Source organism: Canis lupus, chromosome 30 (assembly GCF_003254725.2).
Source record: "Canis lupus dingo isolate Sandy chromosome 30, ASM325472v2, whole genome shotgun sequence".
Taxonomy (NCBI): Eukaryota; Metazoa; Chordata; class Mammalia; order Carnivora; family Canidae; genus Canis; species Canis lupus.
The window spans coordinates 5,287,703-5,348,650 of record NC_064272.1 but is presented as its reverse complement, the minus strand read 5'-3'; the positions used below and the strand labels follow the sequence as shown (position 1 = coordinate 5,348,650).

Sequence of the window (60,948 nt, the reverse complement as noted above, 5' to 3'; positions counted from 1 at the left end):
AGAAATAAAGGCTGAAAAAATATTTGTGGTAATAATGTCACGTTTGCATTTTTTGAGCAAATGACAAGAGATGATGAAGTAATTCTTTGGTAGCTGGTTGTAAATGCCCTTCCTAGCTATTTCATGGTATATCATGACAAGAGTTTATAATATCTTTTCTCTAATTTTTCGCACAGTTCTAATTTCCTCACCCCACTTTAGTTACATACAAAGACACCTCTTAATTGCTTTTTCTTATCTGGATTAACTCTGGGATTGATATTTGCAAAGTGAATTTTGATGGGATTTTGAAACTCAGGGTTGATATTAAAGGTGAAGGAAATAACAAGGAGATAAAAGCAGTGATTCATGAAGCTGATGTGGTTCAGCCTCATGAAAAGGAAAATGTTTGATTTTAAGAAAAGGGAAGAATAAGGAGGTGACTGCTGCCCGCTACTGTCAGCTTTGATTCAACTCAAGTTTGAGGACAGAGTTTTGGGTTGCAATCTGTTGTTTCCTTGGCTCTTGATTCCATGGTGTGCAGAAATCTATCATTTCTGCCCATTTTCTATCCCAACCCCAAGCCCACAGAAATATCCATTCCTACTGGGCTTCCTCAGTTGTGACACTTTTCTTTTTCTTTTTTTAAAAATAAATTTATTTTTTATTGGTGTTCAATTTGCCAACATACAGAATAACACCCAGTGCTCCTCCCGTCAAGTGCCCCCCTCAGTGCCCGTCACCCCCACCCCCCGCCCTCCCCTAGTTCGTTTCCCAGAGTTAGGAGTCTTTATGTTCTGTCTCCCTTTCTGATATTTCTTCTCCCTTCCCTTCTATTAGTTGTGACACTTTTCATGTGGTTATCAAAACCACAGTGTTCTGATGCTTCTTGGTTATTTCCTTTACCTCACTGATTGGGAAAAAGGAGAAGAAAAGGTAATAAGCAAAAATAAGAAATGATCAATGGCTCTAGATCTGTGAACTTTAGAAAACTCTGGAACAATCTTTGGCATAGTGAGCTCTTTCAGATTTGGCTACTTATGGTAAAGTGTCCTATCAAAAAATTTACAAGTTGCCCTTTCCTACAATATTCATATTTTTTTCTATGTTCAGATTGCTCCCTAATATAGAGAAATGCAATAGTGACAATAGGAATAACAAACAAAATCATAATTAGCTGGGCTTTATTGATACATCGTAACATGATATCCTATTTGAGATATGAAATGCCAGGTCATTATCAAAATATTAAAGTGTTTTAAAAGGTTGTGAAAAGTTACAGAATAAAACCAAAAAGATATGCAGATTGCTCTTTTCCCATATTGACCAAAGTCATATTTCTTATTCCTCTTTGCTTACATTCATCAAAATGTTGCAGTAGATTTTAAAAAAGATAGTGGCTTCAGTTGATGAGAGATCTTACTCATTTAAACTCTCAGCAAAACCTGCAATAAAGATAGAAAGTTCGGAACTGAGGGTGTACAGTGTCTCAAATCAAACATACTCCACACCTTGCACAGATGTGAAGTGGTACAGGATTTTGATGGGCAAAGGTTCCAATGGCTTAAGAGTCTTTGTGCTACTCTAGCTGGTTTTTGCAGCAGTCCATACATAAAATAAAATATCATTTCCTTAAGGACTTCTGAATTCTTGGCCTTAGATCTGATCCTTTTGCCCTGCTCATTCTCCCCTCTGCACGGCTACCTGGTTTCCCTTTCTACAGCTTCTGCTAGCATTGCTTGTTTTCTGCCTAGGGTCTCTCCCCAGCTGTCTTCATGGCTGTGATCACTGTTCTTCATAGGTAATGATTCAGGTCTTGCTGCCACCCTCCATCATTCTTGCAACCTGCCTCAGACTACTTGGTTATATATTATCCCCCCTGACTTTACCCAGGTCTGCATGTATTCTAGTCCCTTTTGCTCTGCAGGCTGTGTTCTAGTATGATCTGTCCCAGTACCGAAAGGACAATACCTATAGCAAATGTCTGTGAGTGTGTAGCATCAGTGGTTTAGAAGGGACTGACTCCACCAAATAGAAGGTGCTGAAAATATTTGTAGACTGAATTTTAATAATTCTTTAATTAAGCTGTTAGGTTAAATGTTAAGAGGTGCTTACATTTGCCAAAAACTGTGGCAGGATTATTTTTGGAATCTCTGAGCACAATATGCTACAGTAGTGTTTCCATAGAATTCAGCTCCTTCCCCCTGCCCCCATCTGGTGCTGCATACATCTTAGAGGAGCCTCTACTATGTAACTGCCATGTGAAAATTCATGTAACTGTTCTTGGCAGAGTCATGATCCCACTGGTTAAACCCACTACGTATGCTAAACAGCATCGAACCAAACTCATTTGAGCAAAAAATGGAAGACAGAACCTGTTTCTAGTCATTTTTCATTTCTCTTCTGAAAGCCAGCATGTGATTTTGAGGATGCAAAATGAGTAAGTTGGGACCGCAAAGAATGGAAAGTAACGCAGTTCCATTTAATTGTTTTTCTCTTAAAGGGGAATAATAAATGTATCATACTATAAACTGGGCAGGTGAAGTCAACGAACCAAAAAAACCTCTCCCTTTATACTTTTTTTTTCTTTCTTATGATTGTGTCTTGGCCCACTCAGGTTTCTACAACAAAATACCAAGAATGAATGCCTTATAAATAGTAGAAATTTACTGCTCACAGTTTCTGAGGCTGGAACCCCAAGTTCGGGGTGCCAGGATGGTTCAATAAGGGCCCTTTTCCTGTTGCAAACTTCTCATTGCAAACTCTGTGGGGTCTCTTTTGTTAGAGAATTTAATCTTGTTCATGATCTGATCACTTCCCAAAGGTCCCACCTACTAATATTACCACCTTTCGGGGTTAGGATTTCAACATATGAATTTTGGGAAGAATGTTTATTCAGATCGCAGCACATTGAAAGTTAATATTGACTCACTTTTAATCACATGAGTCTTCCACAGAACACTCTTCCTACTAGTAATTGGTGTGAATTGGTATATTTTCCATGTTGAGTCACGTTTTTTTACCTTTGTTTCCAGCCAGAGTTCTTGAAGCGAAACATTTCTAATGCCTTATTCAATCATTGAGGTTAGGCAATCAGTCATTCAAAAAGTATGTATTGAACACTTACTATGTTCTGTGCAGTACTCTGTCTAGGTGATACCCATTTTAAAGTCATAGACATATTGTTCAGTATTGCCTCTAGATGCAATTAAACAGAATTTATGGGTCAGTGATCTCTGCCTCTGCCCAATCTGAGTTTCTTCTAGCCTCTTGCAAGAATTTCAGAATGAATATTTTCTTCCAAATTCCTCTTCTCAGAAGGCAGCAGGGTATTTCTGTAATCTTAATGAGTACTTAATCGGCATTTCGCGAGGGGTCTAGTAAACTCTAGATGGGCAACTGACAGCATAAATGAAACATATACAATGTGGTAAAGAGCAAAACTCCTCCAGATAGCCAGGGTACATCCCTGTGAATTTTCCCAGTATAGTCCAGTTTAAGAGTTTAGCTTAATCTTTAAGTTATGGTCCTGTGCCCAATTCCAGCTTCCAAAAGAGATGATTCTCAGCTCTTGCACTTGTAATTCAAACTGGCCATGCTTGAAATGAAAGGTTATTGATGGAAATTAAGAATTGCTTCTGGCAGCACAAAAAGTCATGCTTAAAGACAGGTGCAAATAAATGATGATATAAGAACCTGGTGTTTGACTGTTTACCAGAAACAGCTCTGCAAATACTGCCTATGGGAGTTTATTTTTCACCTGGCCTTTACCTGTTCTTCTTTTAGGGACATGGAAGGTGAACATTAGGTTAAGAGAAGTAATAAAAAAAGGAAAACAAAATTGTAAACCCAATTAATTAAAGGCTTGTCTTCAACAGGTAAGTGACAGATGTGTTTGTGTAGGGTGATTTTGTCCTAGTTACAAAGGCATCAGTGCAATATTTTCCCTGGGCTTTCAGCAGTCTCTCAGGTAGAGTGGACTCATAAGTGCTCAGCACACAAATGAGATGTAGTTTTCAGTGTAGTTTCCAACCAAATGTTTAAAGTTGGTGTATAAAAATAATCTGGTTAGAGTAAAATTTTCCCCCTCAATGAAATAAAATAGGAGAACTTAACCATAAAATAGTGGTTAGGTCACCACAATAGATAATTAAGCATCATTGCTTTTGATGAAGTTCTAGCCTCTTTACAAATGGAGAGGCAAATGCCTTAGAATAGCATATATTTTTTCTTGAACTTATTCTTGTCCATTTAGAAGTCTAGAATTTAGGTGTTTTTCTTCTTGCTTTTCTGTTTTCCATTCTTTAAATCCCTTCACACCTCCCTTCCAGAATCTTCCACCTTCCACTTGCTTGGCTCAGCCTCTACTTTCTAATTGGTCATCTTATCTTCCTGTAACCACCTCTCGCAAAACATGATCACCATCCGCACACCAACATACACCTCCTTATCGCATAGCCACACTTTGGCTTCTATGGCTCTGGCCATTGTTTATCTTGGCTTCTCTCAGTTCCTGTTTCACCTTCTTCAGCTTTGGCCTTTTTAAACTTTCTGCCCTCAACACCTCCATAATTCAGACTTCTTCTCAGACTGTGGCTTGATTATATTTATTTCCTTCATTGTCTTCTTTTTCTTCCTAGCTTTTTATTCACTACCAACCCACTATTTTCTGGTTGTACCCAACCACTTTATAGAAACTTTTGTTTTTTTAAAGTCACTAATGACTCTATTGTCAAATCCAGTGACACCTACACAGCTTCTGACAATTTTGACCACTTACCCTTCTAATTCTTTCCCCTTTTTTGATCTTCTAACTCCACAGTACCTTGTCCTTGTTTTTTTATCAGCAACTAAAATGCTGATAGTTATTTGATAATGAATGCCTAACAACCATCTCTGGAGGAAAAACAAAAACACCAAAACCCTAATGTGTAGTGTTTTCTGATGCCTATGATATAGGTGCTCTCACCATGGTCTATGTTAGGCTACCAATGTGACATCACTGAATGCTGAACTGAGAAGAGGTGTGAACAATTGTTTGTCTTCAAATGTGCAAGCTGACCCCAGCGTACTACAGACTCTTGGTAGCTTGTTCCTCTAAATAGGAGTTCTCCAAAGGAGTGGTTTCCAAACTGGAGTAAATGTATTCCATGGACTCTACAAGATACCTATTGGGGTATGGAAAGACTGTATTAGAAACTCTATTTATACATAAATTTTAGTGTATCTTTTTCAGTGTATGTGCTGCCGAAGCAAGCACTAGTATAGGTTTTTCAAATTTTTATTTTATGTGGGCTTTATTATGTATGTACTACATTAGTACAGTATACATATGATATATTATGTATGCATGTGAGTGTGTGTAAATAGCATTTATTGGAGTCTTACTATGTACTAGGCCTATGTTAGGTCATTTAAACTTATTACAGTCTTACAAGATAATTGCTAAAATTCACAAAAGTTAAGTTATTAGCTCAAGATGAAGTATGATTTAAAAGTAAGTAAATATAGTGATGGTGTATCCTCATTTAAAAAAAAACTGATGAGTTAAGCAATCAAAAACTTTTGGAGGTTGTGATCTGAAGCTTGACTTGCTTTTCACTCTATTTACTCTTACCAGATTACTTCCCATGCACTGATGGTTTCAACAACCATTCATAAGCATTTGATTTTGATTTTTTTCTCCAGCCCTGTAGAGTTTCAGACCTAAATTTTTAAAGCCTTCTGGTAGCCCAATATGTTGAAGACATAATGAGAAGACTTCAGGGCTCATGTATTGAGTTTTTGCTAGTATAATTGATTCTAATTAAAGAAAGTTAAATTTCCAGAAAAATGTCAAAAACATAACATTAAAAGATATCACTTGTTATAGTATATATTTATGAAAAACTATTTTGCAGGGCTCTCAAAAGCTAAATACAATACATTTTGGACATCAGTTTCCTTACCTATAAAGCAAAAAAAAAAAAATGGACATGAAACTCTTTTTGTCCTTGATTCCTAAATAAACAATAATAATAATAATACCCCACTCTATTAGTGTTTTCAGTGTAAAATGATGCTTCTACCTTACTTACCAATCAATAACAATTTACTGGTTTGTGGACTTATGTACTTAATAAATGGAATTTTGATTTTTCTTAACATGAAACTAACTCCTTTAAAAATGGATACATGTGTCTGTTCCAGACATGACCTCTGACTTCTGACTTGGAAATGACTCTTAATTTCAAGGTAATAGGTCTCAAACGAGACATTATTTAAATATATCTCAGCAAATACCCAGATTGACAGGTCTCCAAGATAATTTATAGTAAGCATTTAGGAAAGAATGCAATATGCCCTTTGCACTTACTACAGGCTTAAGGGAAATCTGGGCCTGTAAAACATTTGGTGATTGCTGAGCTTTTGACACTTACCTGCAAACCTTATTGTATGATTGGTTTAGCCTTAAAAAGACAAAAAAATGATTAAAATACAACGGGGCAGAAGGAATATAATATTGCGTGTTTATTTCGCAACCTCTTTTCGGAGTTCTAATTAGTTCTAATATACTTTTCTTTCCTCCTCTTTACTCTGCCTTCCTAGCTTCAAAATAAATGAAGAATTCTTATTTAGAATAAGAACATTTATGACTCCAGCAAAGGTGGTTTTGGAAATAGGAAGTAAGATTTTTATTTTTATATTGATATGTACTAATTTATAAGAATTTGAAAAAAGTTCTATAATTTCTTAGTTTTCATTTCTTAATGTGAGAAGGTAAAAGTGGCTAATTTTCTAGATAATATTTAATCCTTGCAGATTTTCTCACTTCCAAATGAATTGAACTTTTTCTTCATTGATACATCTGAACTTTATGAGACTGCTATGAATTAATTTCTTATTCCTATATGAGAAGCCTATTCTATTTACTAGGTTTTTTTTTAGTCAACAGTTTAGACAAATTTAGTTGGCTCTGAAATTGAGAAAGTCCTTTTAGCTTTTGGTATACACAGAAGATGAAGATGAAGAAAATGTTTGCTTTAAAACATGATATTCTCATGATAAGATGCATAACTATCCTGGGTCATTTCTGAACATATGTTTGCAATTACCAATGTTTACTGTCCACCTCCTACAGAAGTTACTATTTGTTCCTCATTCCCAGTTTATCCATTTATAAAAGAGAGAGAGTGGGAGCTGGTAGAGAGTTATAAAGAGATATCCAACCATGCTTAAGGAAGATCTTAAAATTCCCTTGCTTTTGTTTGCCACTAGAGCTGTGTGAAAGTTAATATTTTTAGTCCACAGAGATTTATGCAAATTATTTTTAGACTCGTAGTCATGGAGGTCATATCCCTTGAGTGTCATCAGAAATTCTGGTTTGTGTTAACTGGAATTCCCAGAACTAAAATAATAAAAAAATAGCTGAAAGGTATCATGGAGATTTTGTGTTCAAGAGATCTCTTCCTTAGAGGCGGGAAGATAAATCTGATAGCTATCTTTTGTTTGTTTTTAAATTATAAGAATAGTACTTTCTCATTTTAAAATATCAAACAAGGGTTATCTGGGTGGCTTAGTGCTTGAGCGTCTGCCTTTGGCTGAGGTCTTGATCCCGGCGTCCTGGGATCGAGTCCCACATTGGGCTCCCTACAGGGAGCCGGCTTCTCCCTCTGCCTGTGTCTGCCTCTCTCTCTCTCTGTGTCTTTCATGAATAAATAAAATCTTTACAAAATAAAATATCAAACAAGATAGAAGTAAAAACCAGTAAAAACCAGTAGTAGTTCCATATATCAACCACTAGAGTTAACCAGTATTAATAGTAGTTTGTTTGTTTTTTAACAAAAATGAGATTTATCTATACTGATTGCATAACTTACTTTTATTTACTTAAAAGATCGCTGACATCTTTTCAGGACAAAGATCATACCTAATACATCTTTATGTACTTGTTTATAGAAGGGTGTTTAGGTTATTTCTAATTTGAGACTATTACCAACTATAATAAATATTCTTGTTCTTATATCTTAATGCTTTGATGCTGCTAAATATGAAGGGTTGGGTACCAGAAATAGGGTTGTTTGGCTCATTTAACATCTTATAGGTGCTGTTATGGAAGGACTTCATAAGATGTGACCTTCTATGCAAATAGAAAAATCCTATATTGTTAGATCAGTTGGAGCTAAGCTAGACTTGGTCTTCAAAACAAGGAATGTTCATGTTTTTGTTCATGGGGTTTAACTGTGTGTCAGTCAACAGCCAACTTTGTGAACTAAGGCAGTCCATATCTGTGAAAATGAAAACCACTGAATCACTTATGCAAGTTTAATTTGGCTTTATGAATATTTTTTAACATCACTCAAAAGGAAACTATAAATAATCTTCCTTGAGTATAATCTCTCTCTTAAGGAAAATAATACACACCTCACAGATTGGGTATGTTATTGCCTGCTGCCATTACTGATTTATGTCATGCTGTTCTGCATTTTTATACTCTGTAGGATACTTTGTGAGTTCATAAATTTGCATTGGCATATCTATACGTTTATCACAGGTAGTGGACACACTGCCCCTAGGCAACTGGGCACAAATAAACCGTAGAGAAATTAGTGTAAGGTGTAGGGTAAAACAATATCACTGAGAACAAAACCTCTTCTGTTTTACTTACTTCCCACTATTTTCTGGCTGTTTCTGTTGCATCCTGGTCTATTCAGGAGCGCAAAAAATTACTTTTTAAGCTTTTTTCCTCCATGCCTTAGGACAAAATGACTATTTACTCTATTGCCTCATCTGGTGGTTTAATGGAAGAAGTGTTGAAGAATCTCAGGGACAAGAGAATTTGTTTAATACCAACAGCAGCTGTGATTTTGCCACTCAGGTCCTGAAAGCTGGAAGGTTCTTGGCTAGAAACAAGTGCTGGTGATTTTCCATGCCCTTTTCCAGGCAATCATTCCACTAATGCTGTGATGTCCTTCTAAACTTCTAAGTATGCAAGCAACAGACACTCTTGAGGTCTGGGCACACTCACAGAAATGTTTGGATGAACATAATATCTGTTTTTAATGTCAGTTAGTTGTTCATTTTGGACTTTTCAAAAAGCTCATTTTCAACACATGGGATTCTGAATTTCTGTTGGGGAGAGCCATGAGTAAATTGATTCCAGGGCTCCCTCTTACTATAAAGAGCCAGGGCTCTTCCTATCATGAGCCCAAGTTGGTAAGGTCCCAGCTGGGGCAGTTAAGAACCCAGATTTCATTATTGTATTCAAAAGTAGAAATTGCACCAAATGGTCTATAGTGGCTCTCTGCTGATGTGGTATTTCTCATCTTGCTCTGCTTTCTACTTTGAGACAGAATTAAGGCATTTCAGTAATAATAACCACTTCATTTCCACCACACCCCAAGTGTAGGTAGCCAAATCTCTTGTGAAGACCATTGTGATGGTTTCAGACTACTTTCTCTGCCTTTATCCAGTCTCCGTGGTTACTGAATGCTCTTTATACAGAATTAGTTGTATTGATTGATTCCCTTTTGCCCATGGGATAAAGCTCAAACTCTGGTTGTGAAGGGTGAGGCCTGCCATGATCTCAATTCTTTCTCAGATTTGCCATTCAAAAATACCCATTAGTCTCATAAGCTTCGATTATGAGAAACTGTTCTGTTTTTTTTTTTTTTTTCTCAGAACTCTCTAAGGTTGTAACTTCTTCCACACAGACTTTCTTCTATACTTCTCATTTGGATTACCTTTCTTCATCCTAACACTCCCCTGGGGAATTGGTGCCTCAGTCTTTTGTCCCCACTCTGTGTCTATAAGTATTTTAATTATAACAAATGTATTATTTTATTAAGTATATATGCCTGTTTTGTAGCAAGGCTGTCAGTGCTTCATTGACAGAGGTAAAGTTCTTTGTTTGTATATCACCATGTCTAGCATAGAGTAAGCAATAACTAATTTGCTAAATAATTAATGAATAAATATTAATGTCTCCATTACAACCAAAGAGAAATCAGACTTAGTTATCAGAGTCATAAATAGGATTCTATATATGTGTAATTGCCTTTTGCCTTTGTCTTATTCCAAAAAGGGTTTAAGACAATTAAAAAAATTATGTACATTCTAACAAGATAATAAATGTGGACATTAGAACAAAATAAATTAAATGGAATTGTAGAATTATGGTTAGAACTTTCAGTCCACTTTTATTTACTCACAATTAAATGCACCCATAGTTACACTGTTGGGAAGAGCAAGAGGTAGATTAGAGATTCTTCAAGGAACAATCTTGGATTTCCTAAAGCTGCTGTGGGCTCCTTTTTTTTTTTTTTTAAGATGGACATAGAAATTAGAATATTTTGTTTTTTTGTTTTTTTTGAAATTAGAATATTTTGAAGGGAAATGTCAATCAGTGAAACCAAGTATATTGTACTCATATAATTATATATGTAGTGTTAAATTTATCTGTTTCAGAGTCCACACATCTTAGAATAATGGCATCTCATTGTTATTGCTGAAGGCCTGAGAATATACATGCATTATCATTGGATATTAAACTGTCGTTCTTACTATATATAGTATTCTCAGGAATGTTTAGCTTGAAATTTTGAAACTTCTATTCTGGAGGCTTGCCATCAAGTAGAGCATGAAAGACAAGCTAGACATCTATTAATTCAAAGAAATAAATGTTTTCTTTGCACAAGGGAAAAACAATAAAAATTTGATTTGCTTTTCTTTGAAACAGTTTTATCTAGTTATTCATACTGTTTTGTTGTTGCATTTGCAAGACATTTAGGACCTTAAAAATTAGAAAGTCTAGGGAAGCTTAGAGATGAAGAAACTGTGTGGAACTTGAAGGGACATTGAAGAATGAAAGCCAACAGATTATTATAAAACACAGAGTTTGTTGTATTTTACACACACAAAAATAGTTTGTCATAATGACAACTCCCAGATTTAATGCATAAAGCTTAGAGAAAGTGTGGAATATGTAACTTTTAGGTATAAACGTTAATTACATTCTACACACTAAGCTAAGTTGCAGTAAGCTCAAGAGTAGTTAAAATTTATCATGATCAGTGATTATCTAATTTGCATATACCCTTATTAAAATACTATTAATCTGATTGACTCTCAGGTAGAAGAAAGATACATATATCATAGAGGTATGATAGCTGCTTTCAGAAAAGATGATCAACCACATTTATCCAGTTCATGCATTTCGGAGTTGAAGGGAAATAAAACATTAAGCGGCTCTCTTATAAAACAAAACAAAGCAAAACCCTGTAAATTCAGGGTTAATATCTAGTATTTTAAGAACACATGTTCCCTTAGAAGTGTCACTAAACCTATTTCATGTTTAAGAGTTAAAGATGATGTTTAAATACATATTCCAGTTTCACCTTAAAAAGTGAAAATCTCTGATGAGATCTGTTCATCAGATTTCCATCTTTCAAGAAAAATGTGTTTTCTCTTTCTACATTTTGAATTGTAGAACTTTAATATCCATTTGGCTATTGGAAAGGAAAATGAGAAACATGACTAATTTATTTCCAATTTAACAGTGTGAGTAAAAGAAGGGTTTTAATTAAGAGTCTTCAAAGAAACTCCACCCACAAAATTCTTTAGTGGGTTACAAAGCTGAGATTTCCTTCAGTGAACGCCAGCATTCTGTCAGTAGCTTCTTTTTTCCAGTATCTTACTCTACATCAACTCTTTTCATAGGCTAGAGATGAGGAGGAGAGATGAGTTTGGTGGAGGCAGAGACCTGGAGATGGCAAGGCGAAGTCAGTCCACACTGAATTCTTACAGAGAAAGTGTGTTTGTTGGATAAGATTTGTTCAGGCACAAAGTATAGTGCTGTTGGCCATGAATTCAGTGTTAATTAATCAGCAACATATATTAAATAAGGTATCTTTAAACATAAATATATAAAACCAGGTTATATATTGAGGGTTAGTAAAAAATGTTGTGATTCGAGGCTTGAAGAACTTAACTATGTACATCCCCTAGAACAATGGTTCAGTATTTGCTAATTTAGCATTTGCAATGACTTTATAGAACATCACTACTATGGATACTGAAAATCAACTATACACATATATGCGTATATACAGCATATCCACATCCATTCTAAGTAATAAAATATCAACACCTTTGAAGCTACTAATATGCTGCTTCTAGATGAAACTCTCGAGTCTTTTCTCTCTGCTAAGTTAATCACTGTCTTGAATTGTTTTTTTTGCTTTACGTTGTATGTAAATGATCCTAAATAAGTAGTGTATAGTCATGTTTTTGAACTCCATATATATGATATCAAGCAGTTATGTATCTTCTGCATCTTTCTTCACCCTGCCTCCAGCTTTGTTAAGATTATTGATAAATAACATTGTGTAAGTTTAAGGTGTACGATGTGATAATCTGATACACATATGCATTGTGAAGTAATTACTACAATAAGGTCAGTTAACACCTCTATCACCTCACATAATTACCATTTTGTGTGTGTGTGGTGAGAATATTTAAGGTTTATTTTTTAGTAACTTTCAAGTATACAATACAGTATTATTAACTTTGATCACCAGACTGTACACTATATCCCTAAGATTTATTCATTTTATAACTGCAAGGTTGTACCCATTGACCAACATGTCATTTCTCCCACCTCCTAGCCCTAGAAATCACCATTCTACTTTTTAATTTTAATTTTTTTATTTTTATTTTTAATTTTATGAGTTCACCTTTCCTAGACTTCACATATAAGTGAGATCATGCAGTATTTATCTTTCTTTGACTGATTTCACTTAGTATAATGCCTTCAGGGTCCATCCATGTTGTTGCAAATGGCAGGATAATATTCCATGATATATATCACATTTTCTCTGTCCATTTATCCGTTGATAGAAACTTAGGTTGTTTCCATGTTTTGGCTCTTGTGAATACTATGCAGCTTTTTTTTTTCTACTTGAAATTATGTCTGTAAGATTTCATAGTGTATTATACAACTAGAGTTCACTGATTTTTCATTGCTATAAAGAATTCTGTTGTATAAGGAAGCCACAACATTTATACATTTTCTCATTGTGGTGGTTAATTTTGTGTATATTTGACTGGGCCACAGAGTATCCAGACATTGGGTCAAAAATTATGCTTGGTGTGTTTATGAGAGTTTTTTGGATCATGTTAGCATTTGAATTGGATTGTCCTCTCTAATGCAGGTGGGCCTCATCCAATCAATTAAATACCTGAATAGTACAAAAAGTCTGCATAAGAGGGAACTTCTGCCTACCTACTGAGCTGGACACCCATTTTCTGCCTTTGGACTTGAACTGAAAAACTGGCTCTTAGATTCCTAGCCTGTCAACTTCAGACTAGAACTCAGAATATCAGCTCTCCTGGTTCTCAGGCCTTCAAACTTGTACTGGAACTCTACCATCAGCTCTCCTGCATCTCCAGCTTGCCAGGTGTTGATTGTGGGACTTCTTAGCCTCCATAATTATATAAGCGAATTCCTTATAACATATCTATCTCTATCTCTAGCTCTATCTTTATCTATATATATAAAACTATCTATATAGGATCTCTTTCTCTGAGTCTCATTGATTAACATGAACATTTGGGTCATTTTTAGTGTTTTTAAGTATTACAAACAGTGCCTATAAATATTTTCACACAGGCTTCTGAATACATGCTCAAGAGTTTTTCTAAGGTAGATACACTGGTATGAATATACCCATCCGTATTATGCTGAGTGAAGTAAGTCAATCGGAAAAAGATAATCATCATATGGTTTCACTCATATGGGGAATATAAGAAATAGTGAAAAGGATTATAAGGGAAAGGAGGGAAAATGAGTGGGAAAAAATAGAGAGGGTGACAAAACATGAGAGACTTCTAACTCTGGGAAACAAAGGGTAGTGGAAGGGGAGGTGAGTGGGGGAATGGGATAACTGGGTAACAGGCACTGAGGAGGGTACTTGATGGGATGAGCACTGGGTGTTATACTATATGTTGGCAAATCGAACTTCAATTAAAAATTTTTTAAAAAGATTATACCCATCTTAAACTTTATAAGATAATGAAGTGTTTTCTCCAGTAATTGAACAAATTTTTCCAGTCTCACTAGTATGCATAAGAATTTTTTTCTTGTAAAAATTTGGTATTGTTCAAAGGTTTCTTTTTCTGTCAATGGAATAGCCATTAAATTTTAGTTTTACTTTTTATTTACCTGATTTCTAAAAAAACTGAGTAAGTTTTCATATGCTTTTCATACCACTTGATTTCTTCTTAGAGAATTTTTTTCCCCTAATTTTGCTTGGATTTTTGTTTTCTTTTTATGTGTTTGTAGGAATTACTTTTGCATTTGAAATACTGGCAATTTGTTGGTTACATGATTAGTAAACATCCACTCCAGTTATGGGGCTCATCTTTTGACATTGATATAGTCTTTTGACAAACAGAAGTTCTCCTTTTGGTTCAGTTTGGTTCTTCAATGTGTTTGAATTCATCTCTATTCTCCTTTATGTTTGTCCCTTTCATGTCTTATTTAATAATCCTTCCATACTTTGGAGTTATAAAGATAAATTCCTATGTTACATTCTAAAGTTTTTCCTTTTTTGTTTCACATATGTCTATCCTTTACCTGAGATTGATTATCCTAAATAGCATAACACAGTGACTCAATTGCACCTTCCTAGATGAGGTACTGATTGTCCAGGATATTTTATTTCATAGCTCATCCCCTCTTCACTGATCTGCACTACCTATCATATATAAACTTTTCACATTCAAGTGGATCTGTTTCTGGGCATTCTATTTTGTTTTGTTGGTTCATTTGTCTTTCTCAGAGCTGTATTAGTTATTATAGCTATATCAATCTGATTGGACTAGGTTATGCTAGATGAGAAACAACTCTTGAAAATGCAGTGATTTAGCACAACAGAAAATGTTTTTCTCTTGTGAAAAATCTGTTGCAGGTTTGGAAACCTGACCAGAGCAGTTGTCCTTCATGGAATGGCTCAACATTATATATCATATAAACTTATGAATGGCAGAAGATGGCTATGGAGTATCTAAGATGGCAATTAAATATTTCTGCCTAGAAATGTCACATGTCACCTCTAGTAAAACCTTTCATTAGTCAAATCAGGACTTATTGCCAACAGTAAGAATTTGCATAATTATTTAATGTTATAATAACCATTCATTACTTGAATAAATCCATATTGGTAATGATGTATTGTTTTTCATAATTACCCTTTGGTTTAGTTGCTTTTGCATTCATGTTATAATTGAGTTGACTTGTAATTTTCCTTTTATACTTTTCATATTATTAGTATCTGGTTTTGATATCCAAGATATACTGGCAAAATAAACTAATTTGAGAATTGTGCCCACTTTTTCTCTTTTTTTTAAGTTAAAAATTTTTATTTGAGAGAGGGAGGCAGGAAGGGGGCAGAGGGACAAGCAGACTCCCCACTGAGCAAGGAGCCTGGCATGCAGCTCAATCCCAGGACCCTGAGATCATAACTGAGCTGAAGTCAGACATTTAACTGACTGAGCCACTCGGACACCCCTGGTTTTTTCTCTTTTATGGAAAAATTGATATAAGATTAAAATAATCTGTTCCTTGAATATTTTGTGGAGCATTCCCATAAAATAATCTAGACCTTTTTTTTTTAAAGGTGTTTTAACTTCTTTAATTGTTTATGTGATTATTGAGTTTCTATTTCTTCTAGACTCAGTTTAGTTGAATTATACTTTTGTAGGCATGTTTATGTTTAGTTTTTTACATTTAATGGCATGAACTGGCCTGTAATATTCTATATTTAGAATACTGTAATGTAATATTCTATATTACATAAATAATGTATTAATAATACATTTTATCATATGTAGATAATGTATATTTAGAATAATTTAAATGTAATATTCTATATCTCATGTCTGCTGAATTTCTAATTATGTCTCTGTTTCACTCATACTACTGATTATCTGTGCTTCTCTCCTTATAATCTCTCTTGTTAAAGGATTGTCAATTTTATTTGTCTTTCAAAGAGCCAGTGGTTGATTCTTTGATCTTCTCTAATGTCTTTATTTTTTATTTCCTTTTCGTTTCATAAAGTTCTGCTCTTAAAATATTTTTTAAAGTTGTTAGATGCATAAATATGTAGAACTTTAGTACCTCCTTGGTAAAAGGACCCTGATTTTTTTGTAGAGACTCTATACTAGCAAGGCTTTTTGCCTTAAAGTATATATCTTATAATAATACAGCTACAAAATTGCCATTTGGTTAGTATTTTCTTGGAATATCTTTTCCATTACCTACCTTTCAATATTTCTATATCTGTATGTGTCAGTTATAGGTCTTAAAAGTTTTGTGGCCATACCCTGAAAATCTTATTCTTTTCATCGAAGAACATAGTTCACTTGTATTTATTGTGATTAATGATTTATAGAGATTTAATTTTTACCATCTTAATTTGTATTTTTCTCATTTCTGTATTTCTTCTGTGGTCTATTTCTTACATTATTTGGATTTTTTTTCTGACTTCTTTTAACCTTTCTACAAGTTTGGATGCTATGTAGTCTATTTATAGTCTTTTAGGTATTATTCTAGAAATTTTTTAGTATAATCTAAAGTTAGCTAACATCTTTGTCCTTCTCCCAAACTGTACAAGCAGCCTAGAAAACTTTATCCTAATCATCCTCCTGACTTATATACTATTTTGTTTTTATTTCAGTTTTCTCTTTATTAAAAAAGTAAAACATTATTAGTATTTTATTCAGTTCTTTTTTGTTAATCTCTATTGACATGTTTGTAATTTTCTTTGCTATCATTACATCTTGTATTCTATACTATTTTTTCTGAGACCCTAGTGCTTCTTATTGAAGAAGAACTTTTAGAAATGTCCTTGTTGAGAACCTATGAGTGTTAAACTCTTTAGTTGTTGTTTGAAAGGAGTATTTCCATTTTACTCTCATTTTTCAAAAGATGTTTCACTGAGTATAGAATTTGGGGTTGTTGGATTTTTCTCCAAGCATTTTAAATATGTTTTTCCATTATATTTTGCTCCTGTTCCCCCTTTTAATTTAAGAAACCAGCTATCTATTTTATTCATTTATTTGTAAACTCTGTTTTCTCTCTGGTTGCTTTTAGGACTTTATCTTTGGTTTTTCAATTTTAGGTGTAATTCCTTTTAATATGTGCTCATTGTTCACAAAACTACTTCAAACTGAAGATTCCTTGTAATTCATCAGCTTTGGGAAATTCTTACAACATTTCCATTATATACTGTACTTTCCCCATTAAAATAAATCTTCTTTAACATAAATTAGATATTTGTTAGATCTTCTCATTTTATCTTTAGAACTTGTTTTTCATTTCCGTTTATTTTCCTTTTCTTTTCTTCCCTGTATAAAAGAATGGCTAGTTTCTTCATTTTTATTTTCCAGTTCTCTTATTCTCTCTTCAGCTATATCAAAGCTGATTAGCTTATTTATTGAACTTTTAAAACTTTTTACAGTTTAGTTTTCTTTTCTAGATGTTCTGTTTCATTCTTTTAAAAATATCATGACCATTTCTGATAGTTTCTGGTTCACTTTCACACTGAATTCCATTTACCAAAAGTTAACTTAATCATGAATGCAGATATGCAAATCAAAAGTAATCTACATAACGTCTTTACGTCAACCACTGATTCTACCTTTTAAAGCATAAGTGAATTGCTTAGTGGAGTGGGCATAAAGAAAATGTTTCCAGTCTGGTATTCATTTCTTTTTGTTGTCCTGAAGTCTTTTTCTGTATGCAATTCTATTTTTTTTCCTATGGTTTTCTAAAAAAATAATTTTTTCCTTGAATCATGATTTTTTTTTAAATTTTATTTATTTATGATAGTCACAGAGAGAGAGAGAGAGAGAGAGGCAGAGACACAGGCAGAGGGAGAAGCAGGCTCCATGCACTGGAAGCCCGACGTGGGATTCGATCCCGGGACTCCAGGATCGCGCCCTGGGCCAAAGGCAGGCGCTAAACCGCTGCGCCACCCAGGGATCCCCCTGAATCATGATTTTTTAATCCTAGTTATGAAATTTCTTAACTTTATAGTTGGAAATTTCTCAAAGTTCAGACTATTACATATGTAGTCTAATGCTCTGAAGTTTTATTTCCTTCCAACGCATTCTGCAAAACGTCCACCACTAATTTCTTACTGCCCTAGGAATGGCTTCTTTGTGTTTATGAGTTTCTTTAACCTTGTTTTGTATCTATAATTTAATAGATAGCTATAATTTGATAGATATCTATAATTTAATAGTGCTGTGCACATCAAGTCAGATCATTCCAGCTAACATGGCCACAAATCTTTACCAGGATGTAGTGCCAAATGCAAACATTTGTAGACTGTAATCAAGGCACTAACGTGCCCACCATTGTGGATGGTGAAAAACTCACCATGATGGTTAATTATGTTTGTTAACTTGACTGGATCACCAAACACCCAGATATTTGGCTAAATGTTATCTTTGGGTGTGCCTGTGAGAGTTTCTGGATAAGATTAGCATTTGAATCAGTAGACTGAGTAAAGAAGATTGCTCTTCCCAATGTGAGTATGTACCATCCAATCCTTTGAAGGGTTGAATAGAACAAAAAGGAGAGGAAAGGAGAATTGATTGCTTGATCTAGAACATCACTCTTCTCCTGTCCTCAGATTGGGACTTATACCATTGGTCCTCTCATTTTCAGAATTGCACTACTGATTTTCTTTCTTTTTTTTTTTTTTTTTAAAGATTTTATTTACTTATTTATGACAGACACAGAGAGAGGTAGAGACATAGGCAGAGGGCAAGAAGCAAGCTCCATGCAGGGAGCCCAATGTGGGATTTGATTCGGGACTCCAAGATCACACCCTGGGTCGAAGGCAGATGCTCAACCACTGAGTTACCCAAGTGTCCCACAGTACTGGTTTTCCACAGGTTCCAGCTTGCAGATGGTATATTGTGGGACTTGTCAGCCTTCATAATTACATGAACCAATTCCTTGTAATCTCTTTATATCTATATGTAATATACATATAGATGATATATGCATGTACCATCTATATGTATATAATATACAGATATAATTTCTATATCCATACATATATCATCTATATATGTATATAATGTATAGATACAGTTATAAAGAGATATGTATATAATATATCGATATAGATTAAGAGATTTTATTATATTATTATAATACATCCTACTAGTTTTGTTTCTCTGGAAAACCCTAATACACTGGCCTAATCAGATTTCCTTTCTTGGGTAGAATGGAAGCCAAGTACGTAAGAACATGTGGGCCACCAGAACTGATAATTGTCAGGCAATGTTCCCACTGTGTCAGGGTTACCTACCTTAGTTATGGACCACACCAATCAAATGTAGGAGAGTCACATGTTAGATCTAAAAAAAAACTACAAAACTTCAAATGTATATTCTAATACCAATGCTATTATTGACTTGATGTGGGTTTGAGGAGCAGAAATGGCATGAAGAAAAAATTAGTAGGTCAACAACAGTAGGGCAAATATTAGCTATAACTTGCAAAAGTACTGAAGTCTATAGTTTTTCATTTGTAGAGTATTATTGTTTTATATTGACTGTGATTCATGAAAATAACATAATATCACTAATTTTCTTCATATAGATGGGTGGGTAGAGAATGGCAGTCTCCTTTTCTTACAGTTGATTGGTGATCTGTAACCACTGTTTGATAGGTTACCCTATTACACAATGGTGACATTACTGGGCACTTGATCCTTCCAAATTCACCTCTGTTTCATCCTTCCCATTCTTTTCTCCACAATCAGCACCCACTTCCTTTTATAATACTAAACCACTTGACTTTTCATTTTCTTCTCTATTTAGAATTTCTTTTGTATCTGCTTTTGGCCTATTGGTGAAACAGATACTGTGATGACACTCCAGGCCAAGAGAACATGACTCATGACTATAAGGCATTTTGACACAAATCATGAAAACATGAAGCATTTTCATCAACAAAGAATTTTTATAATTAAAAAAATAGCATTAATGGGAATAGTAAAAGACCAGAACATAAGCTAATTTCATCCTAATATGTTGGTGTATTTTTCTTGAAGTTCATATTTGGAGGTTAGTGTAGGTGGAAAGAACATAGAAGGTACAGTTAGACATTCCATTACACAGGACAGGAAAAAGTACCTGAGGACACTTGAATTGTTTTCCACAGGATTTCTCACACTTTTATCACATCATGTTTATTTTAGGGCACAAACCTTCCCTTGGCACCAAGAGATCTGCTTGGGATCTGCTCCAGTCTGTCATGTCACTTAGTTGTCACAGAAAGACATTTTCTGCTAAGTCATAACAGACCCGTAGGGCTATATTTTTAGTTTATATCTCTTTAAATGTATATGTGTACTTGCTGCTACCACCAACACTGAGAAGAGAAATTTTTCAGTCAGGGTGGGAGACCTGTTGTCAAATTTGAAAGTCCAAAAATGGTGTTTGCAGATACTCTTTGGAAAACTGTGCATCTTTAGTCTGTGATGATGATGTAAAACACTGTAATAATAAGTAATGTCAGTAAGGTCAATATGTGTCTTCAGAATGCCCTGGATAACCAAAGTCATGGTTGGCAAATATTACACTACTATTCAGTCATTAAAAGCTTTCTTACTAAAATTTTTTTCCCAAAGGAGAATTTGTTAAGAAAATGATCTGCTTGGTTGTACATTATGCTAGTCTCTGGAAGACATGCTTTGCATTTCTCATAGCAACAGAGGCTAACTCTCTGTCATCTTGGAAGACTGTGTTGCCTGTTTGGAGTGGAATTTGGGAGAGTGGTTCATGCATGTTCCGTATTGGAAGATTCATTGTTGCCTCCCTGGGAGAGTGATTTTTCCTTTTTAATCCTGTGCTCTGTGGAGTTTCTGATAATAGAATGTAGTCGAGAAAAAGGATAGGGAGACAGTGATAGCAAGTCCAGTTCAGCAGTAAATTTTTAAGTGAAGGGGTTTGTTAATTTTGTTTGTGTGTGTTTTTTTTAAATGTTAGGATCAGGTTCTATTTGAATAAAAGGGTAGAGTAGTTAAAAAGTAAAAGAAAAAAAAAAGAAAAAAAAGAAAAAGTCTTGACTTAGGGCATTTTTATAAACATTCTATATATTATTTTCCCTAGGCAAAAAATAGCAATAATAGTTAGACCCTCACCCCCATAATACTCACTGCTTGTCCTCTACTTTCTTCCTAGATGCCATTGATGTTGTGGAGGAATAATTAAATCAAATCTATAAAACACTTTAAGCTTTGAGAGAAGGGCCATCTGAAAATACAAGATGTCATAATGCTTGTTTCTTATAGACACATTCAACCACAGATGCTTCCATCTTAACTCGGGGCCCATCATTTTGTGATATTTAAACTTTAGAAAACAGTTGGAGCTATCTGATAACTTCTAAAGAACTGAAGATCTGTAGATCTTAGTGGGAGACAGAGCAGCAGGGTAATATGCCCAGGAAACCAAATATGTATTCTTTATTGTTCTTATTCCCTACTCTACCTTGTTGTTTTCTCTGGTCACCTTCTCCCTTCTCAGCTATATCTCCAATCTCCTCTCCATATGGTCCCAAGACCTCAAAAGAAATTTTTTTAAGGTATTAAAAGAGGTCTCTTTATTAAAAGGGGTGGCTTTATTAAAAGAGTACAGTGATAGATCATTGTCATCACTGCAGTCTTTCTCCCTCATTTAGAAGCTGGCGTGAAAGGCTTGATGTACAGAACAATATCATCTGCTCTAATGATCTGTAGACTGGAACCGGAGCTCAAAGGCTCCAGCCTTTCTGGCTCATACTGTGCGAGGGAAACGGCTGTTGCTCATGTTTTATTGGAAGGATGGGAACAAAGGATGTTAAGAGGACTACACAGGGGCCATGTGAGTCATAACAAGCCTTGTGAAATTGTTTCAACTCCTTTCCTCAACCTTAGCTGTTGTGACAAATGTGTCAAAGCTTTAGACAGGGAATACAAGATGCTGATGGAGCCTGGGTCGGTGTAGAACAGGATTGTGCCTCCAAGTTAAGGTACTGAAGCAGGAAGGAGAGAAAAAGGAAAGTCTTGTAGAAAGATAAGGTTACTGACATTTAACTTCTAAACCAGCTAAGCATTGCTGTTTTAAGAAGAATTTCATTTTTGGTTTGGAAAGCCACTTTGTCCCAAGCATTCCAACTGCTTTATATTTGTATTGATGCCATTACAATTCTTTGACCTGAGATTGAAATATAAAAAACAACCAAGTATTCAGAAAAATGTATTCGTCTCAAAGGGTACAAGTAGCTCACTCCCGGGGTGTTCTTGCCTTGCCTAGGCCAGCTGTCATCAATCTGGAGATTTCATTTAGATTGTCTGTGAACGAGTATGTTTGGGTAAGTTGTGACTTCTCTGCAAGGGAACAAGACGTGCATTAAAGCCCACATGGCTTCCCTCTGGGGCATATATCTAGGGTTGAGCTCAAAGCAATGATTGCAACAGTGCCCTGAGTAAGTTGCCAATGTTTCTGCCGCCTACCATACAGAGATTTCAAGTTCGCAAGCCTGTGAATTCTCCACGACTATCCAGGAACACAGAGAGAAGTAAATATTGAGTTCTGCAGATGGCACCTTATTTTCTGCTCATTTCCCTTCAGATCACCAGTTAGTCAGTGAAAGAACACTAGTAGCCTTTGCCAGAGGGAGCAAAGGCCGCCACATGTCTGGGAACTGAACTTGAAGTTTCATTGGCTTAAGCCCCACTGCGTTTCTAAATTGTCATCCAGCTTTAAGTGGAAGTTAAAGCAGAAATATGTTTCTAATGACAGCAGCTACACTTTGGCTGCCGTTAAAGAGGGGTACAGGTCGGAGATTTGTTTCTGGATTTTAGAGGCTGCTTCTTCACTGGGAAGTGAAGAAGTGGGGACTCAAAAGAGCTGGATTCTTATTTTTTCTTATTGGACACAACCTGATGGAAATTTGTATTTATTTTTTGGTACTTTAAAACTTGCCTCTGCAAAATGGGGATAAGTGACTTTTATTGACCTCTTAACACTGTGAGGCAGGTAGTTTGGGTCTGTAAGTTCAAGGCAAGTAGCTGTTCAATCAAGAGGGTTTTCTTTATTATTATTATAATACCAATCACAGAGTGGGCTCACACAAAATATTTGTTTTCTTTCCTGTCTAATGATACATTCTTAAAGCTCTTAGGGAGCCACTTTCATCACAGAGTTAACTGGAGTCCTGTTGATTACTCTTTGAAATTGAGTGCAAAAGGGTTGCTAATATCCAGTGGGGAAACAGGTACTCTCAGACACTGTTGGTGGGAGTGTAAATTGGAACAGCCTTTTTGGAGGGCAATTTGGCAATTCCATCAAAATTTAAAGTGCTCAGACCCCTTTAACTAAGCAATTTCACTGGTAGGTTCCTTTTGTAGAGAAAAACTTCCACATGGGCACAAAGTAGCATGTACAGTGGTGGCCATTTGAGCTTGATTTTTGATAGGAAAATATCAGAAACCCTTAAATGTCTGTCAGTGAACCAAAGGGAGAACAATGATGATTCACCTGTACTGTGCCATCCTATACAACAGACAAAAAGGATGAAGATCTCTTTTACTGATGAAGAGTTCTTCAGATATATATTTGAATGTGGGAAAAAAAGAATGACATGTTCCCATTTATATCAAAAAGATATATTTTATGCATGTGTAAATGTAAATGTAAACAGAATTTGGAAAGTTTAGGAATGTGTATACCAAACTATGACCTCTGAGAAGGAGAATGGAAAGAATACAAAAGAGGGCAGGTGACTTTGACTTTTACTCTATCGTTCCATATCTTTTGAGTTTTTGTGAGCTATACACAGCATACTTAGATATTTTTATATAAAAATAATAAATAGATTTCAGAAGACATTTCTGTTTGGTCTGGAAAAAGTCTAATCATCTTCCTCTGCTTCAGGTGTTCCATTTAAAAATTGTCAAAATAGTTCTACAGTTTCTCTCTGTTCTAGGTACCATCAGAAAATGAAGGGGAGAAGATCCAAAATTGTCAGGGGAAAGTCAAGTCTTGGATATATTGTATTTCTTTAGTGACTTCAGTTTCCCTGATTACCTTTTTTTCCCATTTTTCCATAAGTGATCAAAGAGAGCAAGGATAAGAAAAGTATAGAGTGATATTTTTGAAAGTATACTGCACACAACAGTTGTCTCAGATTTGATTGGAAGTCCTATTCAAAACACACTCTATAGGACTCTGTTTCCTCTTTGTCTTTATTAGAAGGAGCCTATTTCCCTGTTATATGGTTTGGAATTGGCTTAACTCTTAGCTTCAGAGATTGGCCCTGAATGGCATCAGCCAATATACTTCATCCCCATCAGCTGAAGAATTATGAAACCTAAAATAATCAGCACATCGCATTTCCACAGCCATAGCAAATGGCCCATGGTGAACATGTGACTTACTCAGAAGCCGGTAAGTTTATTTGATGGTTGAGGAAAAGAAGCTTTCTCTCCTATTTGGCAGTAAATAAGGGTTACCTGGGAGTGACTACCATAAGGCAACCCACTTGAGGATGAAGCAACACAAGGAGGGGTACAAAGATGAATGAATTTCAGGGAGAGGAACTATACCCCTAGTGCCCAAAACTCACACTGCTTTTTTAGTTAAATGATACAATAAACTCCTCTTTTTTGTTACATTAGTTTTTTTTTAAAGCTTTATTTATTTATTCATGAGAAACACACACACACACACACAGAGGCAGAGACATAGGCAGAGGGAGAAGCAGGCTCCCCAGAGGGAGCCCGACATGGTACTCGATCCGGGATCCTGGGATCACACCCTGAGCCGAAGGCAGATGCTCAACTGCTGAGCCACCCAGAAGTCCCAAGTTACATTAGTTTTGATTGGGGTTACTGTGATTTGTAAGTGAAAGCATTCTGAGAGACATAATATGCCTCACATTTCGAGAAGAGATATAAAGTGTTGGTTCAGAACACGACTCTGGTGTCAGAGTGCTGGGATTTGAATCCTGCTGTCACTTACTGGCTGAGCAATCCTAGGCAAGTAAAATAGAATTAATTATGGTACCTATTTCATAGTATTGTTATTGTGATTTAATGAATTAATACATGTAAAATGCTTGACACTGTGGCTGGCATGTAATAGTAACTAATGAATCATTAGTGCATCAGTAGTCGTTGGATGAAAAAAAAGAGTTGCATTCAGATAGGTTTGGGGAATCTGTGTCAATCAAAGTAAAGATGGGTTTCTCCACTGTAGGACTTCTTAAAGCCTTTAATATGCTAATGTGCATTTTGAATTTCCAAGACTGAGATGTTGCGTGTAGTATTATCCAGCCATTTGTCCATAGGAAATTTTTTTTTTCTAGAAATAGCTCCAGTGGCTGACTCATCTTTTCAGGATCTGCTTTCAGAAATATTGACTTTGAGAGAACATTAAATAAAATAGGACTCAGTGTGTCAGATGCCCAAGGATCTAGTGGTTTGACTCCATTATAACCACTTCCTATTTCTGCAACTGGAGATATACACTTGAGGTATTTTGTCCTATGCACCCTGCAAATGAGTGACACTCTAATATTCAATCTGGCTCTAAAAATGTATTTTCATCTGCAGCCCAAACTGAGAAATTCAGGGCAGACTGTTTCTAATAATAAAAGCCACCATTTATTGAGTAGCTAAAATGCACCTGAGTACCTTGCTAAGCTCTTCACATTTATTACCTCATTAATCTTCTCAATAATCATGTGATGTAGGTATGATGATTCTCTCCCTTTTGCAGATAAGATAACTGAAGCTTAGAGTGAATCAGTAATTGGCCAGGTCATCAGCTGGTTAGTGGTAGAGCCTGAATTTAGAGTCAGGTCTGTCACCCCTTACTATAGAAACCAACATAGTAAGCAGACAGAAAGAAAACTTCCATTAGAAATTGTCTTAAAGTACATATTTAGATATTTATAATTTCAGACTGACCCAATAGAATCCTTAAAACTAATCTGTGCATGGATAGTTAAGTGTACAGACAATACTACTAGACTAACGAAAGTGTTTTTTTTTTTCTTTTTCGTCTTATTTGGATTTCAAAGTCATCCATATCAAAGCACCATCACCTGAGAAACTGAAAACCCAACAACATGGCTTCTTTATCAAGGAGCATCTGTTTCTTACAGTGATCAGATTGCCGTTCAGCCTTTTTCTGCATAGCTGATAATTCAGAAGCATCCTCCTATACAGTAATTAAAGATGAGTTTTCCAGCCCTGTTGAAAAACTCCTCAATTTAGCTATGACAGGTTATATTTTATAATGAGGTGAAAGGATATCACTGCTGGAGAAAAAAAAATCCATGGACTCTGCTACTCACAAAAGGCTGTCAAATATCATATGCTTCAGTGTAGAGGCTCGTTGTAGAAGGAATGCTGCTGTGGGGTTTCAGATTTTCCTTGGTCTATCTGTATTCTTAGAACAAACAGTGTGGAGAAATGGTAAATCTCTGGAAGGAGTCAAACTCTCAGTGACTGGCTAGGCTGTTTTTCCCTTGGAGCAGAAGCAAATGTTCATAAATAGCCCTGTTCACCATCTCTCCATTGCCCATTCAGAAGAGCCCTAATTGACACCCACACCTTCAGAGTAAAGGCAAAGGCACAGCTAGGGGACGGAAGAATTCACTTCAGTTTCACAGTCTTTCTGTGGGCCTGGGATGTTTATTATAATCAATTTTTTATTCTGTGTTGGTAGATTGTCCAACCCTGTCACACCCTTCTGTTTCCTCATCAGCGTGTATTTTGCAAAATTATCATGATTGTCACCTTTGCCCTAACTGAAAGGTAACAATGAACTAACTTTATTTCCTGTTCAAACTTAGACCAGAATGTTGGTGGAGTTCAAATCACGTTTATTGGCTCTGTATGTGTATTTTTTTAAATGTGCATGTGCGCGTGTGCACACACACACACACACACGTTCATTTAAGGCTGAAACTGTTGGACCAAGGCCAGTTTTCAGCTTTGTTGTGCCATCTCAAATGAGATCCCTCAGTCCCCAAGGGCGGGCAGCCACTTGCAAGTGCCTGACAGATTGGAAGTACGTTCATTTCCTGTAGTCCTTTTAAACACAGCCAGCTGTGTAAGATGAAACTTGCTATCTTCCGTATTGTTCCAGTAGGCATTTCGGAAACTTCCTGAGTGGGACTCTCTTAATTCCTCCCACTTTTTTTCTTGCTAAATTAAGACATTAGTATATATGTATGAATTAAGACTTTGGAGATATAGATATCATGTATAAATAATTTTTTATGATAAAATGATTTTATGGGAAGTTCACACTATAAATGAGAGGTAAAGAGTCAAAAAAGAAGGAGAGGGACCTGGAACACCTAGTTTTGTGTTCAGTTACATGACACCAGGGACTCCAATGTATAAACAAAACCAAAAGGGGAAATTAAATTTGTCAGCTAGAGAATTTTATTTAAAAAATAGTCACAGTTATAGGAAATGTTACAGATTATGTGACACCGGATAGCCTTTATTTATCTGCCTTTTCATTGCCACAGAGTACATGTTAACCTTGAGAGCACCTGAAAAAAATTCAAGACATCTGGGTCCTTGATTTCCTATTTACTTTCAATAATAACTCAGGTTTTGTGTCAAAATACTAATAAATATTGCCAAAAAGAGAAATTATTTCTGGACTTTGTTTCTTCAGAGAATGATATCACATTAAAACTTGGCAGAAAATGTGTTTGTTAAATATTAACTTCAATGGCTTGAGAGGAAAAATATTGAGAACCAAAATGTGTTGGACAAATAACATTATATCTTCGCATATCTACAGAGAATCTAGTCATAAAGTAGAATCTTTAGTGATGTATGTCCCAGTGGGACAGTACTATTTCAGCATATTTTGTTTGTTTGTTGCACTATTCTCTGCATCACTCTAATGTTTATTGCATTTTGGTGTATATTTAATCTTTATTGCTTTTTCTCTAAATTGTTTTTTTTTTATTTTTATTTTTTTCTAATTTATTTTTTATTGGTGTTCAATTTACTAACATACATAATAACCCCCAGTGCCCGTCACCCATTCACTCCCACCCCTCGCCCTCCTCCCCTTCCACCACAATAAATTGTTTTATTTATAAGTTTAGGGCCCACAGAGTACTGGCCATCCCAATTTGTGGCAGTGCCATCTAGTGGCAGAATGATAGCCTTTTCTCACTAGATTTAAATTGGGTAATCCGTGAAGAGCATGCTGGGAGCCGAAGCCATTTTATGAGGCACAGGGCTTGCCTAAAATTGACTAAGACTCAAATTACACTATGTAATACTTTATCTGCTTTCTGTTCATCTTTTATTTTTTTGTAAGGAATAATTTATAGGAGGAAGATAATAACCAAGGACAATTTATCAATTCAACTTCTTTATGAAGACTTACGGTAGCATCTTGGTACTCAATGAAAGCTAATTTTCCTATGTCTGTGTTCAGTCATTCCTTTGCTCATCAAATTGATAAGATTACTGTTTTATAGAATTTACACCTTAATTGGTTCCCCGGTCTGTTTTCTTTCTCCATGTAGGTTTTCTTAAACCATTCCATATGAGAATCCCATTTTTAAAGATGTCTAAAAGAGGAGATATAAGGGCAGCCCAGGTGGCTCAGCGGTTTAGCACCGCCTGCAGCCCGGGGGGTGATCCTGGAGACCCGGGATCGAGTCCCACATCGGGCTCCTGCATGGAGCCTGCTTCTCTCTCTGCCCGCCTCCCACCCCCCCACCCCACCCCGTGTATGTTTCCATGAATAAATGGAGGGTACTATGCTGAGTGAAGTAAGTCAATCGGAGAAGAACAAACATTATATGGTCTCATTCATTTGGGGAATATAAAAAATAGTGAAAGGGAATAAAGGGGAAAGGAGAGAATATGAGTGGGAAAATATCAGAAAGGGAGACAGAACATGAGAGACTCCTAACTCTGGGAAATGAGCGAGGGGTGGTGGAAAGGGAGGTGGGCGGGGGGTGGGGGTGACTGGGTGATGGGCACTGAGGGGGGCACTTGCTGGGATGAGCACTGGGTATTATGCTATATGTTGGCAAATTGAACTCCTAAATAAATAAATAAATAAATAAGAGATATAAGACCTTATTTACTTCCAGTGTTAAACAACTAAAGGAAAATATTTTTCATGTGAGGTACTTCCCAAATATTGTATGCTATATTTAATTCCATTTCCTTCCCCCCTCCCCCATTTTCAGTGGAATTTACTTCTGGGGAATTAAAAGTGGTTTTGTTGCCCTAAATTTGCAAGTGCTAGATCTTTGTGCTCAGCTAATTGCATGTTTTTCCCCAACTCTTCCATACTTACTATTTTGACTAGGCTTCTGCCTTATCAATCACCTAGAGTCCTAACCTTGAAACTCAGCCAAAGTTCTTGGTCTTTAGAAATATAGGTTCTAGAATCAAAGAAGTTGATGCCATTTCTCAGTTGTGTGACCTTGAGTAAAATAATTAACTTCTAAATGTCTATTTTATTATCTATAAAATATATACTTTTTAGAACATGGTTTTGAAGATTTAGTACTTCTACACTTCTTGGCATATGGTAAGGACTTAATGAATTTCAGGTGTTGTTATTATTGTACATCTCTTTCTGTTAGAGGCTGGATTCTGTTCCCTCTAGCTATAGTTTCAGCTCCAAATGGGATAGATAGGACTGCTGTGTGAAGATTCCTGTGCACTGGCCATTCCTTAAAGGAGACAGCTATGCCCCTGCATCGGTTTTCCTAGATAGCCAGCTCCCTACAGTTCACTTTTTGTTCCCTGACAATCCTTTAAAACCCTGCTATGATTCAGAGGTGATCTCATATGGATTATAAATGGTAAATTCTTCCCCCTCGCCTTTTTCTAAACCTACTTCTATCATCTGATGGTTAATGGGGGTTAGAAACTAATGGGAAGGTGACATCTGCTCATGGTTTACTTCATAAAATGATCTGTAGCTCCTGGTGCTCAAGCAGGAGCTACAGATCAAATGAAAATGATCAAAACTCGAAAATGAGACTCTCACAAAGAACCACTTTTGAACATAGCTTTTATAAGTAAACTGAGAATTAGTATGTGATTCTCTGTTCTAGACTATCTTATAATTTATTATTGGATAGTGTTTCTCTCTTTTTGGCATCTGAGGAGAAATTGCTTTACTCAAAATTTTTTGACATCAGTGACTATGGCTTATTTTCCTCTGTAGCCCACATAGAGCTTGGTACAAAATCTCTCATGTGATAGATGCTTCTTAGATATTTGGTTGAGAGAAGTGACTACCTCCCCCAAATAGCCCTTCTAGAAAGGCCATTTCAGAGAGTAAAGGCACACAAGTTTGATGGTTGATACAGGCCCTGAGTATTTTGAAGTTGACTCTTGTCATTCATTAGTATCATTGTAGCTTCCTCCAGTACCTTCCTGCCAGTTTTCATAGAAATTCGAACTACACATAATCATAAGTTGGTTTTGATTTTTTGACAATAGAGTATTATTATTTTGTGGTTTATTCAGTGTACTAACCTAAGTCAGAAATCTAGGAATCTCTGAGAAAGAGAACTACAGCTTTATAAACAACTAGCTGGAGAGTTTTGTTTTGTTTTTTAAGATTTTTTTTTTTTTAGATTTATTTCTTTATTTTAAGGAGGAAGTAGGGGCAAAGGCAGAGGGAGAGACAGTCTCAAGCATACTCTACACCACTGAGCAGGAGCCCGACACAGGGCTTGATCTCATGATCCTGAGATCATGATCTGAGTTAAAGACAAGAGTCAGATGCCTAACGAACTGCACCACCCAGGCACCCCCTAGCCTGAGTGGTTTTTATTTTTCTTCCATGTATCAATCAATAGACCATATACATTATTCCTCATCCTCATAATATCAATGAAGTAAGCATTTGATGCCTGGAAAACATCAAACTTCTGGGATAAAACTTGGTCTAGCACTCTGCTCATCAAATGTCTTAAGAGGAAGAATTATTTTGAAGAGCAAAAAGAACTGTGTATTTCTTTTACCTAGTTCAGTTTTCTGCATGATCCCAAGATCAATGTGTATTCATTTATTCTTTTCCTTACTTATTCAATAACTCATTTACATAACCAACATTTAATGTACGCCTTCTGTGTGCCAGGTACAGGAGAGTTCTTGCAGACCAGAAGCATCAATTAAGTAGTATCTTAACCATGCTGAGCTCACAATCCTATAAACTGGAGAGGCAGGTAAACAAATACTTTGTCATTGTAATGTGACCTGTGGCCTGGTGAGATATAGAGATCTTTGGGAGGTCTGAGGGAGGCACATTCTGTAGAAGACCTAGCACTGGAGCGGTGGGGGTGGGGGTGGGGGGGAAGGAGGGGTGAGCTTCAATATGGATATGAGGAGGACTGGAGGTTTTATCAGGTGAAGAAATGAAGGAGTTAGTATAGACTCCTGAGAGGATTACTAACCTTTTGGCTTACTCTTTTAACACAAAACAGGGCCTTTACTCTAATTTTAATTAATTATTTAATTAGATATTTTTTACAGAAAGCCTGTAATAAATATGGAACAGTTGACTCAGTTTATCTAAAGATGATAGTTATGTAGAAAAGTCATTATTAGTGTGATTTTGCTCACTCATTCTGTCAAATACCAAAAATAATTCAGATTCACTCCTCTATTTAACCTAAGCGCTTTGGATAGGCTTTCCTTTGAAGGGACAGGAAAATCAAGTAAAGTGACAAGTTGCCACAATTACTCATAGCCATGCTAAACGTCATGAGGAGATTGAGATTTACCTTATCCCAGTATGGAGGATTATTTATACATAGCAATGGTGCTTGGTATACTAGACTGTGATTTGTCTTTTCAGATTTAACCATATATTTGTTTCATTCATTCGATTAGTCCACAGATATTTACTGAGTACTTCTTATGTGCTAGGTTCTGGGCTGAGTGCTAGAGAATTAACAGTGAAAAAGACAGAGTACCTACTCTCAAGGAAATATACATTTAATTGTGTGTGTATGTTTGGGTGGGGCACAGGGAGAGAATATAATTGGAATAATATGAAAAATATGTATAATATGATAAGGCATAACACCATACAAAAGGTAATGGAATAATTTTGGTAACACTGTTATGATGAAAAAACAAAGTAGGGAAGGAGAATAGAAAGTATTAGTGTGGGGGGCCAGGGTGGTTCAGTTGGTTGAACATCTGACTCTTGATTTCGGCTCAGGTTATGATCTCAGGGTTGTGAGATCGAGTCCTGCATCATGCTCTGAGCTCAGTGTGGAGTTCCTTAAGATTCTCTCCCTCTGCCCTCCCCACCCTTCAAATAAATAAATAAATAAATAAATAAATAAATAAATAAAAATAAATCTTTAAGAAGGAAAAAAAAACTATTAGTATGTCAGGGCTTCCTGAAACCACTGTCAGCCAGGTTCACTGTTTCACTAGAAGGACTCACAAAATTCGGAAGACTTATACTCACTATTGTGTTTTGTTAAAGCAAAAGAACCAGACCAAAATTAGCAAGGAGAAAAGATGCCTAGGGCAGAGTCCAGAGGAAACCAGGAGTAAGCTTCCAGTTGTCCTATCCCAATGGGGTCACATGACTAGTACTGAAATTTCCTAGCATTAATGTGTGTAAAACTTGCAAAGTATTTCCACCCAGGGAAGCTCACCTAAGCCTTGTTGCCCAGGGTTTTTTACATATAGGCATGTATCATCTTCATGACTGAATTTAGCTACTCAGGCTCCAGGCTCCTAAAGGTCAAGCTGCTACAGGGTGGCCCAAAGCCTCAGGTATACAAACACATTCTTGTCAGGTAGGATACTGTCGAATACTATGCCATGTGTGTATTCATAGAAAACAAATACATATGTCATTATAGCCTCTCTTTTAAGGTTATTATGCTTGACAAAATTTAGATATTTCTGAAAACATTCATTTTTATCTTCTGTCAAGTGGACAAGGGAGGGTAGGCCCAGCCTTTTCTTTCTGTTTCTAATAGGGTGTGTTTATACTTGATGGAAAACCCATAGTTGTGAAAATTAGAGAAAAAAAATGAAGGACCAGTTCTCTTTTGCTGATGGGGAGGGCTTAAATTAAGGAATCTGTTCCCCTAGAGCTCACAGACAAGTATCAACTCTGTGAAGAGGAGGAAGACTTTCTTCCATACATGTCTTGGAGCAATTGGTTTGAGAGAGTGTTACCTACATGCATCATCACTACTGTCCTTTGCTTAGGATACCTTTCTTGTGAACAGGGAACCCATCTAGTGAACAGGGAATTTTATGTGGGAGGGAAATCTACAACATGTACTAGGGCTACTTCATGTGTGTTACTTAATAGTAAAACAATGTTTGCCCTATTACATATGTCCTATGTATGTACATATACCTAATACATATATACATACATATAAAATACACACATACATTGACTTGGCTAATTTAATAGAGAAGCTTGTATAAAAACAGTTTTCCTTCATTTATACCAAATCGTTAAATAGGTTTCTAATTTTTTAACTTCCGCAAGGTTGTCACTTTAAGTGAAGCTGTCTCCATTTATTCCACAGAGGTTTTGGTTGGGATTTCTAATCTATTCCTATCTACCCATGCACTTCCAATTGGAGTGAGGAATATTAATTTGTCTGCCTATCTACACATATGTCTCCTAGAGTCTTCACCAGTCTATGCTTTACACTGGTTGTTGTAGACATTTTTCTTTCTCTGTCAAATCCCTGACTAAGCTCCCGGCCCTCACTTTTAGCTGATCACCAGCACTCCTACTTAAGAAATCCAGTTTGCCCCCCCCTTATGCACTGCCCACACTTTCATTCAGACGTTCTTCATCACTTTGCCACACATTCTTTGTGTGTTCAACTTATCCTTTTCCTCTGTGCCTTTCCTCAGCTCATCCTGTCCGTCCACATGCTCAGACCTTGGACACTCAAGCCCACCACCCGCCCACACCTGCTGCTGTGGCTCCGGCTTCTCCCTGCCTTAGTCTCACCTCACTAGGCCCCGGTATGTGGCTGCCTGGTTGTTCTCCTGCTTCAGTTTTTTCACCTTTTCCATCTATCCATCATGCTGCTGACTGATTAATCTTTTTAATATCTTCATGTCATTTTATTCTCAAAAACTTTTAGTAGCTCCCCAGTGCTTATTAGCAAAGTTCACACTCCTTGGCTTTGCGCTTTGCCAAGCTTTCCCCATGACATGACTTACTGCCAGCCTTCTCAGCTTTCACTCCCTCTCTTTACCTGTACATTCTCCACCTTTGGTCCATGCTACATTGTTGGTGGTTGTTCCCTCTGTATGCTTTGTGCTTCCCAATCTTCTTCTCTTGTCTCACACCATCCTTCAGCCTGGGTTGCTCTCTCCCTTTTGGTTGTGTCTTCTTCTACTGCCCCTTGTGACCCAAATCCCATGTTAAGGTCTAGCTCAAATTTAACCTCTTCCTAGAAGCTTCCCTAGGTAGAAGTGCTCTCTTCATTCCAGATGGCTTTCTGTACCAGGACTAGTTTATATCCTTACAGTACTTATTCCATTTTGTACTGTTACTGTTATTTATGTATATACGCATTATCTCTTCTAGAGAGCAAAGTCTGAAGGATAGAGTTCATACTTCTTTGTGGCATGTTCTATAGTACCTATTTTTAGCGTAGTATCTGAAAAACACTAATGATGTGTTTGCTGAATGAGTGACTAAACGAGTGCATATCTCCAGAAGAAAGAACTGCTGATGGAAGTATACCTCATATCTTAATTCAGTATCTAGGTGTGAATAAATTAAAATAATTACCCTCAGCACATCAATTCTTCCAGATATTTTGTAATTGCTCTTATCATGTAAAGCATATCAAGGTAATTGGATACAATGTGTTTACGAGCTGTAAGATATATTACTGTCCCAGATTGAAATTTGTTTCCATCTAGATTAGTAATACTGCTTTGTAATGACCTCTGAGTCTTGCAGCAGAAGTCATTAGGGTATTTATCAGGAATAGAAATCACATGGAAAAGCCATCATATCTTTTCCCCCTATCTCTGCCCTCACCTATATGCAGAAAACACTACTTCCAAAACATTTACTCTTCTGTGGCTTTTAAAACCCCAAACTTAAAATACAAACACATTGTGTGCCTTTCTTATATTCTGACCTATAAAATTGCACACTTTAAAGTTATTTTGAAACTCGGAAATAGAAATGGGAGCATCAAAATGCAACATTGTCAACACATTTAAAAATTTTGTAGGTTTGAGCTCTCAGAAAGGGACTTATTATTTTCGTTCCTCCTGCTGAAACTCCCATTTGTACTGTGTTGCCTTCCCCAAGGATCCCCAATAAGCTTCACCCATTTTCCCACAACTGAAAAGAGAGGTACCCCTAGGCTGGAGAGCAGCTCCCATTTAATGGTGCATAACAACAGAACCGCGGCTGTCAAACTCTGACAGCTTGAATGAGGGAAGATTTCAAACAATTATGAGTGGGATTTTAAATGCCTCACCTGAAATACATTGCAGAGTCCTTATCACAAAAGGGAGATACTTTGGAAACTGCCTGAAAATTCATCCAAGAGGAATTTAAGAGAAACTTGGCAGGTGCTCATGACACAACAGTTGAGAATAAGAAATGAAGCGGTGCACTGAAGAGATCTAGGGAGGTTGAACATAATCACTGATGTAAGAATGAGGCCAGGACCCAGGAGATGCAATCCCTGCCCTTTGTTATAAGACTTCAGGGACTGCGAGTGTCGAAACCCTTCCTTGTTTTGTGTTTCGTCTCATGCTAAGCAGTGTTATTCTTATTAGCTAAAAAATAGGAATTGTCTAGTCGAGTAAAACCTATTCAGGACTGGACAGAAGGGGACATTACTGCTATTAATACACCATTCTTTAAACACGTTCATTCATCCTTAACAGCATTCTGCTAGAAAGACCCATGATCAGTGTTAGTAGGACTGTTTTGTGGGTAAAGACTTTTAGTGAATAAGTAAATACACATTCCATTGTAGTCAGGTTCAAGGTGAGATTGTTTTTGACAAGCCTTGCCTTCTCTTCTTTCCAGACAACCATATCAGTGTGCTCTAATGACTCGCCAGCTTTACTCCCATAACATCTTGTAATTTCTTTTGGCATATTGCCCAACAATTTATTTAGACTGTTTTGACTTTCAGACCTCTTTAAGTACACTTTTGTAAGCAACGTTATTCCTTTCCACCTTTATAATTAATCATTATAAAGTCATGTGAAATGAAGACTTTTACAAATGAAGTAAGGTTAGTGAAGTTAGGACAAGCCACTCTAACCATTTACTTACTTTGACTTAAATGTTTTAATTTCCTAAAAGACCAAGGAAAGAAGAATGATTTGTTAATATCCACATGCCCCCCCCCATCACTGTGTCTAAATTCCTTGAGGACAGATGTATTTGAAAATCACAATTCTTGGATTTTAGAAACTGAATATAGTGTTTATATTATATACTATGCAAGTGCCTTTAGTGGCATTTGGACAGTACCTGTAATCATCACAGTAATATTTCTGCAGTGAAATGGACACATGGTCATATCAGTGTAGGTCTCTGTTGCCACCAAATAAGTTACAAAAATCGTGGTTTTCTGAAAATGTTAGGTTTTGGATTGCAGTTAAGTTGCAGATATTTACTTAATTTTTTTCATTCCTTAAAACAGATAATTTTAAACAACAACAAAACCTCCAGCATTATTTTTATGAATCAGGAAATTGAACCTCAGTGAAATTGAATACGTCTAGGAAAGAAAGCAATCAGGTTGCTAATCCAATGGCCTCTATTTTGTTGGACCACATTGCCTTTTTAAAAAAAAAAATCATATCCACTTAGTTTGTTTCCATTTTTCCGCTGCTTCTTACTGCTCTAATATCTATGGGTCCATTGGAATTTTCAGTCTTCTTTGTATACAGTACTGGTCATGATGTAATAGTAAAAAAGAAAAGGTACTTGATCACAAATAGAATATGAAATCTTCTTCAAGGTGACAAGAGTTTAAGTCCTACATTCACTTAAGTACTAGAAATTGGTGGGCACTCATTTTTCTTATAAAAAGGTCATCTTAAACACTTCGTTTAGGTAACCATGGGATGAATATCAGTAAGTTTATGAAGACTTGGGAGTTTTCTCAGGAGGATTCACGAATATTTTCTGAAGTATTCAAATGGAGGAGAGAAAAAAATGTTGCAGGATTATTTTTCATTTGCATTTTTTGTCACATTAACAAGGAGCAGGTGGAAAATGTTAGTGTCTTGAAGTTATATGAAGAATGCTGTTTGACATCAGGCTAGTTCTCCATGTTTCTCAGGAATGAAAGGAAACATATATTTCTCTCCCATTACTATCACCTAACAATTCAGGAATTATGTTATGAAAAGGGACTTAACGATGAAATGTGGGACATCCCCTACTTAAAGGTAAGATTACCCAAGCAGTGGTACCCAAAGTTCTCTTAAAGGTAAAATTTTATAAATTCTCTCAGCAACCTGCTGGTAATCACACTGGCAGGAGATTTTCCTTTAGATCTAACTTGACACCTTCTTGCTGCAGTTTCAATTGATTCTTGGACTTAATAAATGCCATCCTTGTTCATGAAGGGCAATATATTTTGCAGTAATAAAGCTGAGGTCTGGGAAACTTCATGATAATACACATTAGATTAGTTCTAGCTTGTTGCAAAAACAAATTACATCAATGTTCAAACTTCTAAATACCACAGTCATAGTAATTTTTTCCTGGCCACAAAAAGCTCTATTTTTGTATACAAAAACTATGTATGTAACTTTACTTTTTTTTTTTTTTTGTAACTTTACTTATGAGTACACTTAACTCTTTCCTCAAAGGGCAAGATTGACTTTAAGATTTATTTATTTATTTAATTTATTTATTTACTATATTTTTTATTGGAGTTCGATTTGCCAACATATAGTATAACACTCAGTGCTCATCCTGTCAAGTGCCCCCCTCAGTGTCCAGTCACCCATCCCCCATCCACCTCCCCTTCCACTACCCCTTGTTCGTTTCCCAGAGTTAGGAGTCTCTCATGGTTTGTCACCCTCTCTAATTTTTCCCATTCATGCAACTTGACCATTCAGGAATGCAAAAGAAAACACCATCTCTCTCTCTCTCTATATATATATGTATCCCTGCTCTTGTTCTTTGAATGTAGACAATGAATGTGGAAAACAGCTATGCAAGACAATATTTGAAAAACTTAGAAAATATTTACAAAAGACAAATTATAAAGTGGCGCAATATTAAAAAAACATGCAGAAGCCCTTTAAATCCAGAGATTCTTACTGTTACCTCCTGGCAAAAACTGCTTTGCAAGAAAAATTATTCAAAGAAAAAGATTTCCATCATTTCACAATGGTTCCAGAAAGTCTTTACATCAAAAGAGAATTGTTTTTGTGCAATTAAAATCTTTAGACACATCAGAGAGCTGTAACATTGCCTTTTGTAAGGTCTGCAGCACCACCAATTCAATTAATCCTCTCAAATATTCTCTACATTGCTCAAAAGTCATCTTCGTCAGGGTGGCTAATGTGATGGCATCAACAAGAAGGGAGAAGCAAGTCTGGCATCCTGGTGAATTTTATCATTGTTCCTTTCTACACTATCAAAAGACTTGGAGTCTTATTTTTAAAGTCTCCTTGTACTGTTTCAGTTCAGTTTGCTTTTGTAAACATAGTTGAGAAAGAGCAAATGTACCGTTTGTCAATGTTTCTTTTGTACATCTGTTTGCCTACTGGCATAACAAACTGAAAAAAATATAATATATGTATATAACATGTACAGATTATATAATATGTGTATAATATGTACATATTAAATATTTCTGTATTCAGATCAATTTTGTGAATTGTGGGTATTGGCCTATAATCTGTGAATGATTGGTGGTAATATTAAAACAAATTATAGGGTCTCTTCTTTGTCCCCATACAACTTTCTCAGGAATTGTACCCTCCTTTTAGAATGCTTTGAATCACTCTCTAGGAAGGTTTTCTTTCTGGTAACCAGTTAAACACTTCTACTTTATCAAGAATAAATGTAGTTTAAAAACAGTAAATAAATGCCTCTGAATATATTTTAGGCCTTTTCTTTTAAAATACATAAAGTGCTAGTTTCATGTTTCCACCTGTTCTAATAGTGCTTTTTCATTTATAAGAAACCTTTACTGAAGTGCTTTATTTAAGTTTAGGGACAGGGAGAATTTGGAGAGAGTCCAGATACAGTAATAAAAATCAGTAAGTCTATATGCAAATACATTTTGGGAAAATGGTAATGCTTGCCAAGATTTTAGTCAACCTGCCAAAAATTGCATTTTACAAAATGCAGTGGTGTTACTCATGCATTTTTCCGTACTGTGAATGCTAATGAATAATTCCCAGTGGTTGTAGGGGGGACGGGTCCAAAGAAGTAGCTTCTGGGTCTTATGTAGGAGTTACAAGCTTAATGTAGATATGGTTTAAGACTTTCCTTTTAAAACTGGGCTCCATGGATGTCTAATTCTTACTATTCTGTGTTATGGAAATGAATCTAAAGGGCAGAGAAAATGTAAGAAGAAATGTTCTCATTCCAAGGTCCTAGTTGTAGAAAATTTTTCATTAACTGGGTCTACTTTAGGTTTGCTAAAAGAACAGCTAGAGGAAAAGGAAGTGTTTCTCCTAACAGTGTCGAGTTAGTGCAAGAATTATATCCTAATTTTACCATCTTGGTTTCCCCAAGTTAATTTTTTTTCTCATAAAAACAGAAGGAAGTAAGATTCAGCCAAATATTCAGGGGCGGCCTTTCATAGTGAAAAGAATATGGACTTTGCCATTCAATTCACTTGGCTACCAATCATACCACTACTCCTATTACCTCTGTAACTTGTATGAGCTTTGTAAATGAAGATAATAATTGGTATATAGCTTTTAGGGTTCTTGCAATTATTAAATAAAGTTAAAAAAAGAAGCACTTGGCTCATAAGAGATGTTCAATAAATGTAAGCCTTCTTCCTAAAAGCAATTCTCATTAATAGACTAGTCTGATTTAACTAGGAAATTGAAATCCAATCATACATTTAGAAGAAATGAATTTTCATACAAACATATTTAAGTGATAAAAATGGAAAAATTGAGAGATGGAATCATTTGATTTCCACAAACAGACATACGTTGCGATTTTAAAAGTTCCAATTGAGGAAATAAAAGGCAACTCTTCTCTTACTGCATTAGCTTGTCTGTGATCATGGCTAATCATATGGAATTAAAATATTTGAACCTGTTCCTTAGGAATGCATTTTTAAAACTAGAAGGTATGCACTGGTGTCAGAGTGGGTAGAGCATAGAGGTATAATGGATAATAATTGCCTAAATTATAGAAGTAAATAGATCTGCTCATGTAAAAGTTTTCAATTGTGCTATTTAACTTAGACTTTTTAACTGAGTTCACCATTAGAGTTGCCAGATAATTTATAGGATGTCCAGTTAAATTTGAATATCAGATCAACAGTGGACTCTTTTATATTTATAAGCATGTTCTAAATATTGCATGGCACACACTTATACTAAAATATTATTTGTTGTTTATATGAAATTCAAACCTCCCTGGGCATCTTATATTTTTATTTACTATATCTGGTAACTCCACTCATATTCTGAACTCTTATTTATGCATTTTACGATTATATTATAAATTATCCTACCATAACACACACTTCTTTGCTTGTAACTGATTTCAGGCCTTTTATACATATTATTTCTGAGTTATTTCTTTTTCTATTTTTTCTTAGATTTTATTTAAATTCAAGTTAGTTAACACATTGTGTATTATTAGTTTCAGAGGTAGAATTTAGTGATTCATCACTACATATGACACTCAGGGCTCATCCCAGCAAATGCCCTCTTTAATAATGCCTATCATCGAATTACCCCATCCCCCACCCACGTCCCCTCCAGTGACCCTCAGTTTCTTCCCTAGAGTTAAGATTCTCTTATGGTTTGCACACCCCCCGCCTCTGTTTTTAATCTTATTTTATTTTTTCTTTCCTTCCCCAATGTTCATCAGTTTGTTTCTTCTGAGTTATTTCTTGAGACAGTTTTTTTTTTTTTTTGCTTTATATGGGGAAGGGATGGTGAAGCTAAAATTCTAGGAGAACCCTGAAGCTAAATCGTCTATGAGAAATAACTTCTACAAACTGCATAATGAATATCGAGCTGCATTTATATTGCTCTATTTTAATAAGTGAGAGCAAAGATCTCTAAAAGCAGAAGATAGCTGATATCATCAAATTCTGCTACATGGCATTACAAAGGAGGGAGAAGGAATAATCAATCCAGAAGTTCTGAAAGACTCTCCCTTAGTAGGTTGTATGTACGGCTGGGCAGGCTTCTCTGTATGTAGCAGTATAATGAAGCTGCGAGAGGGGGAGATTATTCTTTCAGTTTTATTCATATTATGCCTAAGACTTTCGAATTAGTTTTTTTGGTGGGTAAGCACCTTAAATCACCCATAAGACCTCAGCTTTGTTGTTCAGCATTAAAGAACAGAAGAAAGAGCAAAGAGTTTGAAGAATTAAATGAATATATAGGAAACTCGTTCATACACGTGCCTTATGTTTTAACAGTAAATCACTTTTTAGACCTGGAACTGCCTGCCAACGCTGAATTCTAGGGGGGAGGGGAGAAAGGAGAGTGAAAGAGAAAATTTTGCCTGCATCGGAACAGAAAATAATGTTGAAGCAAATAGAACTCTATATACTCTGACAGTTCAAATGATACATAAGTACACAGGCTGACAACGGCTGGTTTGTCCCTGCAGTTCACTTCGCTCAACTCCACATGGTTCTGTAGGACAATGAAATTCAATGCACTTAGAATTTCCAAAAAAAAAAAAAAAGAAGAAGAAGAAAAGAAAAAAGAAAAAAGTGAGCTCAGATTCTTTTAAAAGCATTTCTATGAGAAAACGGATCATTTACATGCCAAAAGCACTTTTAATGTGACATATTTAGCACATGTATTATTTAGAACGAAAGCTGCTTGAACTTAGCGAATTTTAAAGTCTATAAAATGGCACCCCACTGAGCAGAAAGGTAGCAGTTCTCTGTTATGTGATTATGTGGAATAATAGACTTGTACATAACTTTTTATGAAATTAAAGGTATGACATTTACTTTCCGTTAGCCCCATAAATTGCACTTTAGAAATAAAGAATGGCCCGATAAGTGAATTTGTTGTTCCTTCAAGCAATTTAACTGATTTTTAAGGAACAGTTTTGTGTTTCATCTATTGAATAACACATCAAACAGTTATCTTAGTAGATTTAATGAAACTCGTGTATCATTTAACTCTTCTGAGAAATGTTCAGGGACCCTTAAAATGAGAAAGGTGGACATCCAGGTTTGTTTTGTTTTCTGCTCGCAGAAAACCAAGTGCACCAGCTCCACTGCCATGGTGGTTACTGTGCTGGAGGGGGTGTGCTTCCGATCAGCCACTGCACACACCTTGGGGTGGGATATTGGTTGGCTTCAAATTCCTTTGGAGAACAAAATTGGGATTGCAGATGTGCTAAGATTTGGGGCATATTTCCAGACAAACATACAGTTTCCCAAGAAGACCCTCTCATCAGAGCACACTACCTTACTTAGAGGGAACATTTAGAAAATATTTGTTTCTTTAAGTGTAACTGTGGACAAAGCAGCCAGGTCTTAAAACAGAGATCTGCTGAAAAAGGGCCAAGAGCTCTCAACCCTTCCTCATTTATGTTAATTTTGTCTCAAACGAAGAGATACTGATGAATTTAGCTGAACACACATGCACACACCTGAATTTCTGTGTTGCAGCCAGTCAGGAATATCCCCATGCCCATATGGAAGTGATTCTCAAGGTGGAGTTTTAGGAAGTAGTTTATCTTACACATGAATGTGAGACTATCAATCAATCAATCAATCAATCAATTAATCAATCAATCATCTATCTTTCTATCTACCTACCTACCTACCTAGCAGAGTCCAGCATGCATCAAATCTCTCTGAGTCTAAGTAACTGAGTGACTTGCTAGCTTGTTATCAGAGTGAGTGTGTTGCAGTGGTATAAAAAGCTGTTTCAAGATTTCCATTTTTAAACCCCTTTCTCTCCTTTCTACCTCCTTCACCCCCTCCAGAGATTTCAATGATTGTGTTTAAATTTGCTTCAGGCTTGAATTTTGGCATTTGGGAAATCAGCTCAGCAATTCTTCAGTAATTTATCTGGGTTGCTAGAAAGACTCTTTTGGTGCCCTTTAAAGATAGAGATGCGGGATCCCTGGGTGGCGCAGCGGTTTGGCGCCTGCCTTTGGCCCAGGGCGCGATCCTGGAGACCTGGGATCGAGTCCCACGTCGGGCTCCCGGTGCATGGAGCCTGCTTCTCCCTCTGCCTGTGTCTCTGCCTCTCTCTCTTTCTCTCTCTGTGACTATCATAAATAAATAAAAATTAAAAAAAAAATTAAAAAAAAAAAGATAGAGATGCTTGATTGAAAAACAAAGTGCTGTGGCAGGTCAACACACAGGGTGTGTGTGTGTGTGTGTGTGTGTGTGTGTTTACAGGAAAGTTTCCTTTGTCTAATCTACAAGATGCTTTTCTCTTCCTTTGGTTTTTCTAAATTAAAATATACGAGATTTAGCATATTAGAAAATGAGCCCTAGTAAGCACACTGTTTTTACTGTTTGTGTTCTCATGCCTATGTTGCTCTCGTAACAGCTTTGTTCACAGGGAAATGGAAATAAAACTGGATCTCAGTCCAAAAGGTGCAATTATGGTCATTTAAGCCAATAACATAATTATGTATAGAGCGTATATATTTATCAGATATGTGCAGCCATTTTGAACTCTTTATGTATTATCATTGCCACTTTGCAGCTTTCTTGAAACAATTTTCAGCACCATCTAAGTAAAAATCACAGAGAAGGTTAAATGCTAAAAATATACTTTAAAATTATGTTGAGGTGATGGCATAAGCCAGAAAAATCAAAGAATTTTTTATCTTACCATCCTTCTCTATTTCCTTTAGATTAATTAACATCAGAAATTTAATTAATTCCTATTATTGTAGGCAGTCTTTTGTGTTTATTTTGAGGAACATTGGTTGAAGAGGATGCTTACCCAAAAGGACTTAAATGCAAACCTGTTTCAAACTCTGTTTGGAATCCAAGTTTACTACTTTTTTTGTGTGTGACATTAAATTTCCATTCTCAGAATAAACACCACACCACCTGGGATTATGATGACTTTTCATTTTTAAACCAAAAATTTCGCATTGCTTGAAGTCTAGTTTATTTCACACCTTCCCAAGGCTCTCTTTAATGCAACCAGGTAGGATCCCTAATCTTCCCATCCTGCTGCAATCCAACAGTTACGAATATTCACATGTATGTGTTGGTGAAAAGGAAGGTTGCTTTTAGCAAGCATGAGGCAAGGTTTTAATTTGTAGCTGATAATTTGCTACTGGAAGCTTACCCTGATTAGTCTTCTTACTGCACCAACAGTTTTTGAGGTGGTGTGAATTACCTGCTGTGTATGTTTTTACCACTCACTCAGGGATGAAAATGAATTACAACCTAGCCCTCAATTAAAGCTCGAAATAAGAAAACCTCAAACTTCTTTTATGTCTGCACTTCTAAAGAACAGAATTAGTTGCTTCTGATATCATTGGAATTGTAATTCACACTCTTGGAAATCCTGCAATGGATCTTTCAGCCCCACTCAAACAAGCGCATCTCAACTGTTACCCAATTACATTGCCTTTGCTCCAAGTCAAATCATCATCCAACAGCTGAGAATTGAAACAAACTCCATTTGTGAAAATGAACCATGAATTTATTGATAATGTGGAATGTTTATAAGTGTTATTTCTTGTCACCCTACAGAAATTAATATGTTATTTTTGGTCCTATTAATTGTGAAATTAGGAAATTGAGTCATGGATTTTGATTTAATTTGTCATTAATGCACTATAATTTTCAGCAGTGCTGGAAAGAAATACATTAATGAAAACCCTGAATAAATGTTTTTGGAACACTGTTGTTAGATCTTTTGAGAAAACGTCCATTACTTTCAACCCCTTCATTGTAAGTCTACAAAAGCTTGTATTGTGTTTGTTGGGCGATCTGGACATCTCAAAAGGAAACACACAGGCATTCAAATAGTCTATGAGTTTATTCATTGGTTCATGTTCTTATTAGGCACCTATTGTGCTTTGTTTGCTCATGCCATAGGGAATAGAGAACTCTTGAGTCCTAAAACACTTTCATTTTATATAGGAAAACTCCAGTTATCCCACTCACTTTCAGGGAAAAAATGTCTTATGAAGGCATTGTGCTTGCAACTGGTCCTATATGTTGAATCTGGTGCTGTTCTACAAGTCTATTTCCCTCTGGAAGAAAAGTGCGGTACTTGAGTATTTTCTCACCTAAGATCAGCATAGTAAATGGTAAGGAGTGGGAAAAGCAAAGACTGAGGTTGTAGGATGATTTTCTGCTCTAATTAGAGAGTACTTCCTCATACTTAAAAACAAGTTTTTGTTTGATGTGGCTATGAAAATAAAGGTTTAATTTGAATATTGAGAGAGGAAACAGAGGGCTGCTCAGGAGGAGATCACATACAAGGACTATGTAGGAAAGAAAGGAATAAATAGAGGGGGCAAAGCCTAGTACTTCCAAACTGATTATAAACTCCCTGATAATAGCAGTCTGGATTTAAAAAAAAAATCATTTGTGTTTTCCATAACATCCAGTGCATGGCTGTAGTCACAACTGGTGTAAGTCTGGTTTCTTGATTAACACCCATGTTCCAAGGTGATAACTCAGGTTTATAAGGTCAAAGGAAGGGAAGTTATGTTATATACTGGATATCATGTCTTTAGCAGAGTTTACCCTACTTTTGATATTAGCAGGATTACATCAAATTTACCAACTAATTGTAATTACTTTCCTCTCCTTTGTAGTCATAAATTTTTTAGCTACAATTCCATTCTGCAATGTCATGGGAAAGATGATATGTGAAGCTGTGTTTGTTCATGTTCCTAGAAAGAGGAAAATTATCATTCATCTAGTTCTTCCTCCCTCCTTTGCTATCAAATGACAAGATTGTTGATAAGTAGCTACATATTATGCCATGTAACAATATTCTCAGAACTCTTTAATCTTAGGAATAGAGAAGTAGATTTCCAAGTCAATTATAAATGGAAAATTAATGAGTTTAAAGAAGAGAGGTTTTGGGGGGTGTGGCTTCACCTTCAGAAAGGTCTGTGCAATGCTACTGATTCATACTGTTTGATACTGTTAAGCGATGCTTTAAGGTTTCACTTAAAATCCTACCATTGGATTTTGTTTGATTCAATGTAATTAAGAGGATTAATTATGTCGTCTCAGACTTAACTTATGTTTTTATTAATGTGAAGATCATACCTAGGTAGGCATTCAGGGTTAGCCTCAAATTGAAATTGGACCACTGAATGGTCTATTTTATTGCCCATATATTGGGTAGTAGCTCAAATAAAAGTAGAAATAAAATCCCATGTCATTATATGTTAGCTAAAAGTTGTCTCGACCAGGCCACTAACCTGAGAACAAGCTTGGAATTAAATAGAAGCCATAGGGTGATATAGATAGGAACACAAGGTCATTTTGCTGGATAACCATGAAAGATGATTTTCCTGTCTCCCTTGTTCATTTTCCTCTATCATTTGTTTATTTTCTCACTCTCTTACTTTCTCCTTCATTTCTCTTCTCTAGAAAATTCACTACCATATATCAGTTGTATATCATTACAGTGTTGTTGTTTTTTTCTAGTCTAGGGGTTGGGTAAAATAATATAAATTCACTATGTATTTTATTATGTTAGATATATAATACCACTAAGCATGACAAAAGAAATTTGTGTAGCCAGAAACTTGGCCAATTGTACATAGTCATGTATGGCAAGCATTTTTTTCTAAAAACAGGTGAATTCAGGGTCGTTTATGAGCTTCTGAAGGGATACCTAAATCGAATGGGAATTGAACAAACACTTTAAATAGCCTACTGATGTCATGCCACCCACTGGATCCATTGAGGGCATTGGTAGCATGTTGGAAGAGCTTTCATGATCTTGCTCCTGTCTCCTTCATCCCCCATGACACATGAAAATATGTAATCCTCCTGGCCTACAATGTTGGAGTTTATCAATTACATAGAAGTTAGGAATTATGAAATATGATCTTGATATATCAAGCTGATTATTTTTGCAGCCAGCTGCATCCTTGAAAGCAGAACTACTCAGCTATTTAAACACTGGTTGTTTTTTGTCACATGTCAGATAAAAATCCCAAATACTCTGGAGGAGATAGCACTGAGTAGTGAGAGATAGAGCACTGAAGGAAAGTTTTAATCACTGATACCTCAAAGGTTTTCTCTGGGAAAAACATGGAAATGTGAATTATTTCTGATTTGTATAACATTTAAGTGCATTTTGCCCGTTAGGCAATTTATTTTACTTAGCATGCAATGGTATATGGTATCATAAATTAAGATGATTTTAAAATATGGAAAACTAGTGCAAAAAAGCCATCCTTTAAAAGTTCACACATGATTCTAGAGCATTTAGAAAGAGATTTTTGGATATTTAAGACCAACAAGCTTTGTGTTAATTGTGGTATAATCCTGGCCTCATTCCCAAATAAAACAATAAAAAATTGTCTATTATAAAATATATGATTTTAATAACTACCACACTGTGGGAGTAATGCCTTATTTTAAAAGAAAACTCTTGAGTTAATTGGCTAGCTTTTGAAATTTGCGCTGAGATAATGGATCTATTCAGTCTACCAGCTTCATTGGACTGTTGAGTTTGGTATATGAGAAGATGTAGTATTCAAAGCAGATCACACTTGCAAAGATTTGCAGGCCTGTTTTTCCTAATAATTAAATTATATTCCTTCCCAACCACACACCAGAAAAAGTCTGAAAACACTGTTTGAACCGTGTCTATTCATTTTAATCAGTCCATGAGTAAAAGCCTTTGGAAGAAGCAGTAAGGATCGATGAAGATACTGTAGATAATGCCACATTTTAGAATGAGCCTTAACTCTAAGGAGTAAAGATCTAGGTTGTAGAACTTTCTCAGCTACTTATACCAGCTAATGATCTTGGGTTTGTCTTACAAACTCACTTTCTCATCTATGTGGGGACAATAATGCTTTTCCTACTTAAAGTGTTTTTGAAATGCAGAATAAGACATTTGGAAAAGCTTGGGAAGACATAAATCATTATTCAGTTGTGAGTTATTATTATCTTCCATTTAGGTATGAGAATTAAACGTGTTGATATCTAGTTAGATCATTGTCTATTTTTGTCATTTTTCCTCACTTTATCTTTCATATAGACTCCAGGTCTATTTATTTATTTATGAAATTAATTCCAGTGTAGTTAGCATACAGTGTCCTATTAGTTTCAGATGTACAATATAGTGATTGAACAATTTTATACATTGCAGATTGGTTCACCATTTGTTGAAAAAACTCGGGTTTTTCCCATTGCACATTCTTGCCTCCTTTGTTGAAGTTGAATTGATTGTGGGTTTAGTTCTGGACTTTTTATTTTGTTCTATTGATATATGTGTCTTTTTTTGAGTGAGTACCATGCTGTTTTGATTACTACAGCTTTGTAATATAACTTGAAGACTGGAATTGTGATACCTCCAGTTTTATTTGTCAAAATTGCTTTGACTATTTAGAGCCTTTGTGGGTTTTTAAAAAATTTTTTATTTATTTATGATAGTCACATAGAGAGAGAGAGAGAGAGAGAGGCAGAGACCCAGGGAGAGTGAGAAGCAGGCTCCATGCACTGGGAGCCCGACGTGGGATTCGATCCCGGGTCTCCAGGATCGCACCCTGGGCCAAAGGTAGGTGCTAAACCACTGCACCACCCAGGGATCCCGCCTTTGTGGTTTTGTACAAATTTTCGGATTGTTTGTTCTAGTTCTTTGAAAAATGCTGTTGGCATTTTGATACGGATTACATTAAATTCGTAGATTGCTTTGGGTAGTGTAGACATTTTTACAATATTTGTTCTTTCCAGATCTATTTTTGAGTCAGTCATAAGCTCTTTCATGTAAGATTGAACACAAAAATTGCTGTTATAATGTTGGTAAACAAATTCATTCATATTCAGTACACATTTCATAGTGCTTAATCCATGCAAGCATTTTGTTCAGGTGGTACATAAATGAATCCAACACAGATACTGTCCTCAAGAAGGTGATAGTTACAGGTAGGAAACCCAAAATATATTGTTGTGCCTGGAACATGATTTTATAAGTCTACTTACAATTCTACTTACAGACTAATAACTTCAGTCTCTTGCTGTTTCATGGATGCTGGTAGTATACATGAGATTTTGGAGACAAAGGATTTTATTACTCATTGCACAACAAATGGCACCATGTTTGTGTAAGTTCCCTTTGCCCCACCTGCCCCTCCAAGTCCTCGGAGGGTGGCGTGAGGAGGCAAGGTAGATAGTATACATGCAGAAGGTTTGTGCTGCAGCTGAGGAACATTGAGCTTGTGGGACTTGCTGTTTTATAGTAAATACTAGGCAAAGCTGCTCTTTGTCCCAGGGGGAAAGATTACTTCATCCCTCTGAGATTGCTCTAAAGACAACCCTGAGAATTGTCCTTAGTAAAGGACAGTCAGGGCCTTGCATTCTTGGTGTACCCAGTAAGATAGTTAGGAATATGACAGATTCAGTGTCTTCCAATAGTCATAAAGTAGAATGTGTCAAGCAATAAGACTTATTAATAATTAAAGGTATTTAAAAAAATAAATTTTAGACTTATTTGTTTATTTTTGAGAGCAGAGAGGGGTAGAGGGAGAGGGAGAGTCTTAAGCAGACTCTGAGCTGAGTGCAGAGCCCAACACAGGGTTCCCAAGAGCCCACAATCCCACAAAATCACGACCTGAGCTAAAACTAAGAATCTAATGTCCAACAGACTGCGCCACCCAGGTGCCCCATTAATTAAAAAGGGATTTTAGTCCCATTCCATGTCAAACACAAAATTTTCTGCTTTCTCTTAAAATATTTCTAACAGTAGGATATTTACTGAGCTCTTACTGATGTGTGTGTCTCAGGATAAAATATCATGGTGATAAAGGACTTTAATCCTGTGAAGTGCCCAGCAAGATTCCTCCCTGTTTTACAACTGAATCCAAGGAGCTTTCCTCACTCGAATTTGCATCATCTCTCAAAAGCACTTCCTGGGGCCTCCATGGACCATTTTTCATCATAAAACATCAATTTTATGCAGCCATTTCAATATGAGATCTCAGAAAGTCAGTGTCCCCATTTAACATACTTTTGGGTTTCTCCATGAATTTATATGAGAAAAAGTTGAACTTAGTTTTCGTCTCTTAGCACTACCTGGATTAACAAGTTTATGTTAAAAGAAGTAGAGTGGTGAGTTATAGTTCTTATGACCAAGTAGTCTCTCTACAGAGTCTGGGCTCATTTCGTGGCCACCACTATCCCGCTGGAACCGTAAGATATGAGAGGTAGAGGACAGAGCCTCTTAGCCTTTTCAGAACAATCTTCCTTTTTATAAGCATATATAGGGAACAATGTGATCTCTCAACTATGAATAAGCTAATGACTCCAAGAAGTTTGTTTTTAGAATTTGAAAAGGCTTCCCAGTTTGCTATTTTGAGATCTTGATAAAGATATTGCCCTAAGCCAGCTGACGAGAGAAAATAATTTAGTGAGAGAGTGAAAGAGAGATTTACTATTAAGTCAAAATACAGAGCATGGTACAGGAAAGCCTTCATTGGGAGACAACATACTCTTCAAAAAGAAAGTGCGTTTGTTTTGGCAGGGGGCCTTGGAATTCTAGTTTGCAATTTAAATCTTTGCTAAAAATTGCATTTTAAAGGCAGGTGCTTGTCTAGCACAGGTGGTTACTGTAGCAATCACTGTATTGACAGAAAAATATTATGATGGGGTATAGAGACACCAATCTAATGAAATAAAGTGAAAGGAACAAAAAAAATTATTCACCTCTCTCTTCTTTCCTCCCTCTCACACTTTTCCAAATAATTGTAATTTAATGTTCTATTCAGAAGAACATATTTATAACAGGGCATCTCAATATTAATCTTAAACTGGAAAAATAACTTGTCATTTATTTAACCCCAGCCTGATGGGAGGTTAGATTCACTACTGAAAGTCTGTTACAAATAGCCAGGACATTCTAAGGTCACCAAATGATGGCTGTCATTTTTGTATTCAGCCCAATGATGAAGGAGCTTTTTAATGTTTGGACATTCAATCTATGTAGTGCCACGACCTGGACATACCCTTTTACTAAACACTAGCCCACTAAATCCTCTTAGAATGTTGTTTACCTCCAGATAAATCAAACATGACAATGTAGGTTAACTTCACTGATTCATTTTTCAACCACAAATGATTAATAATTTTTACAGAATGAAAGCTACAGACTTCTTATTATACGGCGGACTACAGGGAGTGATATAATTCTTAGATGTCTTGTGAAATGTGAAGCCATTTCTCTGGAACTGATGTTCTCAGTTCTCAGCTAAGCACGGTAGCTACCTTTGCTTCATGAGAGGATCATCCAGCAGGAATGACCTTATCAATTACTATAAGTCAGCATCTTTCCCCCAGAGTTTGAGCAAGCTGTTCCCTGCAATTTGTACTGGTGGTCTGGGACTAAATCCGAATCCATTTTCAAGCCTAAGCATGTCACATGCTGTAGCAGTGAAAGACGTGTGGCTGCAGTAAGCAAAGACATAGGCTCTGTGTGGAGAGTTTTTTTTGGGTGACCAGAAATCCCACACGATGGAGAAAACCAAAACACAAAGAAGAAAAATGAGCAGAGAAGGGAAAAAGAACTCCTTCTCTCCAGGGCTCAGGATGTTTTTACCCTGGAAAGATTAAGTAGCAGATCTTGCCAACATTTATTTCACTTTTGTTTATTCTGGCCAGTTTCCCCTTCTCTGTTCACTACCTACCAAAATAGCCCTCGAGTTCATTATAGTTTTAATAAAGATTAGGAATTAAGGTCAGCCAATGTTTCTGCTACAGGTGTCTTGAAAAGTCACCTGCCGCTTGGTTTGCACAGTGAGGCTTCTGCAGCTCCCCCTTGTTAAGTTTCCCCCATCTACTCTCCCTTCAACACTTTGTAAATAATATTTTCCATTTATGTCATGTTTCCAGAGTGGCTGAGCTTGTGAATGGTTTTATTTCTTTGACTTCACATTCTGCCATTCTTGAATAACTAATAGTAGTGATAACATTTTCCACATTTAGAATTGCTTTCTGGTAACCTGGAAGGAAGAGATTTCTCTGAGAGATATAGCATATATAACCTCTCTTGACATCAAGGGCACAGAAATAGTTGCTAAAATAGATGATTGATTACCTATGCTGAGCTCAGCACTTAGATTTTCTATTAGTTTCAGAAACTTCCATTAGGTTCGTACCTGGAAAGTTTTGGCATTGGCCCTTAATATCTCTATCTACTGGGACACACTTTCATATTCCTACTTTGGGACTGGCTGCACTTAAAAAGAGCAGAGGAACTAAGTTAAGGACATCTTCCCACTAAAAATATGTTAAAATCTTAATAATAACTCTTTTGGATTTTTTGATGTTCAGGTTGCAGCTTTAGATTAGTTCTACTTTTATCTCTACTGGTTTGACCATACGTATTCTAATCCCATGCGAAAGCCAACATTTCATTCTTTTGTAATAAAATTATGGTTTACTGTATAGTGAGAACTCATCCATTATGTGAGCTGTAGATTGTGCAGACATTGGACACAAGGATGGAATGGCTCCTCTTCAGCTGTTCTTTTCTACTGTGTAATTACATAATTAGGTTGTAGACTATCCATCATACAAGTCTTTTTGTAATTCCATGGGAAAAGCTACTGAATATGGACAACAGATGATTCTTAAACCTCAATATCACAGCTGGTTTACATTTTTTACCCTAAATCCCGTAAGTGGGCAGGCCATGTTACAGAACGCTTTCATGCCAAATTTCCTTTTTAAAAATTAAAACCTCTTTGGTATTATCCAAGAGAAAGAGAGTATTAAAAAATAATTGAGTGTTTACCTGATAAGACTGTCTACATTGTTTTTCAGTGACTGTTTTCCCTTCTCTAAAAGATATTCACCATATTTAGTCCCTACTGTTGGTTTTTCATCTTCTCTCTCTCTTTTTAATCATTATGCATGTTTTCCACTTAACTCTTTTCTTTTTTGCTTTCTATTTAATACCTTCTCTATTATTGTCCAACCCATAGCCAGCCTACACTTTAAAGTCTCCTAGATTTTCCTGGACAGGATATCATCTCAAATTATCCTCTTTTTAGTGCCCAATATGCCTACCATCTACCTTGTATCATTTCACCTCTTCTCAAAAGTACAAAACAGTTTTTTTTTCAGACCCAATTCAATTCAGTAACTTGTGGTAGTGATTTTTTAAAAAAACCCCACTAATTATGTTGAACAGAATGGAATTATTTTTAAATTAGCGACATTATAATATCACAAGAAATTGAGAAAACAGGGACTTATTTTGATGCAAGAGAGAATATGTATTTCCCACTATCATAAATCTGGCTGAGTTTAAAAATAGAAGGATACAGTCAGGGATGCAATTTTAGATTCATTTTTGTACATAATCCACAGTGGGGACTAAATAATGTAAATATCTTCCATAATCCACAGTGAGATTTAGGCCAAGTGGGTCTCTTTGCTGCTCATTGCCTAAGTTTTTATGGCTATAGAATGGAAATGCATAAAAAGGATAAAATACTTTTTTCATTCCATTCATTTCTATCGATATGTTGAGCATCTACTCTGGATGAGATACTCAGCCAGGTGTATTAGGATAAATATATTTGCTTATATCATGGTTCCTTTCCCTCAAGTTGTTTATATATGATTGGGCTAATAAGAAAGATGTTTATTGTGGATAAATGGAAGAGTTGACATTGGAAATGAGCCTTAATCAATGCATGTGAGTTCAAAATGCAGAGCAAGAAAAATATAGTTTGGTAGGAGAGTAACGGGACTAAAAGAACAGAGGCAAGAAACAGAAGGCAGGGGGTCCTTGTTGGGCAAAATGAGTGACAGGGAATGGGAGGCTTTTAGTTTAAGTCACAGGGATGAAAGGTACTGCATAGGGAATATAGTCCTGGGTATCGAAGTAGGGTTGTATGATGACAGATGGCAGCTACACTTGTAGTGAGCACAGCATAGTATAGAGTTGTCAGATCACTATGTTGTACACCTGAAACTAATGTAACACTGTGTGTCAACTATTTTTCAATGAAAAAAAAAAAAAAACAGAAGCAAGAAAGTTCAGGGAACATTTAAAGAACAATTTGAAATCTGATAGGAGATGTGATTAGAAAAATAAAATTTGATTTTGGTTTTATTTTTATAGAAGTGCTATTTATTTTTTTCAAATTTGTTTTATTCTTCTTTAGAGTTTCTTATTCCTTGCTCTTTTAAGCTTTAAACATTCCCTAGATATCTTAAACATGGTATTTTATAATCTGTCTGATAATTACAGCATCTGTAATGTTTCTAGACTGGATTCTGCTGTCTGCTCTTTCTGCTTAGTCTCACTCAGAAAGATTTGTTATGTGGTTTTAGATTTTAAACTCTCAGCAACTAATTTCCTTGGACCTGTAACTAGGGGAGTTTTAAGGCCTGAATTGAAGTAGATTATTTAAGAATGGATTTGTCTATGCTTTTGAGAGTTGTATGGTGGCACTGCCAATATGAGTTCATGTTAAGTAAAATCTGAAGTTTTTTTTTGACTACATAGGCATCAGGAATTCAGACCTATAAACCATGAGAAGAAGCTATGCACACTTCTGAAGGCCGATTTCACTCCTTCCACTGCAGCGCCAAGATCCTTAAAAACGATTTTTTTTTTTTTTTACTTTCTCCTTCTGTTTATTTCTTGTTACCCTTACACTAAGTACAGTGCCCTTTACAATTCTAAATGTATGTGGCGGTTACCCATTCTCACTTCTGGGTGAGGCCTATGGTTAATTGCCTCTCAGGCATGGTGTAGCCGTTAGCAGAGGAGCTCGAGATCACTAGGGATCAATAGAAGACCCTCTGACAAATGGAGTCCTTGTAATTGCTTTCACCTGTTTTAGCTTCTGGAATATTCTTTCATGTTACGTTAGCAATTAATTTCAGCCCAAGATTATTTTTATATTTCATTTAGCATTTTAATTGTTGTAGCTGTGAAGGTCATCAGGATATTTAGTCTGCCTTACTACTGGTAACGGAAGTCATACAGGTAATTTTTAGATCAACATTAGAATTTTATTTTTTGTTTAAAAGTTTAGACAATATTTAGTAGTTAATAGAAATCTATTGATTTTGGGGGGGGAGGTGACATGCTTAGAACTGTTTTTAGGGGGATGAGTCTGGCAGTGTAATATCAAAGACCCAAGACAAGTTAGACCGTGTTTATGAGGTTTACAGAAAAGGTACAGAAATGTGACCCGGGAGGCTGACACATGGAATGGAAGGAAGCCTTAGATTGAAGGAATGTAGCTAAGGAGTTATCCTTTTTTTCACTGGTTAAACTGCTTGTTGGGATGTAAACTAAGAGATGTTATTGAAGACATTAACCAAAGCGGGGTCTTGGGGACCTCTGTCCATGTAAAGTCTAACTGAAATGCTAATAAGTTATCTGAATGCTGCCCTTCCTATTAAAACAAGGATATGTTTATGTGCTTAGATTTTCTTTCTTTCTTTTTATTTTATTTCAAATTCTTAGCCAAAGCTTTAATTGGAGCAGAGAGCTGTTATTTTTGTGGGGGTTTTCTTCAGGCAAATTTACCTTCGTGAAGAAAAACGTATAATAATTTCTTTTTGATTAGACTTTTTTTTTTTTTCTGAAAAAGAAAACGGCAGCCTGCTTTTATTGCTGCGCGCGTGGACGGGCCTGCGGGCCTGCGATTGGAAGGGGCGGCGACGTCACCCAGACGGGCGAGGCCGACGCGGCGCAAACCGCAACCCGAGGGCAGGAGATGCGCAGGGGCAGGACGCCCGCCTGTTCTCCCCTGATGGAGGCCGGGCTGGGGATGGCTTCCGCTATCACCTTCGCCCCAAAGGGAGGGCGGGCATCTTGCCAATGCCTAGCTGCTTCTCGGTGCGCCTTCCCCCAGCGCAGGCCCAGCCTGCTTCCCGGGACTTAACGAGGGGCCCTTCGACGACCGCTTGCTTCCCGGTCACTGCACGCACGGGGAGGAGGCCGGGGGCTGCAGCGCACGCGGGGGGCGGGGCGGGGGGCGGGGCCCGGGGATGGGCGGGGCCGGGGCGGGGCGGGGCGGGGCCCGGGGAGGCCCCGCCTTGGGGGTGCGCTGGAGGTCGCGGGCGGGGGCCTTCCCCGCGGGCCGCCGCCCCCAGGGTTGACTCGCGCGGGCTCCGCACCCTTCCGTTCTGCAGCGACAGTGTTTCCTGAAAAACCCGCGTTGCAGTTGGCGTGGTGGGGTCGGCCGGGTCTGAAAAGACGCGGATCATGGCCTCGGGGCCATGCCGGGCGCAGGCAGCGGCCAGGGGGCCCCAGGCGAGGCGCTGGCGTTGAGCGGGTCACCGCGTGTCCCGCCTGGTCTCCTCGGGACTCCGGCCGCGCCGCCACCACGTCTTGGCCCCTGGGGCGCCCCGGCGGCTGCTCAGGCCCCAGGCAGCGTCTGGCGGTGGCGCTGGGCTGGATGTGGCCGGATGCGCCGCGGCTGGATGCGCGTCTGAGCGAGGCAGAGGGTCGGGCGCTCGCTAAGGGGCTGCCCGGGGCAGAAGCGCAGGCCGCCGGCGCCTCCCGGAGCCCCTGGGGCTGCTGCGGCCTGGCTCGGCCCGCGTGCGGCGCTGCGGCGGCGGGAGGGCGGGAGCAGCCGGGGCGGGCGACGCCAGCCACCTCCCCGCTGCTTGACCGCGCCTTCTAAGGAGGGGTTCCGCCGGCCAGCGCTCTCAGTCTAGGCTGCTTTGGGTAGGAGAGCCCTAACCCACCGTGGGTATGACAAATCCTGGGGAAATGCCATCTTGTGTTTCAAGATCTGGAGAATTCTCTTGCTTCTGCAGTGAATTCCAGGTGGAACTAGATACATTACTCTTAGCAGACTGAAGGGAGATCACAGATTCACATTTAATCTATCCTCCAAATTGTCATCTTCCTTTCATATGGCAATCTAAAACAAAACTTACTTTTTCTGAGCAACAGGAAAATGAAGGGTACAGAACCGCAAAGGAGATAGAGGTGATCAGACTATGGGAAATAATGTCTCATTGGTCAGTGTTCTTAAAAGTTACCAAGAAATTAGTTTTATGATGCCAGATTCTGATGGCTTTATGTTCGCTACAGCGAGCATGGTACTTATTTACCTGTCATTCTCCAGTGTTCAAGCTCACAATGTTGTCTTTCTGTGGGACATTCATAATTAAATTCCCCTAACAATCTTGGAGTAATGCATTGAAGATGAAAAAAACGTTAGAATTGAAAGCTTTAGAAATAGTTTTTTTTATACTTCTCCTTCCACTAGGATGGACTGTGGACTTACAGAAAGAATGGTGTGGTGGCACTGTGGGGGAACCAGAAACCCAGAAATCAGTGGGCTTTGAATCCCACTCTGCTTTATTACTAAATAGGTGATCCTGGGCAAGTGACCTTCCTCTGTGAACCTCGGTTTACTTGTAAAACAGCAATAATTATGCCAGTTTCACAGAGCTGTGATGAGTTAATAATTAAGTGAAATATTTATTTAAATGCTTAGCATACTCACCAAACAGTGACTATTGTACTGTTATTTCTTTATGTCATGCAGCTTCTCTTTGAGTATCTCCCATGGTATGGAAATGATCACATATCTGTCTGTTATATTTTTGTTTTAAATTTTCTTTGGAGTAAAAAATCTGACTCCCCAAAACCTCTACTCCATGTTCTACCCTATGAAACAGCAAAGGATTCATGTATTAATTCTTCAGGAAGACAAACCTTCAGCTATTTGAAGATAGGGGCTATAGGGAATTATTAATTGAGTTATGTCTCTGAGATGACTGAAAGTGATGAGCTTCAGAGATTAGGTGAAGGGATAATCTCTCTTCCATTATATCAGGAGGAAATAAGAGTCTAGGAAGAGGTGCAGACACATTTGCAAGTTTGCTGAAAATTTTCGGACTTCTCTTTTCTCTGTGAGGTAAAGTCATCCGCTGAGAGAGAGAGAGAGAGAGAGAGAGAGAGAGAACCTGTAGTGGGGTTGAACATTTTAGGAGAGTAGGAAAGTTTTGAAGCAATTCCTGTGCAGAATTATGCAGACATCTGACCAGGGATTGTTGGGCAGCATTGAGGATTCAGCTGATTTTGAAGGCCTGATGTTAATATTGTTACTGATTGCTCAGTTGTGCTTTTTTCTAACTGCGATGAGTAGCCTGGATTAAGGTCAGAGGTGATATTTGAGTTGACTCAAGTTTGAAGTTTTCCAGGCAAATGAGACAAATTATTGATTGATACGGTAGGAGATTTGATGAAGATGACAAGAAAGTACTCAAACTATTGGCCATGGGCTCTAAGATGAAAGAGAAAGAAGTAAAACCCAAAGGTAACAGATAGTTAAGGAGAGAAGAGGAATCAAGGAGGTAGAGGCCTCTCTCAGGTTAAAGAGTCATGCATGTTCCATTTATTGAATGCATACTTTGAATTGGATTTCTATGAATTAGATCTTCTCCTTTAATGAGTAAATTTCTTTTGCACTTTTAATTTACATTGAAATCCTCTTAAAAAAAAGTAATTCCATATTACTATTTCCACAAACATTCATCAATTTAGCATTGAAGCTCTGATCTTTTCACTATCCATTTCCCTAGTTTTGTAGCAATTATGAGAACATGCTGATATTATTTGCAGCTCACACATAGGATTTGTGCTTCATAATGAGCCTGGGGATTCTGTGCACTTCACGGGTGATATCAGTACTAGAACATATTGCACAAAACTGAGGTTTGCTGTGTACTCTTGCCATAAAATTACATTCTGGTATTTTAGAAGTCTTATGCACTATAATTTTGATTGAACCTATTTCAACTTAAATTTAAGTCCATGGAGCATAAAAGAACATAAAAAGATTTAATCGCTCATTAGATTTTTTCTCCATCTTTACTAGGAAATAAGAAAAGGTTAATTATTTTTTATAAGTAGACAGATTATATGTATTTTAGAGTAATGTGATGGTGATGAGTCAAAATATATTTTCCCTAAATTTAGTGGTAGTTCACCAACAATAATTTAGGAGTCATAAAAACACACATTATTAGGTAGGCATCAGCTACAGTTCTAAAATTATTTTATGAGAGAAGGTTGGTTGAACTGAGTCAAGAAGCATGTTTTTTTTGGGGAAAGTGATTCCTAATTTTAAATAAATTTATTTATTTATAAATAAATATTGCATGCCTCCCTTATACAGGATTAAATTCTTCTGAGCTTCTCTCCTTGGCTTATTGAAGTGTCTTCATAGACTCTTCCCTGTATATGTCTGTGCTCAAATTTCCTCTTCTTATAAGGACATCAATTATGGATTAGGGCCCACTCACATGAACTCGTTTTACCTCTTTAAAATCCTATCTCCAAATACAGTCCATTCTGAGTTATGGATGATTAGGACTTCAGCATATGAATTTGGGAGAGGTAAAATTCACAATCCATAACAGTGGCCAAAGCAGATAAAGTTCCTCTAGTGTAGGGATTGGCAACCACTTTCTGAAAGGATCAGATAGTACATATTTTAGGCTTTGAAAGTCATGTAGGATCTCTGTTGCATATTCTGAGTTTGGCTTATGGGCCTTACTTTGTCATCCCTGCTCTAAAATAACAAATAACAACTGGATATACATAATGTCGGGCTCCAATGAGTTCAGTGAACATGCATGGAGCTGGGTAGGTACACATAGAGTGTTTTTAGATATGGTGGCTGGGGAGAGGTATGACATTTAAACAGTTTTCTCCTTGAGTGAAGAATGAAGTGAGGGAATAATGATTCAGTGAGAATGGCACATGCGACATGCTGAGGTGGGAGCATACATGAGATGCTTAAGGAACAGTAAGGAGACCACTATGGCTAGAGTGCACCTGAACTGTATTCAACTGGTTAGTCTAGACACAACCAGTTATTTGCATTTAAGCAATTCCCCCAAAATAAAGGATAATTAAAGCTTGGCTACTCAGAAGAATGTAACAAATGAAAATTCAGAACTTCTTAAATCAAAATTCTTTGAGACTTCAACTTATGCAGAATTATGTAGAATATGAACCACTAGTATTAAATCTTTTTGATAATAATGTTTTACCCGAAGCCTACCCAAAGGCAATAGGGTTGTGCTAGAAGTTTCAATGGAAGTGCTAGATCAAGGAAGGCAATTCTTTCTCTTGCCAAGGGTTGGACACTCCGGAATTTGACATGTCCTGCTTGGAGAGTTCACAGTATGCCATTCTCACACTACTCTACAATTTTCCTGGGACCCTAGCTGATATTTAGTGAGTTTTTACAAAATCAAATTTCTTAAAATCAGTCATTTAAAACAAGTCTTAAAGGCGTCTAGAAACATAATTTGGGTATTGTTTCCTGAAATATCTTTTCTGTCTTTGTCTTGTCATTTCCTTCAGTGATTCTGATTACGTGAATATTAGGCTGTTCAAAGTTGCTCCATAGCTCATTGGTACTTTCTTCAGGTTTTTTGAGTTTTTTGTTTTGTTTTGTTTTGTTTTGTTTTTCTCTCTCTCTCCCTCTCTCTTTTTTTTCATGGTCTCTACTTTACCTTGTCTTCAAATTCACTAATTTTTC

General features: G+C 36.7%; 1 long non-coding RNA gene across 2 annotated transcripts; it reads left to right on the top strand.

Moving 5' to 3' along the window:
* Window positions 1–1,756: 1,756 nt before the first annotated feature.
* On the top strand, window positions 1,757–27,855 carry LOC112676158 (uncharacterized). 2 transcript variants are annotated; one of them, XR_007407354.1, is made up of 8 exons: window positions 1,757–3,857; window positions 4,939–5,155; window positions 6,568–6,644; window positions 21,223–21,474; window positions 21,722–21,903; window positions 24,277–24,471; window positions 25,391–25,558; window positions 26,108–27,855. It is a non-coding gene; the product is annotated as an uncharacterized LOC112676158 (long non-coding RNA). The 2 variants fall into 2 exon arrangements; XR_003146334.3 differs by lacking the exon at window positions 25,391–25,558 and having other exon boundaries at window positions 1,760–3,857.
* The last annotated feature ends 33,093 nt before the right edge of the window (window positions 27,856–60,948 follow it).